This window comes from Gouania willdenowi, chromosome 12 (genome assembly GCF_900634775.1).
Source record: "Gouania willdenowi chromosome 12, fGouWil2.1, whole genome shotgun sequence".
NCBI classification, from domain to species: Eukaryota; Metazoa; Chordata; class Actinopteri; order Blenniiformes; family Gobiesocidae; genus Gouania; species Gouania willdenowi.
The window spans coordinates 8,655,535-8,721,211 of record NC_041055.1 but is presented as its reverse complement, the minus strand read 5'-3'; the positions used below and the strand labels follow the sequence as shown (position 1 = coordinate 8,721,211).

The window sequence follows — 65,677 nt, the reverse complement described above, 5'->3', positions numbered from 1 at the left end:
CATTTGGAGTACATGTACTCAGTTTTGGATTAGTCTGCAAGTACTCTTTACTTGTGAATGAAGGAAAATGTGTCACTAATACTAAGCCAGGCTTTATATGCTAGTAAGGGGGCGGGGAAAAACAAATACAGGCTTGCCATTGGCTTTTGAATATATTACAACCAATCAGAGAGCTGGAATCGATTTGATTCATTGACATTAGTTCTACTAGTACGACTAGAGAATGTTTAGGCTTTACTAAGGCTACGTTTACACTGCAGAGTATGATGCCCATTTCAGATTTTTTGTCAAATCCAAACTTTTTATGTCGTCGCTCACATTTCAAAAACAAATGAGACTTCAAATGTGACCGGAATGCACACAAAACATGACGTCACGTGGCATAGTGATCCCTCTATTTTGGCTTGAACTGACCACTTTTTTTTTTGCCACTGACTGTTTTCAGATACAAGTCACATGTTGACCTGCAGTGTGAACAAAGCCTAATACTACAAATAGACTGAACACAGTCAACAGTGTTGCTGACAATTTAGTAGTTAAGTACAACTAGACTAAATACATGTTACTAGTAAAAACTCAAAGCCTTACTTGTAGTACTAGGGACTCAAAATGGTTTTTCGATAGTACTCAGGTCTACTCGTGCACCACAAACCTTTATTAGTAAAACAAAATACACTCAATGCGCTCAAAATCTCACTAGTAGTGCAAATAGTTTCTTTAGTCTACTCGCACTACTAGTAACGCAAATTGTTTTTACATTAGTAGACCTAATGCAAATTAAGTAGGAGGGATTATAACCAAATCTAGTTCCCTGATTGGTTGTAATATTTTTAAAAGCTAATGGTAGGCCTGAATGAGCTTTTCGGCACCTTCTTATTAGCATATAAGGCTAACTAGTGGTACTAGTGACACCTTTTGCTTTACTAGTAAAATGTACTCGTGCACTTGTAAACCTAAATTGAGTACACGTACAACACATGTAAATAGATTAACCATGTTTGATATGTAATATCACCGATATCACATTGTGGCCCAAGCAGCTTTCCATTTATTCACTTATATAGTTTTCTTCATTTGTAATATGTTATTATCAAAGCTTTATTTATTTATTCGTTTATTTGAGTTGGACACTGTGTATTCATCTACAGCCAAAGTTGTAAAAACACCGGATTTAGCTAAACGCTCATTTCCATCCGTAGTCCCACGGTGCAGGGGGTAGAATCAAAGAAGCTGGTGGCCCTTTTATTAAAAACACACAGTGGAGGAACTTTTCTGACAGCTCTGTACCTCTTTTATGTTCTAAATACACTTCTAACCCAGATACAGGTCGACATGTCCCAGCAGTCGTACTAAAAACAAAAGTGAAGAGACATCTGGGAGTGAGCGCAGTCTGTCCGTGAGTGCTTTGATTTACTCTTCTGTAATTTTACTGGATCTCTGCTAGTTTTACTGTAAACCCCTCCTACAGCGTCTGCAGATGTGGCATTTAGTGTGTGTGTGTGTGTGTGCTGAAGTAAAAAAAAAAAAAAAAACAATTCTGCCTTAATTACTTACAATAGCCACATGAAAGTAAACTCCTCAAACTGATGCTTTGTCGACATCTCAGTCGATATTTCATGGCTTGTTTTACAAAGATGGTGTGACTGTGTCATCTCTAAAGCAGTAAAGAATCTAGAATAGAGACGGGCAACTTTAATCACAACAATGTGACTGTCTGATCCGAGGGCTACATCATCATGATTCATGTCAACATTTAGAATAATGACCAATCAGAGCATTAACACAGGAAACAAAGGCTTTCTGTATTTTTTTTAAAAATATTTTTGTAAATCTATAGCATTTTCTGTATTTTTGCTCTTCTTTTTGGAGTGATTTCTACTGTATTTTATTGCTGTTATATTTTCCAGTTATTTATTAGTGTATTTTTCTGTGATGTCTAATCCATAATAATGGATACTTAAATCACTTGCCATGCACTTTTCATTTTAATTCTTATAAACTAATATTTAAAACTAAAGGAATGAACTAAAAACACTTTTATGCAATCGTCGATGGGACTCCACATCCCACAATGCAATGCGTGAAACTTGTCAAAAAGTGAGTGTTTACATCGAAGATCAAAACAAGCAGTAATTTCAACTTTTTCCATCTTTTAGCAAATTATTTTAAATTTATTGATGAGGCCTACACTATTTTTTTTTATGTGATGAAACATTATCTTCCCGAGTGGCTCTAAATAAAATTGAAATACATCTGTAGTTTTTCAAAACCACAAATGTCTCTTAAATAAATCCTCCATTGTTTTTACAAATGTCACAAATGTGGCCTAAAATCTTTGAAATGCACTTATCAGAAGATCTATGCCTAACATTACGCTTTATATATTCCCACCCAAAAGGACTTCTATCCTCATGGTGTGTGTGTCTTCAGCTGTCCGTGATTACTTGCTGACTTCACCAGAGCGTCAGCCACACACTGTTTAAGGGATAGTAAAGGTCCCTTATTTCATTTTTCATTTATTTATTTAGCACACATAAAAATCTACATTTAAAGTGCAAGGAGGGAATGAAGCGTAAAGGGCTCGTAAAAGAGCTCCACCCCTTTCAATAAACACAAACAATAAAGGCTAGTAAACAAACAACTTATATGATCGTGAGGAAAAAAATGCAGAATTAATCTTTGATATAAGTAGAAAACTAATATATAAACAAAGTTCACAAATAGTAATCTCAAATGACAAATCAAAATATTGAACAAAATATTCATCAAAGATCAAAAAAGAAATGCAAGAAGTCATGTATAGCAGGGGTTCTCAACTGGTCTCAGCCTGGGACCCACATGATCATTAAATTGCGACCCAGTTTTTTTTAGAATTCAACCACAAATTAATTTTTTCTCAATTAGCTGTTGAAAACACACGTATATCATCTTTTTAAAAAGATAAATCTCTACATTTTCCGGTGTAACATGCATTTCACAGCATGCCTGTCAAAAGAAAAGTTTCTTTCAAAATAAAAGACAAGTCCAACATGAGAGACATTAAGGATCAATTTATTTTTGACCAGCTGTCCGTGACCCACCCAGTACAGGTCCGCGACCCACTTTTGGGTCCTGACCCACCAGTTGAGAACCACTGATGTATAGGATTCATGAATGGATAAGAGGTTTTTTAACTGTCTTTTAAAGAGTGAGTAGGAGGATATGGATCTTATTGGAGGAGGTAAACTATTCCAGAGCAGAGGGCCTCTATAATATGTTAAATTGGTGTTATGATGTACGGGTAAGGGTAGATATAGACAACAGTTATTGTCATTACTGCGTTTTCTATGGTATGATTGTATATTTGAAGTAAATGTAAAAAAAAAAACAAACATGAAAAAGTGACAGAAACATCTTTCCTACTATAAATAAACTTGTGTATGAATAAACATGTCTGATAGATGTTTAGCTTGTAAATTGGTAAAATTGGAATAACTGATGTGAAATGAATCTTAAAAAACCTTTTCTGAATAATAGGTCATTTCTTGAGATGGGTGGGCTATGAGGTTGACCAGACCATATTGCAATAATTTAGATAAGGAAATAAAAAGCTGTAGTAATAAAGTGAAATGAGCAGAGGAATGGATTAAAGTGCACACTTTTTGTAATATTCCAGTCATCTTCTTCTTCTTTTGCTCACGAGGTTTATGTGATTTGACCAATTCAGTTTTTCATCAACTAATATTCCCTTTATATTTAGTGGCATTGACTTGAACAATTTCAAACCCATTAATGTATAATTTTGCTTGCTGTTTAGGATATGGTTTGTTTATATTGCAAAACATCATGAAGTCACATTTCTTTATGTTAAGTTGAAACCATTTAGAGATTGACGATAGCTCATCATTTGCACATTCTATCAAGTGAATAAAGTCATTGTGAGTTATTATAAGAGCAGCGTCACCAGCAAATAATACAGGATGAAAATGTTTGCAAGATGTGGGTAGATTATTTATATATATTATAGGAGAGCTCTTCTTCTCTGCTTCATTGTCTCCCACCAAACCATAGAGTTGGAACTGTCACCCCCTGTGGTCATAGATTATTTTTCAGGTCACAACTGTTTTTATCCTCTTTCGGTAAACAAAAGAGGGTTACATCGACATCTTTAATGTTTCCTGATTATTTAAAGCAACCGAAAGCAGCACAAATTGGCATTTTGACTGAAAAAGTTGCAAAATGATATCTAAAAAGCAGGCTGAATGCTTCACTTTAATAAGCAACAATGGGATGTTTACAGGCAAATGGGCTGTGTGACGTCATCAACAGTGACGTGCAGTCAGGGGAGGCAAGGTAGGCAGTCCCTACCCAAGGGTGAACTGATATTTTGATTATTTGTTTTAATTATAATATCATTAGAAATTCTTTATTTTTTCCATTTCTGATAGCCTACAGTACCTATAAGTTTGAAAGTGTCAGCATTTTGTGCTTTTCAAGCCCAAATGACTAAACATCGCTATTTCCTGACTCTGCACAGTCTCACTCCGCTGTAAGGCAGAAAGAGGCCACGCCCTCTCCCAAAAGCACATTGTTGCTCTGTTTGAGCATGCACAGTCAGTTCCCCAAAATGAAAACCATTTACGTCCAAAGGCAGCTCTCTACGCTGCCTTTGGACATAACCGCGCTATGCTAAATGCTATACGTAAGTTCACGGTGCATTAGTGAATTGATATCACGTGGCCGCTGCTGCTACGTTCTCCAGCTAGAAGCGGGATAACACTACAGGCAGGATGACAGCTCTAGAGACGATAAAGAAACTTTCTTTTGAGAAAAAACAACAGCTTTTACCAACACCTGAGCTCCCAGACCTTCAGCAAAGGTAAGGTCAGAACATTGTTCGTATTTTCTACAGTGAAAGGAAGGACTGTCTTTGTGGATGCTCCTCACTGAGGCTGTTCTGAGTTGTTGTTGTTGTTGTCATTGTCTCTGTGTTTCTGTGTTTCCAACACAAACAACGGATGTGCTGCCGTGTCATGAGATATATCTTGTTGGGAGAGTATGGAGGGTATTTTCAATAATTGTTTGTTTCTTTAATGGTGTTTTACGATGTTGATTTTGTTAGGCTAAATGCTTGTCCATGTGGATCTTGTTGGGTTTTTTTTCTTTATTATGAATTTTATAATTTGATAAGCGCATTGAAATGACTTTGTTGTACATTGCGCTGTTCAAATAAAATTGAATTGAATTGAATTAACACTTGCCAGCAGAAACATATGGAATTGTCATTGGTTGACATTGGTGGTCTCAATTTGCAATGCCCTGTCTACCCTACCCTAGTGCTCATGGCACGTCACCGGTCATCAATCACATGATTTCACGATGGCGGGTTCTAAAACGGTAGAGTTGTCCCATTAATAAAGGTTAATAATATGAATATGATGTAAAATAATGCATTTTCTTTGGCATAGATCTTCTAAGAAGGACATTTCAAAAGTTTTAGGCCACATTTGTGAAAACAGTGGAGGATCCAATCCTTTTTAAAGAAACTCGGGCTGCGGCTCACATTCCTCCTTACGTTCCTTAGCAGAATAAGACTGACGCAACATATAAATTCATCTCAGTGACCAAATGCAAACAGTCAACATCCTCTGTGAAGAATGCCCAGGAATCCTAATTGTCTGCTGTAGAGGAGAATAACAAATCCATTCTGACCCAACAGCTGTGTTGTCATATTGTTTCCTCACATTTTACTGAAAGCATAAGAAAGCAATGTGCGCTGTGCTATAAGTGCAGGTGCAGAACCAAACTTCAAGGAAGGAAATGAAGAGGCGGGGCTTGAGTGTGACACAAACAGGAAACAAGCTCTGTTTTCTTTAGGCTTGGTGAAACGTTCAAAACATGTATTCTATAGTTTTGTTTTCGTACAAGCTAAGCTATTCTGTAGGTCCTGGCAGAAGCTTATATAACAGACACCGGCAAAAAAAAAAAAAAGCCACCGTAAATCCCCCAACGACCAAGATCTTTTTAAAACCCTCATTAGCAAAATGCTCAAGTTTTTTTGTGGCACAAACCTGACTCTAGGCAAAATGCCACTGGAAATGTAGAAGCTGGCCAAAAATAAAGCAAATCTCCTTTCACCATGACTGAAAGCGTTGTTCCCTGTGCTGTCGATTGGAGACCACACGAGCCTTTCCAGCATTCTGTGTGAGAAGCTATTATCACAAGTTAGCCAAGGTAACCATTTCAATAAAAGCTGGCAGCAAACATAAAGCTCCATGATGGCTAATGTAAAATCATCCAAATATCTTCATTTCACTATTCTGAAGAATTACAACTATTATTTATTTCCTTTTTTAAAGAAATGCACCACCAGTGCCAAAGTATGCTGTGTTTTTAATGGATGTAATGAAGATAAATAATATGTTGGATGAAAACATGATGTTCTGTCCTCGAGGCCTCGGTTTAGTCTGCACATCAAATATCTGGCCAAAGGGCTGCGTGTTTGACGCACTTGTAAAGGATGTCCTACACTGTGTGGGAACAGATTCTTCCCTCCAACAAGAAAAACATTAAAAGCAACAAGAGTAGTAAGAACTGACGGAGAGAAAGAGAGAGAGGGAGGGAGGGAGGGAGGGGGATGTTGGGTCAGGGGGCTTTCAGGGAAGAGGAAACCAAAGGAGAACACCCTTCTGGGTACTCACAACAAAGCCCCCTCTGAGCGTTTTCTGTCTCCTCCCCCCCACAACCAGTGCATAGTGTCCTCTGTCCAACAATAAGAGCACTGCAGCGTGGGACGACAACAAATAGTGCGTCACTAACGAGTCACAGAAAAACATTTCTGCCCCGTCTGGCTTTGCACGTCTTTTTTTTTGACACAAATTGGCTTTCATTGTGGTGGGATTCTGGCGATTCGTATAATGTTTTAAAGTGTATTTTTGCCCAGTTAATATGACAGCGTATTAGGGCCCCATTAAAATAATAATAAAGGAAACCTGAGCACTACAAGATAATAGTCATGTTATTTCTAAATTAAAGTCGTAATTTTAAGAGAATAAAGTCGTAATTTTCACTTTCACTTTAGTTGACCTCTTATTTTATACCTTTTTAGCTATAAAAACTGAAAAGTGCACACAATTTCCCTTTTTCTTTGCTGATTGTATGGTAAATCAGATTGCACAGTAATATGAAGTGTGACCTTTCCATAGAGACTAAGAATGTATGCTAAACCATTCAAAAGTTATGTTTTACCAAATTGAGTGTCCATGGTGCCAAATGTGCCATTTGGAGACTCCAAATGGCCCATCTGGGAATGCCTGAACATTGCCGAAATGTATATTTTTTGATGAAACTTTTTTTGTGTGCAGGAGGTAATACCTTATTCTCTGCTCTCCTCTTGTTTCAGGCCAATACACATAACTCAGTTTTAACTGTTTATGATAGAATAAGCCAGGCGAGGATGGAAATATTTGCACTCTCATGTTCAGACAACAATAACTCAGTTGTACTGATGCCTAAAATTCGTTTCAAAGATACCATCCAAACGCCTGTGCACCAAAGGGTTCAAACACAGTTATCAATCCAGTTTAGGAATGTCTTAGACAGGCGTTTTTCAGAAATCTGGGTGGACCTTAAGGGGTGAAAGTTGTAATATTTTGAGATTAAAGTCGTAATATTTTGAGAATAGAGTTGTAATTTAATGAGAATAAAGCCGTATCTTAAAACGCTCGTAATGGTACAGAGTTCAGAATTCCCAGTGAACGCAACTGACACTGATAGCCCTTAACTTGACTTTAATAATGGGGCGCCAATGGTAAAGCTGTGCGTGTTAAAATAAACAGCAACTTTTTGCAACATTTAGCAATAAATTACATTTAAAAAAACGTGTGTCAATATTTTTTATGTTACTTTTGACCAGATTTACAGCAATATTTGTGAAATTTGTGATGTTTTTTTCCTTGTAAAAATACAATATCAATGTTAAATCTAAATGTTACAATTAAATCTAAATGTTAAATCGAAATGCTAAATGTTAAATCTAAATCTAAATGTCAAGAATAAAACTAAATATTTAGCTAATATGCAAATTCACCATTTAGATTTAGCATTTAGATTTAGATTTAACATTATATTTTAGATTTAGCATTTAGATCTAACATTTAGTATATACAGTAGATTTAACATTTATTTCTGAATGTAACATTTACATTTAGATATACCATTTAGATTGAACATTTAGATCTAATATCTAGAATATAGAATATAGAATATCACAAATATTGCTGTAAATCTGGTCAAAAATAACATTAAAAAAAATCACATACGTTTTGTAAACGTGGTTTGTTGCTAAATGTTGCAAAAAGTTTCTGTTTATTTTTGCATGCACAACTTTACAATCGGTGCCCCATTATTAATGTAATAAAATTACGATTTTTTTTTTTAAAGATACAACTTTATTCTCAAAAAATTATATCTTTATTCTCAAAATATTACGACTTTAATGTTGTAGTGTCCAGATTTTTCATTTTAATGTGGCCCTATATACTGTATGCTGTGGTAGGTATCTGGAAATGTTTTTTAAATCTCACTTTTCCCATCCACCGTGAAAGATTGATGCAGTTTGTGGCCTTAGCAAAGTGTTTATTCGAGCTCTGTCAATTTTTATGAATTTTCGTTCACAAAACTAAAATCTGCTTTATATCTAGTCTGATTACTGAATTGATCCAAACCTATCTGAACGTGTTGCGTAAGATTGAGGCCAGGATCAGTTCTGAGATGAGCCTGTAATCCCTCAGTGGGATGTAATCATTTTCACATGGACATCAGATCAAACGGACATGCGGTTTTCATGGATCCACCACCATTTGTGACCTAAATCTGGTCTTTGCCACGCCTAATCTGTTCAATGTCAGCGCCAAATAGAAGAAAGAAGGGATTTTGGTGTTTTTGGAGTGAAGTGACCGTGGACGCACACAGCAGGGAAACCAAGGCCTAAATATATTGAGTTTTTTTTTTCCCACAGGATGTCTCAGTTGTGAAGTAAACACGTTGCATAAGAGCAGCATGTGGTAGCGCTGCATGGCTACAATCTGGCATCTTTAATGTCGCTGTCAGGAGGACTCAGTTAGTTCCGGAGTTCACGAGACCTCTCGTCTGAAGTACAGCAGTTCACTGAACCAATAACAGCTGCTGTTCAGTGTGTTCAGTTACTTTAACAAAAACCTTACAGGAGTAAAAGTAAAGGCATCCAACTACTAGTAAATAAAGTAACTCTACATTTACGTGATCACAGACAACATGCAAATTCAGTTACAACGTCCCAAATCTACGTTATTTATATATTTGTGTTTGCAGTCACTGCTTCGTTTTATACTTTAAGTAACACACAAAAGATACATAAAAACACAACAAAATTACTCCAAGAACACCCAAGATGAACACACAATAACAAAATTGCAAAAAAAAAAAAAAAAGAAATACACAGAAATAACAAGAAAGTATAAAAAATTACAACAGAAATTCACAAAATTGACTAAAAACACAGTAAACACTGACCAAATTACACAGATCGGCTGAAAAATATTCTGAAAAAAAACAATATTGCACAAAATGGCTCAAGAAACACACAAAAGTGACCAAAAAAACCACACAAAAATAATGCAACAATCCATTTTCCAACCCACGCTGCTGGTGTCTATCTCTAGGCTGTCATTGGGTGTAAGGCGGTGATACACCCTGGACAGGGCACCAGTTCGTCATGTACAAAAAGTTACAGAAAAATGTTTAAAATAAAAAATTGCAAAATAGAAAACAACAACTAAAATACACAAAATTAAAACAAAAATGAGTAATAGGACATTGAGCATCAACCCAAACACACAGAATGGTAGAAAATTGACAAAAAAAACAAACAAAAAAAACAAAAAACAAAAAACAACATAAATAGTTAGGTACATTTCTGACATAGAAAAAGAATGAACTCATCTATAAGGGTGCTGCAACTAGTGAAAATGGTATCAGTCAATTTAATTTAATTTATTTTTTATATGACAGGGACCATATATACAGGAGCATTAATCAGCATATGAAAAGATGCTTTGTACCAGACTTTAGCTCTTGGAACTAATTTCCATCTGCAGTCCCCAAGACAGACAATTACAAAACACTGTCCAAAAAGCATAAAGCAATACAGTTGATAATATTTACAAATGGTTAAATGATCAATAATAATTAGGCTTTTAAATTCGTCGTGTAGCACTACTAATCATTGAACTATTTTAGCCAACGTTGTTTAGTAATTGCTAAAAGGAAGAAACTTGCCTGTGCTTGGTTGACAGAAGTGTGAGAAAAATGAATGCATCTTTAAATCTGAATGAGTACGACAGCATGATCATTAGTGGAGGGTAAGATCAAAAATGAAGAAAGGTGTCTAAGTTTTATCATCACAAATATGTGATTTCATTTTTTTTTTTACTTCAATTTTTACAGCAAAAGCCTTGGAACAGTGGGTTATAGTTCAGTGTAGAATTAGCGGGAGCGACCACATGACCTACTCTACTGCATGGGAAGGTTCTGCAATACTGTGACTAATTACAGATTACGGAAAAACACACTAAGAAACACTAAAATTAGACTGTTTGGAGGATAACAATAGTTGATTCATGTTATACTGATTGCTTGAGCAGCTCAAAGTTTGACCCTGTGACCTTGCTTTGTGTTCACGTTTCTGAATCATGGCCTACTAATTAGTCTGAACTTACAATTGACTCTTTCATGTAAGTCTAAAGTTCTCTCTCTTTCCCAGGCGTGTAATTAAACAAGAGCAGACATGGGCAATGGGCGGCCCAGGGGCCACATGCGGCCCTTGGTCTAACTCTGTAGTAAAAGCACAAATGAACTCTAGAAATACACAAAACGATAGAAAGATACACCAAACAACAGCAAAAATACACAACTTTACTCCAAAACAAACACGACTTCAAATATCCTACAAAAGTTACTGGAAAAATAAATAAAACGACATCAAATATACACACAAATGACTCCAAGAACCCAACAAACAACAACAAAAAGACTCAGCGTTAGACAAAAATTGACAAAAAGCAAAGATGCCATACTGCCTATCCCATGTGCTAAGAGGCAACACAAAATTCATAACATTTTGTATTTTTATATTCACTAGTGCAGTGCACATAGGAAGTATGTATTGCTATTTACAGGATTCAACTTCTCCTGAGTTACCATGACTACCTCCTGTCAACATTGAGCTGTTCCGCAAAGCCGCGTTTAGGACAATTTTATGAAATGATTCATGAACTGTATCATTGCGGTCCAAACAAAAATCTGACGTAGCAGATTGAACCAAGCAGCAGCCATGTTGAAAGTCTCAGGTCAGTGTGATCCTGATGCAGTTATTTGAGACACAGACACACAGACAGAAGTTCCTTGCTTTATAGATAAATAGATAGATTTGATTTCATTTTTTTTTTGGGTGTCCTTTTATGTATTTTTTTGCCTTTTGTGTATTTTTTGAGTCATTTGGTGCGTTTACTTGAGAGTTAGCATGTAGCCCCAGGGTCGCTAGTTGTCCAAGTCTGGCATAGATCTAATTTGTATCACATAGCTCATTTATAAGGTGGTATGATGGCTAATGCAGTGTTTTTCAACCTCGGGGACACCTGAAATGTCCCGTAATTGATTTAAAATTATTTTTAAAACTTTTTTTTTTTCATTATTATTATTCTTTAAATTAAAACACCACACACAATCTCAAACAATTGTATTTATACTTTCACGTTCTCAAATAAAGTATAAAAACTTTATGCTGTATTGGTAACAGTTCAACAAACACGATCAAAAACTAATTCTGGAGAAAAAATGTCTCTGGGACCGCCATAAATTAGTGATATAAAAATGGGGTCACGACCTGAAAAAGGTTGGGAACCACTGGGCTCATGGGTTTAATTCCCCACAGCCAATAGAGTTTAAATGTTCTCCCTGTTGTAGGACTTTTCTAGTTGTCTTGAGTCAAAGTGTGTGTGAATGTTTTCACCAGCGTCCGTCCGTCCGTCTGTTAATGTGGATGTTTGTTAGTAGGAGACTTAAATGGAAATTTGGTGATCGACAATGTCAAAAGGAGGAACACGTTTCATTTTGGAGATGATCCAGAAGCTTCTGCCGATACAGCATCCAGAAGAAGATTTTGAGCAAGGAGATTTCAAAAAGTTATGAATACATTTAAATGGAATTTGGTGGTTTGCAGCGTCCACATCCTCAATGTAGATGAAACCCAGAAAGACACGCCTTATTTTGGTAACCTCTGTGTTGCATTGTTTTTGTTAGTTTCCTGTTGAATGTTGATCAAACTAGGCTTTAGGGAACAAGCTTTACTCAACACTGGGTTGTTTTCTGTGAGCAAACATCACATGATGCACGTCCTGTTCCACAACTCACAAACAAGTTTTTTCTGTTCTTAATGCCCGTACACGGAAAATGAAAGAGTGACAGATGTGACAGGGTGTTGTGCTGAATGTGCTTCTGCCACACCCTGTTTGTAGTTGTTTTCTACTCTCAGCTCTCGTTATTGTGTTGAACTCAGATGTTTTTACTAGAGAAGGACGATATTATCGACCCACCGATGAAATGTAGTGTTAATTTATTAATATGTTAATATTGGCGTCGGCTTATCCACTGATATTGAAAAAGAAATACGTGTTGCTGTAGCCAGTTAAGTTGATCATAGAGTTCACAATGATGAGTTCGATATAGACATTTTACAAAGAATCTACAGAAACAGTTAAAACAGTTAAAACGCTTACGTCCCGTCTGGACGTAAGCGTTTTTTGCACACCGTAGATATGCGCTTCGCTTCTACGCAAATTCTCCGGTCCACGTCATTTTTTTCGGCTGTCTAGAAATCTCGGAGCATGGAGTTTTCCCAACGCTTGTAAATGTCATTGAAATCCGTGAAAATGATAAAGTTCACTTTTAATTTGAAACGCCTTCAGTGATATATAACAATATAGCAGGTTGATTTGATCAGATCATTGATCAGATTATTGCAGTGTGACTGAGGATTTGCCACATTCTGCTTTCCGAGTCATATTTAAAATCATCATCATCATCATCATCATCATCATCATCATCATCATCATCATCATCATCATCGCTGTAAAGCGCGGCTTTTAGGACTTAAAAATAGACCCCATAGTGAATTATGATGCATATTATATGCATTTTGATAAACTACATCTGCATAGTCAACTATAGGGAGAATAAGCAGAGAAATTGTTTTCTTTCTTACTTTTACAAATTGAAGACGAATAGAAAGGCATTAAACAAGAATACGTGCATTTGAATATATAATCGATATGCGGTTTAAAGTTTGATTCAGGGTCCAGTCACATTCCCAGATATTTGACAGAGGTCTCCTTTGTCATTGGGGAGCCATTGTCCAAGCGAGTGCCAAAATACAAAATGTTTTTTTTTCTTCATATTGAGCCAACTGAATCAATTTTAATCCAGTTTAGGGCTGAACTGAAATCTGCCTGTATTTTGAACTGAAGATGAGACAAGTTGGAGCCTGATAAATAGAGAGCAGCATCATCTGCATATGAATTTACTTGACAATTTGAACACACTTGATGGAAGTCATTAATACAAAATAGAAAATAAAAGAGGACCAAGAGTAGAACCCTGTGGCACACCTTTTTCCATGATAAACGGACCAGATTGTGAATATTTGAAAACGACAAATAATTGCCTGTTATGGAGATAAGCATTAAACCATAAAAGAGCATTTCTTCGAAGGCCTATTGTATTGAGTTTGTCCAATAATACCTAGTGTTCTACCAGATCAAAGGCATTTGAAAGGTCAAGAAATATAGCACTTTAATCGATTGACATTTTAAATACAAATTATAAAAACAAATGGTATTTGTGTAATGTTTGTGGCACAATATTGAAAGGTTATTTTATTGTGTATTGTTACAGTTTCACAGTAAACATTGTTTGTTGTGGGGTTCTTACTACTGTTTAACTGCTTGGATAATTAGTCTGGACAATGATTGTCTAGACCAGGGGTCTGCAACCTGCGGCTCTGGAGCCACATGTGGCTCTTTGACTCTTTTGCAATGGCTCCTTGTAGCATTTAAAAAAATATGGTATTGATGATTAATGACAATAACTTAAAATAAAATTATGATAAAATAATTGGTTACCCTAAAAATTAATCACATTGTGCAATAACTTTGCCACCATCCTACTTCACCTCCTGCAACATCTACAGACCATCAACTTTCCTGCACCTGTGGCTAACCTTAAGTTTTAAATCCCTGGTAAGATAACTAAACCAACAAAAACCCTATTTTGGAAGAAAATAGAGATTTTAATTGTGTGGGAAAAGATTTATTTAATTGCCAACATGTCGGCTTAATGAATGCATGCTTGATTTGTTGCAAGAAATTAGCTATTAGCATGTGTTGACCGACATGATCTCTCACATGTCATCAAATTCAAGTTATTTTTTTGTAGCCCTTCAAATCCATTAACTCATACAAGTATTTGATATTATTTTAACTGTATAGAATAATAACACTGTATTGTCTTTATTGAGAATGTTTTTTTTTTGGTTTTTTTTGGCTCCAGGAGGACTTTAATCCAGGCGAGATTAGGCAAAATGGCTCTTTTGAGAGTAAAGGTTGCAGACCCCTGGTCTAGACTAACTGAACAACAGCTGTTGTTGGAGATAGACGTATTAAAAATAAATATGGCACTTTCTCCATTACTGAAGTTGAATTCATTTTCATTTTTTGCACAGATGATGTTTATTTGCGGAACACATCCAGTAGAACATCACAATAAGCGTAGGATTAACCTGTTATTTCTATAAAGCGATAAATAAATGTGACCTAAAACTAGATAAGGGGGAGGGGGTCTCTGTTTATATTGTTATCGGTTAAAATCAGAATTAAAAATGTAATGTTGGAAAAAAATTGGTACATCGGATATTGACAAAAAGCTAATTTTGAACATCTCTAGTTTTTACTTGTTTTGTGTTTTGCTCATGAACAGCAGCTGGTGAACAGGCCACCAGCTGCTGTTCATGAGACTGACCTTTGCTATTGAAGAGTGGAAATGAGCTAAACAATTGTCACATTGTGTTTGCAGTGTGAGCACTTTTTTATTGGGGAGGGACAAATGATCACGGTTTCCATGGCGATTACGAACAAAAACATGACATTAAACCAACAGGAGCCTGGGACTTCCTCCTATGTGTCCAGGTTTCCTTTATTTCTCATTATTGAAGGGGAAAAATGATATTTCCTCTTCCTTTCCTATCTTTCCTATCCTCCACTTTCCCTTACCATCACTCATCTACTCCCACTGCTGACTTTGCAGATTGTTTGACTTTGTTTTGTCAGGACTTTGTTTTTGTAGAATGGGGAAAAGGGAAATTGCAAAAATATTCCACAAATTATAATTCAGATTTCCGGAAGAAACCAATTGCACAAAGTGAAATCAGACATGGACAACCTTCAGCTCATGGACCACATGTGGCCCTTGTTCTAATTTTGTGTAGCCCTTAAATATGTGCTCAAAATCATTCCAAAAATATAGAAAATTACAAAAAAAAACAAAAACCATGCAAAACTAGAAAAGCACTTGGAAAGCACAGACCTCCACCAAGTGATTTATTAAACCACAGTGCACTATTTTATTTAAATGGTGCCACATTTATTTCTTTTTAAAATGTGTCACAAACACGAAAACACAAAATGCACTTCACTACCGCTACTACATTACCCATAAGCCACCGCGCTTAAAGGAGCAGGCTCACATCCACCCATATTGTGATTTCCACAAGTGGTATTTTCTCATTTTTGGTAATCCAGAACATCACCAAAATCTAATCACCTGTTCATTGTCCCATTATCAACATGTCCTGAAAATTTCATCCAAATCCATTTATAACTTTTCAAGTTATCTTGCTAACAGACAGACAGACAGACAGACAGACAGACAGACAGAGACAGAGACAGAGACAGAGACAGAGACAGAGACAGAGACAGAGACAGAGACAGAGACAGAGACAGAGACAGAGACAGAGACAGAGACAGAGACAGAGACAGAGACAGAGACAGACAGACAGGCAGACAGACAGACAGACAGACAAATGCAGGGTAAAACATAACAATGTATAGAAAATAAACAAAATTACTGAAACAAAAAACCCAAATGACAGTAAAAATATGCAAAAAAAAAAAAAAAACAAAAAACATGGAAAAAGTGTAGTAGATCACATCACTAAATGTTAAATCTAAATGGAAAATGTTAAATCTAAACATTTAGATATAAGATTAAGCATTTAAATTTAACATATATTATATAGATTTAGATTTAAACATTTAAATTTAGATTCAACATTTATATATAAGATTTAACATTTAGATATAGCATATAACATTTAGATTTAGATTTAAAATTTAGATATAGATTAAACATTTAGATATAACATATAACATTTAGATTTAGATTTAAAATTTAGATTTAGATTTAAAATTTAGATTTAGATTTAAAATTTAGATTTAGATTTAACATTTAGATATAACATATAACATTTAGATTTGGATTTAAAATTTCGATATAGATTTAACATTTAGATATAACATATACCATTTAGATTTAGATATACGTGTTTAGATTTAAAGCATTTTTTACCTCTATATATGTGATTAAATGTGTTAAATGTAGGAAAATGTGCTAAATATGAGAAAAGTGGGATAAATCATGAAAATGTGTTATCTACAACTTATATACTGAATTTTTACACTTGGCACCCCATATGAATTCCCCTTTGATAGTAATGATATAATTAAGTTGAACCTAATCTTCTATGTGTAAGCATCTGTCAGTAGCTCTGACATGAAGCTCTTTGTGTCCGTCTTTGTCTATTTTAATAAACAGTCCGAGTACAGCAGCTACAGTATGACTCACAGTGACTCACACACTTTCTATGTGGGAATGAGCTGTGTTTGATCAACCATTCATTATTGTGTTCTGTCTTTAAAGAAGGATTTAAAAAAAAACCCAAAACACCATCGATTTACTTTGTGGTGCAAACATGTATTTAATCACTAAAGCAGGCATGGGAAACATGTAATTTGGCCCTCTGCGTCATTTTGTGACGCCCCCAAAACAAATACACAAAAAGAGTCCAAAACGCATAAAACTATACAAGCAACGACAAAAGAATGACTTTAAATACAAAAAATTACAACAAGAATTCACAAAATGAATCGAAAAACACTCAAAACTAGGTGGAGGTAAGAAATTACTACAAAAATACACAAAAATGACAACAAATATACATAAAGCAGCAGTATAAAATCACAAAAGGAGTTCAAAGAGGAACAAAATGATAACAAAACATACAAGATGACACACGCGCGCACACACAAAAAACACACAAAATGACTACAAAACATAAAATTATAGAAAATCACATCAGATCAAAAATATACAAAGGGGAGAACTAAATTACACAAAATTATAGAAAAATACACAAAAGGACAACATAATACACAAAAGGAAAACAAAAACACTACATATAATAATACACAAACAAAATGTTCACGTTGTGTTTGTGTATTTTTCATCGTTTTGAGAGTTTTTTGGTCATTTGGTAGATTTTTTGGGAATAATTTGGTATATCTTTGCATTTTTGTCATATTTTCTTAACACATTTACATTTACAATCACATTCAATCCCAACTCACCAAGATTATTTTCATTTGATGTAAATGGTTTATTGGTTGAGTTTTTCCCAGGGAAAAAGCATGGATCTCCATTGAAACTCAATGTGATTTGGCTCTAACTAGAACTAGTGATTATGGGGGTTTATCTCACTGAAAAAAATAACAGTTTTCCTTGTATTTTAAAGGGGCCATGCATAGATTCATTCAATATATATATGTGAAAAGTATAAACATGTCAGGATTACAATGTGTCCTAAAGTATGTGTTTTAATGGGAGTCAGTAGGACCAAAAATGGGGGGTCTGGGTGTATAGTTAATGTGAATCTCATATTTCTAATGGCTACTGTATGTGTTGCATACAATTAGAACGTGCCGTTAAAAACTATCTAACCTTTAACTTGAACGATATATGTCACATTTTGAAAAAAAAGGAAAATACTCAAAATGACAGTATCAATGTGTTCTTTATGTTTTTTTTTGGTAACACTTTATATTAGGGAAAACTTATTAACTAAATATTAGTTGCTTATTAGCATGAAAATTAGTAACATAATGACTCTTAATAAGTCATTATTTAGTACTTATTAATGCCTTGTTCTGTATGGTCTTATTATACAACCAGCAAGCCATGAACTAAGAGTTTTCCCTAAATAACCTCAGAATTATTACTTATTAATATTAAGTAAGGAAGTTGTTGTATAATGAATTACAATGTCAATATGCTAGGGTGTGGATTGTGAGACTAAGGCATTAATATGTACTTATTAATGACTCATAGGAGCCAATATGTTACTAATGCTAATAAGCAACTAGTTAATGTGTTATAAATAAAGCGTTACCGTTTTTTTTTCTTGGGGTCTTCACATCACTTTTGAAACTGATTTTTTCAAATAAAAAAAAAAAAAGTTCTACGTATCAAAAACCCCTTAAAAATAGCAACATTCATTTTAATTAAAAAAAAAAAAAAGCCTTCCACCATCACAGTTCATTATCAGAGTAACTGAATGGATCTTTCTCTCTCCCTCAATGCTAAATATAGCATTCGCTGTAGGGCTGACATTTGTTTTTCACTGTTCTTATGCAATTGGATCAGAAAAAGAAGGTGGATGTGTCACTAATATATGTATTTATTCAGAAAAGAGATAAAAGAATGCAGCCAAGGTTTATGGTTTAGCCCACACCAGTGAAAGTCCATCTTCCATTAGCGTTATTTTTTTTTACTCTGGTGACTCATTTTATTTCCCTGCAAAGGTGGGTGATGATGCCGCGTGGCCTTTTCTTCTTTTTACAGTTCGTTTGGCCACTCAAATATAAATGAAATGGATGAAGTGTGAGTTGAAAAGTATATGCTCACATTCACAAATGTTCAACAGAAGCAGGTGACGGAAGTGAGGAGCGAGGCAGGATTCATGAGGAACAAAACCAGTTTATTTTTAGTCCAACCTGCGGCTTTTGGGACTTTTCTTTGACTTATTCCAAAGCAAAGAGTGTTTTACTGCAAGCCTGAAGCTCTGAGGCTGGTTCACTCACATGTGCTGTAATGTGTTTGTGTTGTTTTTACTGCTGATGGGCTTAAATCCGTCCCACAGTGATGACTCTTCCTGCCCATAGCTGATGGCCTTATCTAAAGCCAGGTGCTTCCTGTTCTTCTACCTCACGTTTGACCAGTCTCACCACTGCATGTACAGACCCTTTCCAAAAAATATGAATATCGTGGAAAAGTTGTTTAATTTCCATAATTCCATTCAAAAAGTTTAACTTTCATAGATTATAGATTCAGGGACCACAATTTGAACAATTTCAAATATTTATTTGTTTATTTTTACATAATTTGGGCTTCCAGCTCATAAAACCCATAAACAAAAATTAGAATACTGTGAAGAAATCACCATTTACTTTTGCAGAAATCCTGTTTCTGTATGTTTATATATATATATATATATATATATATATATATATATATATATATATATATATATATATATATATATATATATATACTTGAAATTGTTTAAATTGTGCACCTTGAATCTATAATCTATGAAAGTTATTATAAAACTTCATTTAACTCATAAACTTTCATTTAACTTTTTGAATAGAATTATGGAAATTAAATAACTTTTCCATGATATTCTAATTTTCTGGAAAGGGTCTGTATGTATTACACAAAAAACCCCTTTCCAATGCCTTCAGCTGCCCTGTTTGAAAACAGAGCTTTCATACTCGCTCACATCCAGAGCAACACCTACTCCCGACCAGGTAAGTCGTTCAGCCCGAGTTACCGCAGTAATTTAGCCCCATAAGAAGTTAACCAGGGTCGTATTACAGCATAAATCCCAGAAGTCAGCGCCATAAAAGGAAAACCAGCTTTGTAGTACAGGCCTAAAATGACTACAAAAACATTCAAATTGACCAAAAAAATACACAAAATGCCAAAATTTCACACACAATATGACTGTTAAAACAGAAGAAAATTGAAAAATGTGTTCAAATACACACAATTACTCCAGAAAGACACAAAAATGACTCCAAAAATACACAAAACAACAAAAAAATATACAAAATCACAGAAAAGAACACAAAAGGAGAAAAGAAAATACACAACTTGACTCTGAAACACACAAAATGATGAAAACAATGAAACAAATGAGGAATACATAACAAAATGACAACAAATATACACAAAATGACTACAAAGGGAAAACAAAATTATGCAAGAAGACAAAAAAAAGAAGAAGAAAAAAAAAACACAAAAGGACAACACACAAGGTTTCCTTCAAGCTGAGCATCCTTCATCCAAAGCTGCTGGTCTTCACGGCGAGGTGTCAGGAACTGGAACACGTTCCTGTTGACATGTCATCACTGTCACCCAAGGGATTATCAATGCAATCATACACTAAAATATTTACATAATAACAAATGATTAATGCTATTCATACTATTTGTTTTGATTAACGGCTTCAAGTTGTAGAACTTTGAATATTCAAATATAAGCTTCACAATGCAAACTGGTAGACATGGCTATATGGTTACTTATAACATCTGCAGAGAATGTGAAGGGTCTTATTCTGAAATAAATAAATAAAATTAGATAATCATAAAGGGTAACAAATGGACACTTTTGCATATACATTACAAATGAACATAAATAAATAAATGGACAATAGTCCCCCTTTCGCTTAAATAAAACCTGAGGACCAAAGGGTTGTCAGGTTTGACGTACAAAATTAAAAAGATTCAAATAAAAAAAGTCAGGGGTACAGAATGTCTCACCTATAGTAGGATAATCAATAGGTATCCTAAATACTGTGATAAATAAATAGTAAAATATTGTCAATGAAATTTATACATTGAACATTTAAAGCACACATTTCTAATCGTGCCAGGACTTCCTTTACACAAAATCCCCTTAAAAAAAAAGCTCAAAAACCTGTGACCCACTTTTAGGCCCCGACCCATGAGTTGAAAAACCCTGCTCTATGCCTTATTTTTGTCTTTTGCATGTTGTTACATGTTCATAGTTATTGCTATGCTATGATCGTTGGTGTAACTTTGTACAGCATGAAAATGACTCCAAAATAACATAAATAACAGGAAAATACCTAAAAATCTAAATAATAAATACACAAAATGTCAACAAAAACACACAAAATGAAAGAATGAAAAGTTTTTCTTTAAGTGACAACAAAATTACCCTCCGAGACCCTGAAAAGGAGCAAGCGGGTTGGAAAATGGATGGAGGATGGATGGATGTATGACAAAAATACACAAAATAAGACAAAAATATACAAAGTTACGCAAAGATACAAAAACTAATACATAATACATAAAATACACAAAACTACAAAAAATGCACAAAAGTACACAAAACAAACTACAAACAACTACAAAATAAAAGCACAAAAGTACACAATATTATAGGAAAATGCACACGTCACATAAAGATTTACACCAGAATTAAAAAAAAAAATTTTTAAAAAATAAGCAAAATGACAACAAAATTACTGAAATGTGAAAAAAGCAAAGAAAATCACAAAAAATATACAAATTAACAGCAAAAGACACAAAAACATGAATACACAAAATGACACAAAATATATATATAATAATTACAACAAAAATAAAGACAAAAAATGCTCAAACCCTTTGCTCTTTCCTGTGGTAATGCTCAGATTGGTCATTGTTATAAATGCTGTCGTCAGTGTTGATAATGTGGCGCTCAAACCATCACATTTTGTAAGCTCTCATCGTGATAAAAGTGACTTTTTTTTAATTCACCTTTCTGGTAAATGCAACACTGCCCTCTGGTGTCGAGTTAATGTAGTGCATGCTTTAGTGGGAAGATCCCGTAGCATGATGAAGCTCCGCCCCTTGATGAAGCCCCGCCCCTCCCACTGCTCCTCTCACTCACAGGTGCACGTAATTAAAATCACAGTCTTCCAAACAGCAGCGCGTGGAGCTGGTGTTTGTTTCTAAAATGCTACACAGTAGCTATAATGGGCTCAATGCTCTTCACTGAATGAAACTTATACACATTAAAGGCCTGAGAATGGGAAGTATTGTGGCTGATCTGTTTCTACTCCTACTGGTTTCCACAGGGCACATTTATGCAGGTAAGATGCCAAACTGGGAGTGCAGAGGCTGTTCAGATGTTGATGATTTATGTGGATGACTGTAATTAATAACTTAAAATCATCCTTAGATAACTTGCTGCATCTCTTACTAAAAGTGAGGATTTTTTTTTTTTATTGTTACAATTTTCCATGGAGATGGTTAAAAACAGTGTGTACAGGGTCACATTATTATGTCAGTATTTCTGAGCATTAATACAGGACAGAAAAAAAGGGTTATTGTTTTGATTCATGTGTTGTTTATTTTTCCTGTCATATTGTATATGTATTTAGTCTTTTTTTTTATTTTTGTTGCTGTTTTGTGTATTGTTTTTGTTTTTTGAGAAGAATTTTGTGTATTTTTTGCTTATACCTGTCTTTTTTTTGGCATTTTATATATATTTTTTTGTTTTGTGTATTTTTGGGGTCATTTTTCTGTGTTTTTCTTTAGTTTTGTGTGTTTTTCAGATTATTTGTGTGTTTTTCAGATTATTTGTGTTTTTTTTAATTAAAAATGTTGTATTGTGTGTTTGGATTATGTATGTATTTGGGGCCATTTTTGTTGCTGTTTTTTGTATTGTTTTGGGGGGATTTCTGTCGTTTTGAGTGGTTTTGAAGTATTATTGTTGTAATTTTCTGCCGTTTAATTAAATTTATTTTTTTTATTTTTTTTGCCTTTTCCTGTCTGAACTTTTTGTGATAAGAGTTTTTTGGAGTCATTTTCTGTGTTCTTTAGTTTTGTGTATTTTTCCAATTATTTTAGTGTGTTTTTAGTGATAATTTTGTTATTGTGTTTTTGTTGTTGCTATGTACTTTTTTTTTTTTTTTTGTGCATTTGGTTTTTGGAGTTATTTATGATTGTGTTTGGATTCTTATTTATTGCCCATGTCTTGTATATATCTTGCCATTCAACAGGGGTGGACCCTGGGTATAAACCCAGGGTCCACCTGGGACCCTGGGTATAAACCATCTTTTTTTTTTTTCTAGAATTAATTTTTGATCATGGTAAAGGGTTAGAAATCCATAGAAGCCATAAATAGTGGCATTAAGTGCTCCACCTCAGATATTTTTATACTGCATTTTGATTTTGTTACTAGATTACTATAACTAGATTTATATTTGAGAAAGTATAGGATACAGTTATTTGATATTTTGTGTGATGTGTATTTGAAAAATAACAATAATAGAAAAATTAAAAATAGAATTTTAATTCGTTTTTACATACTTTTTGTTTTAAAGGGGTTGGTAGCTAGAATAATTGTTTTTAGTGCCAAAAAAAAAAAAAATCACACAGCACCCTTTTCATTCAAATAAAAATGATCTAAAATGTTTGAAATGCATTTTTGTACATATATATAAAGCAGACTTCTGAGCACATCCCCCCCCCCCCCACACACACACACACACACACACACACTCCCACCTTGGGTACTCAGCACCCATTACCCCCCCCGTCTGACTCCACTGCTATTCAACACTAAATGAACTCACTGATGACGTATAGTAAATGAAAAAAGTTCCTTTGTGAATCGACGTTGGACATCAGCCTGTATTTACATGTGGTGAGGTTGTGTCCACATGAAAGGTGTCTGTGAGGTAGGCAGATTAGTAATAATGCCATGTCCACACGTGTCACAGAGCCAGATTAGAGATGTGTGGACAGATTCTGATATGAAAGCAATTTACAGGCTTAACCCACAGTAGCATGCTGTGCCTGTCTGTCCCTTTATACAAAATAAACAGCTTTCATATGAGTTTACACACCAGACATGGTCAACTTTTATTGACCAACTTTTATTTTTTTTTACTGTTATGTGTGCACTTATATTTCATCCTTATTTAATTAATGGTCTTTTACTTATGTACGTTTTTTTTTTCTCTTTTCATTATTTTCTTTTAGTGTTTTTTTTTTTTCTTTAATGCTGTAATATTTCTCGAAAACATCTGATTCTAATTTCTTTGACCACGAAAATGCACAAAAAGCTTAAATAAGGAAAATATACAAAAGGACAACAATGACACTCAAAAGAACCACAAAAATAAATAAAACCACCAAGACACGTCAAATTACTCCTAAAAATATACTAAATTACCCACAAAAAAACCTCAGCAACAAAAAATACACTAAAATGGATTTCTGTCATCCTTTTTGTGTTTTGTGTATGTTTTGTTGTCATTTTGTGTCTTTTTGCCGTGTGTGTGTTACAGTGTTAGACTGAGGGCTGCCAGTTGTCTGTATTTGACTTGTTGTTCATGTCAGACAATGCTGTTAACAAAACATGCCATCGCCTATCAATAAACATGAAGTTAAACTCATGTATTTATATAAGACAACCCCAGATGTTTGATTTGTATAAGTTTTGATCCAATGTTTTTGTGTTTTTCCCACATGTATAAATCAAACCAATAGTTAAGTTCACTTTTGTGTCCTTTAAATGGTCCCCTAAGGTTCACGATTCTACTCTACATTGTATCAACAGTAGTCGCATTTCTTTAACCTCTATCCATTGTTGTCAATAGTTTTCTCAAATGGAACACTAAAAGGCCCATCCTGCTGTTTGTGGGTCAAATCAATGAGAAAAACCACCATTTAGTTAAGTCTTCCACTGTTAATGGTGTTTGTCCATATGTTTAAATGGACCTTTAAAAAGCTATTTTGTTAAAGTTGTAATCCATCCATCCATTTTCTGCTGCTTATCTGTGGTAGGGTCGCGGGGGCAGCATCCTTAGCAGCGAGGTCCAGACTTCCCCGTCCATGGCCATTTTGTCCAGCTTTTCTTTTCTTACATTTGATGGGTACAAATGTGTGTGCTTTTAATGAGATTACACCGACTGTCGTAAAATATACTGATTGAATGAACTATAGTCATTTCTACATTGCGATGTTGCGTTTCTAAATGAATTACATTTTCTTCAAGTAAAATTCGTATAGATGCTTATTTTCCCATTTATCAAGACGATTTGTTTTTTCTTTAATCATAATTATTACATAATCACTTTTCACACAATAGAAACTATGCAAATTCACAAAATTAAATCAGATAATATACCTTGCTAAAAATATTAAAATTAGCTTTACAACATGACTATAGATACTATGGTCTCTTCTGTGGGCAACAAACGTAACTGAGGATGGCTGCTACTTTTGGCTTGCAGAGAAAAGTAAAAGGATGTGTTCAGGTGGTGGGTGACAGGCAGCTATTAGCAGACCTAGCTGCTGGTGACATGGTTACTACTAACACCGTTTAACATTGTGAAAATCCGAAACTGTTGGATGTGACTCGACTAAAAGTAATGCAACTCAAGTCATCAGAGCACGTCTTCAATAAGTTGATTGAATACCTCGAACAACTTTGTCAGGGAAATTACTGACTATCGTGAGGATATTGAACGCACGATTCCGGACATCCAACCATTTTTTTGACCCGCTTGCTCCTTTTTAGGATGGCGAGGGTCGGCTGGTGCCTATATCCAACTCTCGTTGGGGGGACACCCTGGGCAGGGCAATGGTCCATCGCAGGGCAACATACAGACAGACAACCACTGATATTCTCTCACCTCTATGGACAGACTCCAATCAACCTAACAGTCATGTTTTTGGATTGTGGGACACACACAAACATGGGGAGAACACGCAAACTCCACATAGCAAGGACCAAAGTGTCTACCCCACTGCATGAACCCAGGACCTTCTAACCACTAAGCCACCATAGTATACAGTACAAATGCATTGTTTCTAGTCTCTTGTATTTGATGAAGACCTGAGCAAAGCCATTACTGACATGAAAAACATCACATCTACTTTGACGTCATCTGCTTTGAAGATGACTAGTCATCAAATGTTATGGTTTTCTCCTCTGCTTTTTGCCCTGTACAACAACAGCTGCACCTCCTCTCACCAGTCGGTCAAGCTCCTGAAGTTTGCGGACGACACAACCTTAACTAGACTCATTCTCGGATGGAGACGAGTCAGCCTACAGGTGGGAGACAGACCAGCTGGTGTCCTGGTGCAGTCAGAACAACCTGCAGCTCAGTGCTCTAAAGACAGTGGAGATGATAGCAAACTTCAGGAAGAACTCACCTCCCTCACTGTGGGAGACTCTTCAGTGAGCTCTGTGGAGTCCTCCTGCTTCTGAGGGACCATCATCACCCAGGACCTCAAGTGGGAGCTGAACATCAGCTCTATCATCCAGTCCATCCTCTGCTTCTCCATCATCATCTGGTATGCTGCAGCCAAGGACAAGGCCAGACTGCAACGTGTCATCCACTCTGCAGAGAAGGTCATCGGCTGTAATCTGCCCTCCCTCCAGTACCTGTACGCCTCCAGGACTCTGAGGCGTGTAGGGAAGATTGTGGCCGAACCCTCCCACCTCGGAAACAAACTTTCAATCTCTCCCCTCTGGAAGGAGGTTTCGATCCATCAGGAGGACCGGAACCCCAAGACACAAAAACACTTTCTTCCCCTCTGCCACCTCATGAACACAGCCCTGGTCCCCCACTGACCCTCCTCCCACCCCATCACTACCTCCATAAACACAGTATTACCTGTAGCACTTGTATATATGTATTTATCACTATTATTGTTTCTGGTTTGTTCTTCGCACCAACTACCATCTTCACAGATGAGAATACACAAGAAAGGACTGTTCAGAACAACTCAAGAATGTTTGACCAGAGAGACATGTAAACCAGTGGCGGCTGCTGGTCTTTCATGCAGGGGAAGCTCATTTTCTGCCTACTTCAGAAAATGTATCTGTTTATTTAAATGTGAATTTTAGTAGAATTCACATTTTGTTGTCAACAACTATTTGTAGATTATCACACACGCACGCGCGCGCACACGCATGCACGCGCGTAGCTGCTGCGCGCTGGAGTGTGAGTGTTTGGTCAAAAGTCTCACAACACAAGCAGTAACAGTCTCCACAAACACCAAAAACAGACACTAGGTTTGTCAGAAGTTAATTCGCTATGAGAGGATCAGCAAAGTCTCCGTGTCAACACAGAGCAACGGACTGAAATATTTGAAAAACCCGCCTGTGTGCTTACAACGTCATACTCTCTGATTGGCTCATTTCGCTGTCAATCAAAATTGAATTAGCCTGAGACAGATCATCCAATCATCATCCATTATTCCAGCGTCCGGAACAGACAGATCCAGCCCACTGCTCCATAGACCTCCTGTGAAGCCCGGCGTCCGATGGGCGGGACTAAGTGCGTCATAACCGAGCATTTATCCAATGAGCGTCTAGTTTGACTGCAGTGGATCAACCACTAAATCCTGTCCCATTGAAGTCAATTGAAGCTGAACTTCACCACTGTTTATTAACACTGTGACGCTGCGGTAATGAATGAAGAACGTCACGCTGTCACTGTCAGTTTCCTGTTATAAGAAGCTGATTCTGAACTAAACATACATGTGTTCTGTCATATATTTAGTCAATGAAATGTACACACAACACTACATATTTGACCACTGATTTTAGGGGAAGCTGAGGTTCCCTTGTAGTCTTAAAGCATCCGCCACTGATGTAAACCCATGTAAATTTGCGATGGTAAAACAGGGGACGGGACCCAGACCCAGATAAGCAAACTGCTTCTCTCGTCTCCTTTTTCGGCATGTACAAAAAAATGTAAAAAAAAAAAAAAAGTGAATGTAACCATGTCGGAAATAAACTGAATAAAAAAATAAAAAAAAATTCTTTGTCCTTGGCGAAGAACCTCTCTGATTAATGCTCTTGTACGCACATCAGTGGCAGATACTCTGGCATGCTTTGGGAGAGTTCACATTTGGGCTTAACTTTAGAAACGTTGATCGCAATTTATAGTTCTATAATAGGGTGTAAGCACCCACCCTTTGCTTCTGATCACTGTCGCAATTATTATTCCAAAGCAGTGTAATGTCTCACCTTCTTTATTCACTTTACGTGGACTGGTACAGTAGATTACACCCCACAGCACAATGTGAACAATAGAAATATCACATAGTTTCAGCACAACCAACTTCCTTTTAATGTCCCACACAAACTCCATCTCCCTTGTTATCCTCCTCCATGTAGGGTGCAACACTGCTGTCTCTTAAATATACCTTTTCATCTAATAAAATTTAGATTACCCTTCCTTACAGAGGGCTGCTGATGGTCACAACCTAGCAATAAATAAAATAAACATGTTGGTTTTGTCTGTCAACTGCCAGTCTTCGTCAGAGGAGTTCTGCTGATTGCCTTTGATGCTTCCTTTGAAGTTGCACTTGACTTCCATATGCCTAGAGCTGCACAATTATGGCCAAAAATAATAATCACAATTATTTAGATCAATATTAAAATCATGATTATAATCACAATTATATATCATATTAGGGGAAAAAATGTTTTTATTGCACTACTTTTAAACAAACAATATAGGTTACAGTGCAAATATAAGCTTTAAAAGGGAAGTATTATAAAAAAAATAATTTACCCAATAATTTAAAATGTACCTGAGGCAAACTGAATAAATACACTATTACAGAGTGCAGAGCCCTTATTTTAAATGTAAATATTGCTGACGATCAGGTTAATTTAATCGTGGCAAAAAAAATTGAGATTAATTGTGCAGCCCTACATTGACCTTGTCTGAATAAACGAAACCTTAACATACTATTCAATTTTCTAGTTCATTCTGTTTCACCCAAAAGGAAGAGAAAAAAAACTTGTTGCAAAACAGCAATAAATCATTTTTTTTTTTTTTTTTTTTTTTTAAAGGGCCAGTATTCTGCTCTTTTTCACCCATCTCTATTTGTTCTAAGAACCCCAACAACATAGTGTTTGAGGTTTATTTTGCCAAACTCACCTGTTTTCCAGAGTTTCAGCCCTCTGAAAAGTGACTTTCTGAGCAGTTCTAAAAACGGGCTGTTTTGGGGCCTACTTCTGCATATTCCAAGTAGGTGTGTCTGTAGATGCTGACTTCTTTTGCTATCCACACTTTTATTGTTTTCAGCCAAAAAAGTAAAACACATGGCTATTTAAGCGACTATTGTGATTGTGAGTCAGACAAACAGTCTCATGGTGTGTGTGCGGCAGCAGCGGAGTCAATCAGCTGTTTCAGCTGCCTCAAACACTCACCGTAGCTGCTTTTTGTCATCCTCTCCTCTACCTATTACAGGAATAGTTTATTCAAAGTGATAGTTCACTGTTTTGTTCAACCGCTGCGTCGTATTGGGTCACAAACACGTCCAATCATCTCAGTCGAAATGAGGCAGTATAATGGATACAAAAAATGGAACTGATTGTAACTACTCCCTGGGTGCTTCAACGTGGCTGCCCACTGCTCCTCGAGGAGGGGTTAAATGCAGAGAACACATTTCGTGTATGTAACTTTACATAGATAAAGTATATTTTATATTAAGTCATAGTGTTTGTTTTAACTGTGAGGTAGTTTAAGAGGGAGGAGCTAACATTCTCATATAGAGGAAAGGTGGAATGACAAGGGGCGGAGGAAATGGAACCTTTTCAACTTTGACCCTCTGAATGAGGCTAAAGGAATGTACTGTACATCACCATAGCAAAATCATTATAAAGTTAATTTTTGATAATACTGCCCCTTTACAAATACAAGTTGTTTTTTAAATAATGTTTTAAAGATTATTTTGAGTAATGAATGCAAATATATGAATAGTATTACCATAAAAGTAAGCATTTTAAACTTTTACATAAAACCGATCACAAAATAGTTCCCAGTTATCTGTATAATTTGAGGAATAATTTAAGTCAAGGGTACATCACTATGAACAAACTACTCATGATAAACCTGCTATGAATAAATAACAAACAGTAGTTGCATCTCTTTAGCCTCTATCCATTGACGTCAATAGTTTTCACAAATGGACCACTAAGAGGGCCAGCCCTGCTGTTTGTGGGTCAAATCAATCACTGTTAATGGTGTTTGTCTCAGTAATTGAGCGAGCCATTAAAAAGGCCGTTTAGTTAACGTTGTAATCGCGTAAATAAATGTTAAGCATCAGGGCTAGAGGTGTGGAAATATCAGATAAATTGTCCTTTATTGTTTCATTAAATGAAAATACATTAATAGGGTTCTCTGTGACGATACTAAAATTGGCGCAGAGGGTCTTCACTTGTGAGTCGTGGGCCAGGTTTCAGGGAAGTGTGAAATTTTGCCAGTGCCCCAAGAATAATAATGTATTTTATTTTTAAGAAGGGATTTTCTTTATGCTGCTTTTCTGCAAAATGGGTACCTCATTTTACTTCAGCTTTACCAGATACATCTGCTACTTTCTTATTCATAATCATAATGTAAGTAATATAATATATTTCAACTGTGCAATATAAACGGCTGCTTCAACAAGGTGCAATTAACTTGTATTAGTTAAGGCAATTCACAATGAATAAATAAACTATTTCTGCCTGCATCTCTAGCTGTTTTTGAACAGTTTTTCTGAAGATTTTGAGTCCCAAAGGCGTAGTAGTTGTGGCTTACTCGTGTGTGATTATAAGATAACGTGCAAAAAAATACCTGAATAGTAATTACAGTTAAAATATCTGATCACTGCCTACTGTAAAACCACCCAAACTTTTTAAGGCAGAGATGGGCGACTTATATTACCACGGGGGCCACATAAATGTTATTGTATCTGATCTGAGTGCCACACTATTAACATTCATGTCAGCTTTAGAATAAAGATCAATCTGAGCATTAACACTGAAAACAACGAAGGATTTTGTGTTTTTGTTATTGTGTGCTTTGAAGTCATTTTGTGTGTTTTTGTTGTAATTTTGTGTATATTGTTTTGTGTGTTATGAGTCATTTGTGCATTTTTGTTGTTCTTTTCTGGGGAGTTTGTCAATTTGGTGTATTTTTCTTGTCAGTTTTTTTATTCATAGATTTTTGTGTATGTACAGTATGTTTGCATTTTTTGTTTGTCTTTAAATTTACATATTTTTGGGAGTCCTTTTGTGAATTTCAAAACAAATGTTTTTATGTTCATCTTTGCTGTTTTTTTGTATAACTTTCTGCCTTTGTGTGTGTTGTGGTTTTAAGCCATTTTCTGCATTTTCTTTGGGGACTTCACACTGCATGTGGCCCCCGGGCCGCCAGTTTCCCCCATGTGTTTAAACGGACATGTTAACACTCACTCCTTTTATAAGTGTATTGAAATAAGGATTAGCTTAAACTTACCCCAAAGCAGTAGAAGTGTGTGATGTAGCTGTTTCTATTCAGCTGGCACTTAACACACTAAATTGCTATCAATAAAGATACTTAGAACATTGCTAATGTATTTAGGCTTTCCAGGCATCAGGTGCGTGAACACTAAAGAGTAATCAGGATCAAAATGGTTCCAGCGTGCCTTAGTTGCCATTCATTGACTTCAGATAAGTGCTAAATGCACACCACACTGACAGGTCAGTCAATAGAGATGAATGGAACCGTGGTTTCTGGAATTCAGTTACTGCCAATCGTCGCTTGACAACACAAAATCATCCCTTATTATTGGGCAAGGCAAACTTATCTCTATAGCACATTTATTTTACAAAGCAGTTCAATGTCCTTTACATGAATAGAAAGTGCAACACACTTAAAGTGTTCCCATTGGATGCTGACTTCAGCTCTGCTGGCAGTTTAATATAATATAATAATAATTATCCATCCATCCATCCACCCACTTGCTTCTTTTTCAGGGTAGCGGGGAACTGTTGGTGCCTCTCTCCATTTGGCATTAGGCGGGGGTACACCCTAGATAGGGCGCCAGTCCATCACATGGCATTTATTATTGTTATTGTTATTTGGGGCTGGTCAGCATAAGTCTCCTGATGTAAAATGCACTTTGAAATGACACCTATTTTCATCTTCTTACATTTGCCTTAAATTGCCTGATCCAGACCATTACTACAGCAGATACAACAATAATTATTATTAATGTTACCGGTACAGGCTCTTTGGGCCTATACTACAAAGCTGGATTTCCTCTTATCGGGGTAAATCACCATGGTTACTTAGGCTGAATGGCTAACCTGGTCGGGAGGAGGTTAAGATGTGGATCAAATCTGAGCATGTATGAAAGTCCCGCCTCTTGAACATTCAGTTCTCTTGGAAAACAACCTACTCAGGAAACGGTGGGTCATTCTGTGGAGACATTGCTGCGTGACTCTGATCTGACAGGAGAGAGAATATGTAGGAATCAACGCAATTTCTTTATTTATCAATCACATCCTATAGATTTTAACTGATGGACTGACCTTCATGAGTCAGCTGATAATTAATGTATTCATATATGCTGTTGACGACGCAGAGAATCTCAGTCCTTTAATGTAATACAGGCTGTACAAATATATTGGTCTGAATTATGGATTTGAATTCTTTATATTTTTAAAGAATTATATGTCAATTGTGACGTAAGTTTCTCTGCACGGTTTTTCCGTGTTTGTGAGTGATTGGTCAGACGCTACGATCTCCACCTCTTTCATGTGAACACACACGTAGCCAGGTTGAAATCACCAAGCTTAACTGAACATGTTATTGACCCGCTTCGTAGTACAGCTGCTACGTGATGGAGAGTTTGGTTAGGTGAAGCCCGCTCATGAAGAGCTATCTTGGATATACCTATCCAGCTTTGTAGTATAGACCCTTAAGGTCAAATTAGAAAAAAATATGGGACGGTGGGAGAAGAAAACAGTAACCACATAATTAACTAAGAAAATACAGGCAAAGATTATGAAACCAACTTGTCACTCTGTCTTATGCGCATGTTTCTTTATCTCTGTAGTTTCTTTCTTCGGCGATGGCTACGTTCACCTACGCGCTGTGGAGACCTCCGTACAGACTTTAGTCCATGTACGATTTCGAACATCAAGTCCCTCGGGTTTACTGTTTTTGGCAGCAGGAAGGAGGGATTTCCTGCTTCTTCAACTGATCTCTGGTTGCTTACAGGTAGGCTATGATGGCTGACTTTGCTCTAGAAAGGAAGCAGTAAATGCTGCAAGTGTTAGTATTCTAAATATCAGTAGGATTTCTTGTAGAAACATTGACCTTTTATATTCAAATACCATTGTCATAGAGATTATGTATGAAAGTAGAGGGAGACAGTAGACAGAAATAACGCAAGTATTTGTTTGAATGAAAACTCAAATTCCAACAAAGTACAAAATCGATGAAAATAAAAGTGTGGTCACAAGAAAAGTAAGCCAAACAACTCAGACACAAACTGTAAAGCAATAGCAGGAATCATAAGGATAAGAGGAGTAAGAAACAAAGGAATCAAAGATAATCCAGCAGCCAACACACTTCTTAAATAGTGCGGGGAATGTAATCAAGGGACAAGAAACACGAGGGAAAACAACAGGATTCCACACAATCTCTCTGCAGTTGCACACAAACTAGAGGGGTGAAAAACTAGAACACAAACACAGGGACAAAACCAACAGGTTTAAAGGGAATATTAACTCCAAGCTCTGTCAAAGATCCTATATAATACTAGAGGTTTAGTTAGCTGTGCTAGTGGCTCTAGTATGCGTACATCTGTGGTGGAAGTCACTACAAAAATGCAATTAATTCAACATATACACATGATGTGGACACTTGAAGCCTTCGGTGCTCACACACTGGGAATGGACTTTACAGTAAAGACAGAGATATTGCATTTTTAAATTGATGTCACATTGATGACTTCATATTTACATTTGAGAGGATTGTTTTTCATTCAGTTTGCTTTTACAGCTTCTACAGTGATTATTAGAGAATGTTTTCCTCTCTCTCACTCTCATTACTCAGGCACGTCTTAACCTGGGCTCAGGCGAACGTTGGCTACTTTCAGAAAGCAGTATCCCCCTGAGTGACATGGCATGGCACACTGTTGAGCTGTATCATCACTGCCTGAACATCACCATGACTGTGGATAGGAGCTTTCACACTTCTCTCCAAATGCCAGGACCAGAAATGGAACTCAGTGTGGAGGCTGGGCTTGTTGTTGGCGGGACTGCCAACATGAACCATTCCTACTTGGATAACATCAATGCTGGGTATAGAGGTTGCATGGATGAAGTGATCTTCAATGAACATCATTTGTTATCCAACCTTAGGCCATACTCGGGGTATAAAAGTGTCCATGAGGTGTTTCTGGGTTGCAGTCTGCAGTTCTCTGCTACAGAAGAAGATCCTGTGACCTTTTTCACATCCAAAGCTTTCATGTCTCTATCTCTTCGGGACAGACTTCAGGAAGGAGTCTTTGAATTGGAACTGTACCCTTCAGCAAAAGAAGAAGATGGTCTGGTCCTGTTCAGCGCTGGAAACCAAGGGCAGTTTGTTGCTATTGAGATGAGAAAAGGTCACCTCGTGGCATCAGTGGGAAATGGAGAAGGAAGTAAAACTGAGCTGCATTCGTTATTACATGTCAACAGCAACAGCACCTGGTACCCAATTCAACTACAGCTTCTAGCCAACAGTGTTAATTTTAGGGTCGGCAAGGAGTTGGTGAGGACGAGTCTCAGCAAGGAACTCCAGTCTATCCAGCAGGAAGGACCTCTCTATGTGGGAGGGCTGGATGAAGAAGCAAGGCGGGAGGCTAAGCTCGCAGGATTGAATGTTGGATCTGGAGTCGGTGCTTCTTTTAGAGGATGTCTCAGAAATGTTAAAGTAAATGGTCAAAAGACGGGTCTCCCACATGCAATTGTTACCAAGGATGTCACAGTGGGCTGCAAAGTGGGCGGAGCGCTAAAGATCCAGACCTCCATCAGTCCCATAGATCCGTCACAGACTGCTGTCCGAGCATCATCGGCAGTCAACAAAAACACAAACTTCTTATCCCTAAAAACATTAGAGGTAGATGAAGAAGGTCACGCCCCACTTCAACCCAAACATTTGAAGGTATGATGCAGATACATTATGAACCAGCAACAAAAAACTTAAGCACACTGAGGTTAAATACTGTATATCTGTTGATTCGCCACCTTTGAAAGTTCTGAAAACATTTTAAGCAAGAAATTGAAATAAAAAAAACTCACATATACACATTTCATTCCAACATTTTGAAGATTCCATATTGTCCGATACTACTGACAAAACTTTCGGTTAACTTCAAAACAAGAGTCAACAAGCCAGTCCCAGGATGATTTTACATTCCCCAAATGTCTGAGTATGATTAGTGCCCACCATGCATATTTAAAAAAATGTCCCAATATAGTATACATCTGGGTATTCCTCACTTACTCAATCTTTTCATACTATCTAATGTGAACGCACTACATACTAATTTGACTTAGCATGACTAGTACGTTCGTATGACATTTTGAACACGGCAAGACTTTGATGATCACCAGAGCTCTTCTAGCCTCCGCTACCACCTCACTGCTAAACATGTAGCAGCTATCACAGACAATGGTCCTGGTCCGAGTAGGCAGTGTTGCCAATCCACACTCAACGAGATGATAGGGTTCAGAGCCAAAATGATTAAGTCCATGAATGACGATTTAACAAACTCAATGGCTGAATGGACTGTAGTGGACAGTCGATGACTGTTGGTGGTAGAGGATCTGGGCGGGGCTAGATGTGGTGCTACAGATAGCGCCGTCTGACCCTGATTACTAACTTATGACGTGCTATGCAAGACCATTTCAAACAATTCATCAGCTTCATCAGTTGGTCTGTTTATGTCATGCCACAGATACAGTATTCTAACCATTTTTGGACTTCTCTTAAATGCACTGTCCTAAGTGCTGTTTTTTTATTTATTTTAATACACATAAACAAATTTGTTTTAGAACGTTTTTACAAAAAATCCTGAAAGTTATTGCATTGTGAACAATGCAATCATAATATTCTCTATTCATATTGCACATTGTGTTAGCACTCAGTGATGAAAATAAGAATCACAATTTTGTTGTATAAGCTCATTTATTGTTTTCATTTGAGTCATTTACCAAAATCTGTTTAATTGAAAAATGTTGCTTCTTGTGTCAAATATTGTAAGGCGACTAATTTAGATGAATTGAGATAAATTAATTACAGTCTCTAATTAATTATAGATTTAAATAAGTCCCACCGGTGTGTTGATGTGCCTTCTTTCACTGCAACTACCAAGTCAAATTCCTCGTATTGTTCTAAACTGTACCTGGTTAATAAAGCTGATTCTGATTCTGACCTTTAATATACATATATATTAGGATATGACAGAGAAGGGATTGCTAAAATGTTTTCTTTCATCCACTGTTTTACAGGTTAACTTGGATTTCCATAGATTGGGTACCCATCCCTCTCAGATATTGTTTAGAATAGAGGAACAGCCTGTCCATGGCCAGCTTCGATTAGACCTCGATGATAAGCTGAGAAGAGGGCGAGGAATGGCTGCAGCAAGTGAAGCAGAAGAAGAAGAGCAAATGTTTAGTTTGTTAGACCTGTGGCAAGGTCGAGTGACGTACGTTCACAGTGGTTCAGAGGAGCAGAGTGACTTCTTCATATTCTCAGTCTTCTCCAACAGCAGAAAAGGGCTTCCTGTTTCAGCCAATCATCTCCGCCGGTTTGACATCAGCATCAGTCCAGTTAATGATGCTCCTGTGCTGAGTCTACCACAAGGAAACCTTTTTACGCTTCCACAGAATTCCAAGCGACGGGTGAGTAAGGCCAGTTCCTCTACGACAGATATGGGCAACTGGCGAGCCAGGGGCCACATTTGTTGCTTTGGTCTAATTTTGTGGCTTCTCAACAAAATACACAAAATGAACATAGAAATAGACAAAATGATATCTAAAATAGACAGAAAATAAAACAGAAATATACAAAATGCTAATAAATTACTCAACAACAAAAACACAGAGCTAAGAGGAAAATATCCAAAACATACAAATAAATGACAACAAAATAACACAAAATGGCATATAGAATAAGAGAAAAACACACCAAACCGCAAAAACACAGAACATAAATAAAAAATGACAGGAAAATATGCACAATAAAATGTGAGTAAAATATACAAAATGAAAACAGAAATACCCAAACTAACAAAAATGTACGAGAAACAAATAAAGCATAAAACTCTTTGTTCTTTCCTGTTATAATGCTCAAATTGGTCATTATTCTAAATGCTGACATGAATGTTAATAATGTGGCACTCGGATCAGATTCAATTCAACTTATTTATTTAGCACAAATTACAGCAATAAATCACATCATCGCACTCGTAACAAGCGATAGAAAATATACAATCACATTTCATTGGCCCTCGCTGTGATAACGATTGCTAACTTGTGATCTATGACAATATCTCAGTTTTTGAATAAATGTGTATCCTCCAGCTAACAACTGAAGAGCTGAGCGTATTGGACCCTGATAGCGATCCTGAGGAGCTTGTTTTCAGCACCTCATGGGATTTCATCACGGAGGCTGGATACCTCGAGCATCAAGACAACCCTTATAGGTTGGTGTCACGACTTGCCAATGTTGAGAAAGATTTTAAATAAGAATGCACAAATAATAGTTACGGACGTATTTTCTTTGTGTTTTTGTTTCTTGTAAGGGTCATCAAGTCGTTCTCCCTAACTGATCTGGAGAAGGATAAAATAAGCTTTGTCCACCATGGAGTTTCTACTTCTAGGCTGACTCTCAGAGTCAGTGATGGGGAGAAGGCGAGAACTTGTTCAAAACTAGCATGAAAAAAAATAAATAATTGTATTTAAGCAATCTGTACCGTTTTCTCACTTGTCCTATTTTTTTCTACTTCCTTCCTCTATTTGCTTTCTCCAGATGAGCAACACAGTAGTTTTAAGGATATTGACTGTCTCTCTGTACCACAAACTGGTGAACAACACTGGACTTCAGGTGAATCAAGGCGAGGCTTTCATCATCACCACAAATCAGCTTGCAGTCCAGGTCAACATGACAGTGGACATTTGGTTTAACATTACCGAGTTGCCACAATACGGGGAAGTCCAAAGGTTGCACTCAAGTGGTGATTGGAAATCGACAACGGCTTTCGCTCAGAAACAACTGGAGAAAGAACGAGTTCGATACCTCGTTACTTACCAAGGAATCCAAACTCAAACCAACCTTACAGATTACTTCAAATGCAAGATTACTGTTGGTTCCTCTGTCACAGAGGAGGTGTTTATTTCTGTAACAATACAATGGATTCACTTTAAAGTCACACGAAGCAAGATGGAGCTGGATGGCGTTCTCGCTGCTGTTGTCAATCCTGAGGACCTGCATGCTATTGCTAAGGGCGTAAAACTCGATGAGAGTGATCTTTTTTTTCGGCTTCTCACGTTACCAAAGCTTGGGCAGCTTTTCCTCAGAAACAGGCTCCTACAAAAGAACTCCACCTTCAGCCAGAGGAACGTCACCGAAGGACTGGTGAAATATGAACTTCTCAACAGACTGCAGCATGACACACGAGACATAGTCCGCTTTCTGGTGTTTTCAAAGCAGGCCAATTCTACAGCGTTTGACTTCAGAATCAACATCAACGCTAAGTTGAGCACGATCACTATCATAAATAAAGGCATTTCAATCTTGGAGGGAGGACATAAAGTCATCACCAGTGATAATCTCTTCACACACACAACAAATTACCGTGAGGTCCTGTATAACATTACAGCCAGTCCGAGACACGGGCAACTCCGGAAGATCAACTTTTCCAACTCATCTTCACCTAAAGAAAATGTTGTGATGTTCACCAATCAGGATATCACAGAGGAGAGGATCGTGTATGTTCATGATGACAGCGAGACTAAACGAGATTCTTTTGCATTTCAGATTGTGGCCTACAAACGGCACAAACACACGAACCACAAAAGCAACAGCCCCATGGAAGAACACTTCTTTAACATTTCCGTTCAGCTGGTCAATGATCAGAAACCTGTGCGAGTTGTGGATAAAGTCTTCCACGTCACCCGAGATGGCCAAAGACTGGTGACTGTGAATGACCTCCGCTATCGAGATGATGACTCAGACTTTGACGACAACTGGCTGGTCTACACACGGAGGGGTATCCCCATGGGAGAACTGGTTCTGGCCAGTGATCCCAGTCGCAAGCTTTATGAGTTCACACAGCAGGATCTTGTGCAGGTCAGTCCATGAGGTCTTAATCTGAAAGCTTGTGGCTCTGGCTAACTCTTCTCCTGTTGGTATTCTGTCAATTTCGAGAAAAATTGTCATCGTGAAAGTCGGATGAAAGACATTTCTTTGAGCCTGATGAGTTCTGCGATCACCTAAAATTTAAATCATCTTGACGAGGGTTCTGACACACGTCTGCCAATAGCTGATGAACAATGTTGTAATTATTAACTTTGAATAATAACTTTAAAGGTTTATATTTGTCTGTATTTCACATTTTTTTAATTTCTTTGTTCTCTATCTCAGAAAAGAGTTTTGTTCATCCATAAAGGAGTGAGTTTTGGGCGTTTCGTGCTTTTCATCTCTGATGGAAAACATTACGTTTCTGCTCTGTTTGAGGTTAGTAATGACTTATTTTGTCTTCTTACTTTATGTACTGTGTGAACAGACTGTATTACATCCCATCAGAGTAAGGAGGAGGAGTTTGTGTTAGGACTACAGAGCTTGTGTATGCATTTTCTCTGGTTATGTTCAATGGTCTGGGTCAAAGTATCATATTACTTTTAAAATGGTTAAATCTAAATTTAATCAAACATATAATAGATTAATTTGACTAGCCATTGAATATCTACTGTATGCCTTTTACCCTAATTAAGCTTGTGGTATAGAACAGACAAGGGCAACCGACAGCCTGTGGCCGCATGTGGCCCTCAGTCTAAAATTGTAAAAGCAAAAACTGACTCCAATACTCCAAAATGGCAGAAAAAATACACAAAACAGCAAAAATACACAAAAATGCATAGTATGACAAAAATTTGCAAAATTACTCACAAAAAACAAGACAACTACAAGAATACAAAAAATGACAGAATTATGCAAAAGGACAACAAAAACACAAGCTCCAAAACAAAATGATAGAAAAATATACAAAACGGCAGCAAAAAATACACAAAATGGCAACCAAAATACACATAAATGACTCCATAATCACAATATAGGAACAAAAATTCACAATTACTTTCAAAACAAACAAGACTAGTACAAAAGTTCACAAAATGACTCCAAAAATACACAAAATGAGAACACAGAAACAAAAAACACAGAATGAAAGAAATGTATACAAAATGACAATAAAAACACACACAAACCCTTTGATCTTTTCTGTATTAATGCTCAGACAGGGCTTGTAATCGGAGGATCGCCAGTTCGATTTTGAGCAAGTCCCCTAACCCTAACTGTTCATGTTGTATGTCATTTTGGATAAAAGCATCTGATAAATGAAATTGTATAGTTATAGATTGGTGATTTTTTTCCAAATGCTGACAGAAATGTTAATATTGTGGCCTTCAAATCAGAAAATCATCTCTTTATGGCCCATATTGTCATACAAGTTGCCCATTTTTGGTAAAGGTGATGGGAGAGTCATTAAAAAATATTTTTTTTATTTGTCTGTATTTTATACCTCAATATAACTTATATAATAATGACCAAGTTCAAATGTGGCCTTCCTTTGACTGTAAAAAAAAAAAAAAAAAAAACCTCACTAAAGTAACAATCCTTTATAATACAGTATGTAGAGAGGCAGGATACACAAAATCCGTATTTATTTTTTAAGCAGGCATTTTGTTTGTGTGACAGGTCATGGCCCAGGATCCTTACCTGCAGACAGAAAACAACACGGGTCTCCTGGTCCAGCGCGGTGCGGTTGTCACGCTGACTCCTTCTCATCTGAGTGTCGTCAGTAACCTCGACATACGGGAACCAAAGGAAGTGATGTTTGAAATCTTTCACCCCCCTAAACATGGCTTTCTTTGCTTAAACAAAACAGAAGGACAGACTGTTTTGACAACGGCAGATGCAGTTTCAATATTTACCCAGAAAGACTTGGTGGAGGGTCTCCTGGCGTATCAGCATGATGGTAGTTCAGATCTGTTTGATGGCTTTAACGTGACAGCACGAGCAAGAGATGTGAGCACGAACAGAGGACAAGACAGAGGGAGGAAGGAGGCACACCTGGATATCAGCGTACCAATAAAAATCTATCAGGTCATTCATCAGAGTGCACCAACTGTTCTGTGCAACCATCCAGTGGTGGTGACGGAGGGGGAAACGGTCTCCATTAGCAGGGAGCATTTAGAGGTCGGTCAAAAGAACTCTACACCTCATACTCACCGATTGGATTTTACAATATTTCCTTAGTCTTTTATGTCTGATAGTTTACAATTTAAAGGGTACCTGTAGTGATGTTTAATTGAAAGCTTGATGAAAAGATCATCCATAATACTGGAGGTTTATTCAGGTTTTCGAGCTCCCAGGAGGAGAAAAACCAGCTCAATCAGAAGGACGGCAGCTGTCATTTATGCTCAAGTTGTAGCCAGGTGTAGGGGACAAGGGCTTTTATGAAATGATGATATTAATTATTATTAATATTACGTGAACCTTTGCCAAGGTGCCATCCAGGATTGAGTTAAAGTGCCAGATCACATTTGAGTTATTAATACTTTGTCCTTCAGGGTGTGAATTCTTGTCAAACTATCTACTCTTCTACAGCAATAGTTAAGCTTAAACATTTATTAATTAACAAGTAAAATCTATTTACACAAACACACTAAAGAGCGATACGCTCACTAAGATAAGTATAAATGCTCGAGTGTACAAAATAAAAAGAGGAGGCTTAGTGTAAGAAAGAGACTGTATCTGCTACACAGGTGATGTGATTACTGACTAGTGTATGTTTTGGTGATTTGATTTTCTGTTCAGAAAAAAAGAAAATGAGTGTGTTTTCATTTTAAAATTCAAAAATTAAGATTTCAATTTAAGGCATTTCTCTTAATCAGGGAATAAATGAGATAAAGTAAACTTTAAAAACAGGTTGATTTTCATTTTCTGTTTCATATTGTGTGAGAGGAAGTTGTTGTTTTCAAAATAAGAGCGGTGAGGACGATGCCGTGTAGGAGAGCGGTACACAGGTACAGGTACAAGTTAGATTTTGGCGCTCTGACCAGAAACACAGCACCATCCTTGATCGCGCTCTTACTTTGAAACTAAGACACAACTTCCTGCTTCACCATATGTAAAAAAAAAAAAAAAAAAAAAAAAGGAAGTTTTTTCTATCTTCTAACATTTATTTTTTTTGTTTTTAAAAACAGATAATCCTCCTTTTGGCTGCTCAGCAAGGACTTGAAAAATACCATAACCTGAATTAGCCTTTAGTCGGAGATGGGCAACTTGTGTCACAACAGGGCCCCAAAAATGTGATTACAGTATCTGCTTTAAGGGTCACATTGTCAACATTTGTCAGCATTTAGAATAATGACCAATCTGAGCATTAATATAGGATACAACAAAGGGTATGTTTTTGTTATTTTGTATATTTTCCTGTTATTTTTGTTGCTTTGTGTGTAGATTCATTTTGTGTGTTTTGTTCTCATTTTGTATTATGTCCTTTTTGTTTAATTTTTTTTGTCCTCTTGTGTGTTCATTTTTTTTTCTTTTTTCGTTTTAGTCATTTTGTTTGTTTGCGAAGTAATTTTTGTGTTTACTGTGTGGGCCGCACCAAATTAAAAAGTATCAAAATCAATAAGTCACAAAATTATGCCGAGGGCCGCATGACCTTTGATATAGAGCTTATAATTCAAATTCACTTTCAGGTACCCTTTAACAGAGCTGTTGTTGCACATGATTTGGTATTTTCCAAGGTTTGCAAACATGGACTTTCTTTTTTTCCAGGTGGTCCATGAAGACAGCCCACCCTCTCAGATATATTTCACTATTCAAAGTTCTCCTGCATTAGGCTTCATTCAGAAAATATCCAGCAGCAAACATCAAAGCATCGCTGGAAAACGGCAGCAGCATTATAAAGTACGTGTCCAACTCTCATTTGCAGCCTTTGCATAACTTTAATCTTTTACTGCTTTAATCTCAATATTGTAAATATGGAACGTGATGTTTTTTTCTAAAACGTGGTAACCCTCCACCACGTTGATTACCTTTATATTTTAAGGCCTGATCACATCACTTATTTATAACTTTTTAAAGTAATTACAGACAAATCATCTCGTGCATTTCCTTTTTAAATCCACAGCGCACAGTAAATGTTCAACCAGCATCTACTTCAGGTTTTCTCTTCTACATACAGTATAACAGTATAACCCTTACAGTATGTAAGGAAGTCACAATATCCAAGCAATAAATGACAAACAGGAGTGGGACTCACCTTGAAGTTGCAGGAGTTTAGAAATATTGAGTTCTTTTGACTATTTGTGTCTGTTGTCACGTGATATGGGCGCGGGAAAATTGTTAGACCGTGGAAAGATTGTGGAGTTTCATTGAATTTATTAATTGGGAAGGACTGAGTTATTTACAACTGATTCATTGGTATTTTATCTTTGTTCGTGCTTGTGAAGTAGGATTTCCTCAGAAGAAGACAAAGAAAGAATAACATTCAGGATAACAATTGGTTCTTGGCAGCTTACGCTGTCCAGCCCCTGATAAATGAATGTTTTGAGTTTTCTATGAATATCTGTGCTCATCACACCTTGAAAGTTTGGGGTATTTGGAAAGTAAGTTTGGGACAATTGTGACAGAAACATCTCGTGAATGATCATTTTGATCAATTTCTCTCTATAGGGAAGCAAAGAGCTATCAATAAGATCTTTCACCCAAGAGGACCTGAACCAAGGACTGATCATCTATCAGCAGCAGCGTACAGGAAACACTAATGACTCGGTACTGCTGGAAGCAACCAATGGGATGACCACAGTGGGACCCATCAGGCTGGAGATTGATATCATTCCTGTTCTGGTTCCTTTGCAGGTTCTGTATTCCTTCTCTGTGAGGAAATAATGAGAAACAGCAACAGAAGCGTTGAATAAATCTGTTTTGGATTCTCCAGGTGACGGACCTGACCCTGGACGAGGGATCGTCCGTGCTTCTGACTGCTGATTGTATCAAAGTGGCCAGTCATCACTTCTCACACATGAACTTCCTGTACCAGGTCATCAACTCTCCGCGGTACGGACACCTGGAGCACAGCCGAATCCCAGGAATGCCCATCTCTGTTTTCACTCACAAAGCGGTACAGTGGATCACATTTTACATCTATTGCCTGAAGAAGTGGAAGCATTCTATATTCCCTCTGAATGTTTGCTTCTAGGTTGAACATGAGTACATCTCTTACATCCACGATGGGAGCGACACACTGCAGGACAACTTCACCATCGTAGCCAATCAGACGGAAATCCAAAAGCACAGTCTGCCATACACTGTGCGCATTCGCATCACACCAGTCAATGATGAGACTCCTGCTGTTGTACTGAACCGTGGAGTGAAGGTAAAAAAAAAAATCACTGAAACTATGGACAAAAAGCCTTGAGATATGAGACTTTTTGTCCTTTCTGTGCTACGGTGTACATTTTATGACATCCTCAGTTCTCAGAGTGAGGTACAAGGTATCAGGAAAACCTCATGTTTCAGCAAAACCTCCGTTAAATGAAACACCGCCAAATGGCACGGCCTCAGGCTTCAAAATAAGTTGTGTGAAACACGGGACGGCGTTTTATTTTGAAGGAACCATATGGGGCTATTATTGTAACTAATCTATTTGTGTGAGCGTAATACAATCCATGTGTCTGTACATTGAATTGTGTGTAGAATTAAGATTTGCAAACAAAGTTGTCTGTGCGTAGTCCAGTCTGTGTGTCTGTACCTTGATCTGTGTGTGTTTCAATCCGTGTGTGTAGAATTAGGATTTGTAAACGAAGTTGTTTGTGTGTTATCCAATCTATGTGTTTGTATTAACATCCGTATGCGTCGGTCATCAAACCGGGACATTCTATTGTATTACGCACACACAAATAGTTATGTTACAATAAAGGCTCTATAGAACCGGAAGTACGCATGAAGAAGCACATTGAAAACCTGTTCTTTTTTTTTAAAGTTAATATAGATCAACCTATTGTGTGGTTAATGAATATATAGTTAAATGAAACTTTGATGTATCTTAACCTTTAAGGATAAATACAAAATAACCACTCCTCTTGCATCTGAAGCAGCACACATTGATGATGTATATTCTTGGTTATTTCCAGTTTTTTCAATATACCTATGTCGTGTTTTACTTCCTGGTCGTCCGTTTGGTTTGACAAGTGATGCCTTTTCATTTGATGGAGGTTTTGCTGACCGTTTTGTCTGATAAATGACAAAGGTTTTCCTCACTCTGAGACCTGAAGATGTCCTAAAATGTGCACCGTACGTTTCCTTCAGGTGTGGGCGGGTTCAGAAACAGAAATAACTCCTGATGATTTAAGTGCAGAGGATGTGGACACTCCCCCTGAGGGTTTGGAGTTTGTGATAACTCCGCCCAGCAATGGCTTCTTATGCCTGAAGAGCAACCCCTCCAGACAAATCCTAAACTTCACCCAGAACCACATCCAGAACAGGCAGCTTCTGTTTGTGCACAATGGTAAGCAGGCTTTGATTAGATCATCATGAAGTCAGTCAAACTTTGCTTTAATGCATTTATCCTTTTTTTTTTTTTTTTTAAGGTGCATTATCAGGTGGCTTCCACTTTCAAGTGAATGATGGCGTTAACTTTGCGTCTCGCCAAATCTTCAGTACAACCGCCTTCTCTTTGGTCCTCACCCTGCAGCGAAACCACCCCATTAAAGTCTACCCAGGTAAAACGGCACACAATAAACTGTAAATGCTTTTTAGTTCAGGCGCAAAATACGGACCAGTTTAATCTCAAATGGGCTGCAGATTATAGGCGAGAAAATTAATAATTTCAACATAAATGTGCTGTATCTGCTATTCAAACATTTTGAGGAAATTGTAAATGTCTGACTCCCTCAAATATTGTGGAGTTTTTCTGAATTTGTGTATTTGTAGGGGCTGGCAAAAGTACATCTTTCGGAATTTCAGATATATCTCTAAAGGGCCAGATTTAGGCCTTTAGATACATACCTGAAACTCATGAATAGTGTAAAACAATTAAAAAAAAACACACACATTTCCGCTTTTAACCGTAAATGAGAAGGTTATCAGTCAATCAAACTTTATTCATATAGCACCTTTCTTACAAATTTAATTGTAGATCAAAGTGCTTCATAGGAATTTGCTTATATGATTGACAAAAGTTAAAAAAGAAGAAAAGGTTTAGAGACTAATGCACACAGAAGTAATTTAATAAAATAATGAAAAAGATTACAAAATAAGAGAGATTAAGAACAAAGCAGAGGAGGGAACGGTTTTTAAAATATAAAACATCAAAATTTGCATAAAAACATAAAAAAAAAAAAAAATCATAAAGCACTCCATAAAAGCCAGACTGAATGAATAGGTTTTTAGCTTGCATTTAAAAATCGTGATACTCTCGACTCCTCTTGGATCCTCCAGCAGGCTTTTCATCATTTTGGAGCATAAAAGTTTCCAAACCTTTTAGTTTTGCTCTTTCAAACAGTTAAAGTAGTACCAGAGGCTCTGAAGGTCGGGCTGGGTTCATAAACTAAAACAAGCTGTGATGGGTAGTCTGGGGCAAGGCAATGTAGTGCTTTATAAACTAAAATAATTCTAAAATCAATGTGAAAACCCTAAACTAACATAAATTTGACAGTAATCTAATCTGAATAAAACATACACGTTTTACTTGTAGTGAATTGATTATGCTTTAAGCTATACTGAGTCCTTGGGCTCCAACACAAAACAATAATCTGTTGCATTCTCATACAAACGTCAGAGTAATTTGTTTCTTATGTTTATTTATAATCTAGTTTCTGTCTGTTACAATTTACATTTCTTGTTCATGTTCTGTGTTGATTCACTGATCATTTACTTTACCACAATATTTTTTTATCATCTTTTTGCATTTCTTTTGCTGTGTATTTCATCCTTTTGCAGGTTCTGTCACAGCTATTTCAGACCAGGATCTACAGGTGGTCGTCAACAATGTCAGCGACATTAGAAGAACTCCGTCCGTACTTTTTACCGTGACTGTTCCTCCCAAACTGGGTCGTATTGTCCAACGCATGGCTGATAATGCCACAAGAAACATATTCTCATTCACTCAGAGAATGGTAGGAGTCTGAGGGAGAGTAATGTTTGCTATGTGTTGTGACTTAGTTTTACATTTGGTTTTCCTCTCAGGTGAATGATGGAGCTATCCTGTATGATCAGAACAAACCAGAGTCAGTCGGATGGTCAGCCGTCGACTCTTTTTCTTTCACCGTCTCTTCTCCTCCCGCCTTCCTCCCGGTTCACACCTTCAGCATCTTCATCTCCTACCAGGCCAACGGACACCATGACAGCCAGTCCATGACTAAACTGCTAAACAATGCAGGTGATAACTGCAGGGTTGTGGTCAATTGTATTTTTCAATTATCCATGTTCAATTGCGACTCCATTACGATATGTTTGCCAGCATTTTTCCAATTGCAATTAAATTTACAAATAATATTTCAATTACAATTACATTGTTAAGCTTATAATACTGGTGTTATACTTTTTTATGTTGGCGTCTCAGCCTTTTTTTGAGTCACTACACCCCTTGATTTCATTTTTTAAAATTTTTTTTAAATGGTAAAATGATCCCTAAGAGAACTGACAGCTAGTGGGAAAACTTCATTGTTAACTATGTATGTGTAAGCCATAGAACTTTAGAACATGGTTCCACAGGTTTGCGTTTGATTAAATTCTAATTAATAGTTTTTATAGAATTTCTGACAATTACAAAGTCAGTTACAGTATCTGATGTCAACTACAATTCAATTAAAATTCCAACATCAACAGATTTTTAAAATTATAATTAGTTTTAAATACATCATAATTGTAATTATCAATTAGGCAGTTACGATTATAATTTACCCCAACCCTGGCTAACTGTAGCATTGGGTATCGAGGTGGACCTGGTTTCAAAGGGAATAAAGTTACACGTGTGTTGCCTCCTCAGGGGCTGTGGTTCCAGAGGGAGGAAAGGTGATGATTGACAGCTCAAAGCTCGATGCCTCCAATCTTCTGGGAAAAGTGCCCGAGCCGCACCGAAAGGGTCACCACATCCTGTACCGCGTTGTCGCTCTGCCACGACATGGAGTTCTGTCCGCACAAGGACGCAATCTTACCAGGTCTTTGTGCTTCTCCTTTAACTTCCAATTACTATGAAAATAAGGACAACAATAACCACAGGCGGTGGACTAGAGGTGTCCAGGGCCCAAAGCAGTGGGGGCCCTCAAAAATCTGTTTTATATAAAAAGTCTACACACCCCTGTTCAAATGCCAGGTTTTTGTGATGTAAAAAATTACACCAAGATAATTTCACAATTTTTCCACCTTAAATGTGACTTATAATGTGTACAATGCAATTGAAAAACAAACTGAAACCTTTCAGGGAGGTGAAGAAATAAAAACTGAGAGAATGAGGTTGCAAAAGTGTTCACACCCTCTTATAACTGTGGACGGGGCTGTGTTCGGATTTAACCAATTACATTCAAACTCATGGTAAATTGGAGTCAGCACACATGTCACCATTGAAAATGCCTCTCATTAACCCCATATAAGCTGTTCTAGTAGCTTTTCCTCACATTTTTGTAGCCACATCTTCTAGCACAAGCCATGGTCCACAGAGAGCTTCCAAAGCATCAGAGGGATCTCATTGTTCAAAGATATCAGGGTACAAAAGAATTTCCAAGGAATTAAATATAACATGGAACACAGTGAAGACAGTCATCAAGTGGAGAAAATATGGCACAACAGTGACTTTACCAAGAACAGGACGTCCTTCCAAAATTGATGACAAGACGAGAAGAAAAGAGGCCAGGGCGGCTGCTAAGAGGCCGACGGCAACATTGAAGGAGTTGCAGGAATTTCTGGCGAGTACTGGCTGTGTAGTACATGTGACAGCAATCTCCCGTCTTCTTCATATGTCTATGCTATAGGATAGGGTGGCAAGATGGAAGCCTTATCCTACAAAGAAAAACATCCAAGCCCGGCTTCATTTTGCAAAAACACACTTGAAGTCTCCCAAACACGTGGGAAAATGTGTTATGGTCCAATCAAACCATGGTTGAACTTTTTGGCCATAATTCCAAAAGGTATATTTGGTGCAAAAACAACACTGCTCATCACCAAAAGAACACCATACCTACAGTGAAGCATGGTGGTGGCAGCATCATGCTTTGGGGCTGTTTTTCTTCAGCTGGAACTGGGGCCTTAGTCAGGGTGGAGGGAATTATGAACAGTTCCAAATACCAGGCAGTGTTGGCACAAAACATTTGGGCTTCTGTTAGAAAGCTGAAGATTAACTTTATTTTTCAACACGACAATGACCCTAAGCACACAGCCAAATCAACTAAAGAATGGCTTCACCAGAATAAGATTGAGGTTTTGGAATGGCCCAGCCAGAGTCCAGACCTGAATCTGAACATATGTGGGGTGATCTGAAGAGGGCTGTACACAGGAGATGCCCTCGCTATCTGTCAGCTTTGGAGCGGTTTTGTGAAGAAGAGTGGGAAAATATTGCCTCATCAAGATGTGCCACACTGATACTTATACTTATTTTCCACCATAATCTACAAATAAATTCTTTAAAAATCCTACAATGTGAATTCCTGGATTTTTTTTTCACATTCTGTCTCTCACAGTTGAAGTGTACCTACTGTATGATGAAAATTACAGACCTCTGTCATCATTTTAAGTGGGAGAACTTGCACAATTGGTGGCTGACTAAATACTTTTTTGCCCCACTGTATATATATATATATATATATATATATATCAGTGACGTGCCGTGACCACTAGGGTTGGGTAGGCACGTTGCAAATCGAGACCACCAATTACAGTTTCATATGTTTCTGCTGGCAAGTGTTAATTCAATTCAAATCAACTTTATTTGTATAAAGCAATTTACAACAAAGTCATCTCAATGCGCTTATCAAAATATAAAATTCATAATAAGAAAGAAAAAACCCAACAAAATCCACATGAACAAGTATTTAGCCATCTAACAAAATCAACATCATAAACACCATTAAAGAAACAAACAATTATTGAATATACCCTTCATACTCTCCCAACAAGATATATCTCATGACACGGCAGCGCATTCATTGTTTGTGTTGGAAACAGAACACAGAAACATGAAGAAAATGACAACAACAACAACTCGGAACAGCCTCAGTGAGGAGCATCCACAAAGCCAATCCTTCCTTTTGTTCCATTCACTGTGAAAAGTATGAAACATTTTCTGACCTTACCTTTGCTGAAGCTCTGGTAACTCAGGTGTTGGTCTCCCATCTTTTAAAAGCTGTCGTTTTTACTCAAAAGAAAGTTTCTCTATCGTCTCTAGGGCTGTCATCCTGCCTGTAGTGTTGTTCCGCCCACTAGCTGGAGTGAGCGAGATCGTAGCAGCAGCGGTCACATGGAATCAATTCACTAATGCACTGTGAACTTACGTATAGCATTTAGCATAACGCGGTTACGTCCAAAGGCAGCGTAGAGAGCTGCCTTTGGACGTAAATGGTTGGGGAACTGACTGTGCATGTGCAAACACGTAAAAACACACTATGGGGCTAGAGGCAGAGCAGTTGTGTGCTTTTGGAAGGGGGCGTGGCCTCCTCCTGCCTTACAGCAGAGTGAAACTGTGCAGCCGTACCAGGAAATAGCGCTGTTTAGTTATTTGGGCTATGAAACGCACAAAATGCGGACACTTTCAAATTTACAGGTACTGTAGGCTATCAGAAATGGAAAAATAAATAATTTATAAATATATTATAATTAAAACAATCAAAATATCAATTCACCCTTGGGTAGGCACTGCCTACCTTGCCTACCCTGACAGCACGTTACTGATATATATATATATATATATGAGTTACATGATGTGATAAATGATATGTGGTAAAGCTTGATATGAAACATTCTAGTAATCGTTAACTACATATGTGTAGAACTGTAACATTTTCATGGCAAATTTTAATTACAAATTCAATTATCTGAACTCAATTACAATTTAATTACAAACATGACAGCAACAGATTTTCAAAATTACAATTATAATTATACCATAATTGTAATTATCAATTACGCAAATACAATTATAATTGACCCCAACCCTGGCTTTTATAATAATGCAAGAATACTAGTAGTGTCGGTGTGAAACCAAAGTGTACATAACTTACAGAAGGGGCCTAACAAGAGGGTTTGTACCCAGGGCCCAAAACGTAGTGCTACGCCCCTGGCAACCACACAAATGTCTTTTTTTTGCTTTGTTTTTTTAGGAATGACCCTGATTTCTCACAAGTCACCCTGAACAAGTTTGGCATCACATACACTCACGATGACTCAGAAACGACAAACGACAGCTTCACGTTCCAAGCCTGGGTGGTTCCGCTAAATCTTTCTGCATCATCACCATCATCATCATCATCTCTGTCTTCATTTTCCTCTGATTCTTCTTCGTCCCCTTCACTGCCCCGTCTTTCTTCATCTTCATTGTCCTTTACAACGTTTAACACAGTTCCTTATGGCAGAGACGACTCGCCCGTGATGGAAATGTTTAACATTACAGTGACTCCAGTCAACGATCAGCCACCGCTGATCAGGAGCAGGGCCCCCAGTATGAAGGTTGTGGTGGGAGAGAAAGTTATACTGGGACCAAACAATTTGCAGGTGGGTCGAAGCAAAAATCACAGCGAATAAGTATGATTGATCTTGATAAAAACTTTATTCTGTCTCTGGGTATTTTGATTTTTAGTTTTATTTTTGTTCACTCAAGTGTAGCATAGGTCACAAAGTAAAAACGACCATGAAATAAGTAGCAATATATACAGCATATATAAAGTTACCTTACTGCTAACTCAGGAAACTACAAATAAATGCATAATTAAAAATAATTAGTATAAACCACCTGTGGATCCACAGAAAACCTAGTTATTAATTTTAGAGCTGCAGTGAAAGAGATTTGCCATAAATATGCTTCAGCTTTTCCCTCTACGCCTTCTGGTTTTAGTCCAACTAAGAAGATTACGCATGGATCTTCGGGAATATTGACACCAAACACTTCTGAGGGCTTGAAATACCTCCTCCCAGAACTGTTGGGATTTAGAGCATGGGCAGAACATGTGAGGGTGGTTCCCTAGAAAGTCACAACAAATTTTCTAAAACAAATTAAATTGTGCGACATAAAATTGTAATCTACATTGAATTGCCTTCGAAACAATATATTACACAACTATATTCCGATCAATTTAGAAATTACTGGGAAAGGGGGTGGGCCCCCGAGCCCCTAATTAAATTGTGCGAGGCATAATCATAATCTACGTTGAATTACCTTTGAAACGATATATCACACGACTGTGTTCCTGTATATTTGGAAATTACCGGAAATAGGGGCGGACCCCCGGGCCTCATTTCTAAAAAAGGGCTCCGAGCATCTCATCATATTAATCCATAGAGTGTTCATACCAAACTGCATTTTGATCTAAGGAGAACTAATGAAGTACTCATTTGAAAAATGGGGCCCCCTGGCGCACCCGTGACATGTACGGGGTAATGGGCCCCATTTATCTATTGGTATGTGCCAATAATTCGGTACCACCAACCGTCATAATATTTGAGTTGAAAATGTATGAGAAATTGACTTTCGTTTTTTTTTTTTTTCCTTTTGGGACCCCCCGGGCCCTAAATCCAAAAATCGGGTTATGAGCGTCTATGTCAGGGGTCTGCAACCTTTACTCTCAAAGGAGCCATTTAACCTCATCTCACCCCGAATAAAGTCCTCCTGGAGCCGGAAAAATACCGCCTCAATGTATACAATACAGTGTATTAAATTCTATACAGTTAAAATTATATAGAATAATGTTTGATTTAATTTCATTTGATCAAGTAAATGGCAACTTAAAAACAGTTTAAAATAAAATAAAATGAATTGACATAAAAAAAAAATAACAACAAAACCGTGTCTTGCATCTTCAAATTCTTACGCATTTCAGTTTACATGAACACAATTTATATAAATAATATTTTTTATGTTAATGTATTTAATGTATTAATGCATGATCATGTGGTCAACACATGCTAATTGCTAATTTTTTGCCACACATAAAGCATGTATATTTAACCGGCACATTGGTAGTTAAAAGAATCTGTCCCCACACAATTAAAATCTCTGTTTTCTTCCAGAATAGTGTTTTTGTTGGTTTAGTTATCTTACCTGGGATTTAAAACTTAAGGTTAGTGGTTAACCTTAAGTTTTAAGGTGCAGGAAAGTTGATGGTCTGTAGATGTTGCAGCAGATGAAGTAGGAAGGTGCACAGCGTGATTTATTTTTAAGTTAACAAATTTTTTATATGATTTTATTTGTCATTAATCATTAATAGCCTCTGTAAGAAAATAACTCTTTATTTCAGTATTTTTTTAAAGCTATATGGAGCCATGGCAAAGGACTCAAAGAGCCACATGAGGCTCCAGAGCCGCAGGTTGCTGACCCCTGGTCTATGTGTACACATCCTTAGATTATACCTACCAAATTTCAGCCTGATCCGTTCACGAATAACAAAGGAGTGGCGATTTTTACTCGTATACACAACAAGAAGATGACGAAGAAGAACAAAGTGAGTGGCGTTTTCAGCCCGGTAGCCCGGCCTAAAAATCTATAGAAGCCTTTATACAGACACAAGATCACCCTTCCAATACTTTCCACTCTGTTCCATGCTTATGTTTTATTAGATGTTGTCTGAATTTTAAAAAAATTGAAAATGCATGTCTAATTTGTTCAAATGACTTGCCAAGGGTATTTTTAATGAATAAATGGAGTTTCTCTCTTCATCCATAATTTGAATGAACCCTGTCTAGGTTGAAGACCATGACAACCCCCCAGAGGAGCTGCACTACCTTGTAATTAGTAAACCCAACAATGGCTACCTGACACTTGGAGAAAGACCCGAGCCCGTAACCTCATTTACCCAATATGACGTCAATCACGGGCGACTTCATTTCATTCAACAGGTGAACAACATTTTCATTCTTCTTGTAATAGGAGCATGATCGTGTTAAATAGCAGGGCTTTGTTGGTTATTTTACAATCCATGTAAAGAAAAATCTCCTCCTCTTTGAGTGATTAATCTTATGATGATAACTAACTTAGCAGTATATTTAGTTTATTACATTTTCTAAAATGATTTGTGAGATAAGTGATGACTGCTGGGATTGGTTGAAGAAACTTTGAAAAAATTCAACTCGTGCAAAAAAAAATCTGTAAAAATGGAAATACCATATGTTGGCAAATACATTACATTCTGATCGTAATTGGTTCGACAATAGAATAGTCATACACAAATAAATTGGCCCATTATTTAACCGACTACAAAATACTTCCAAAAGACAAACAAATACATGGAACAGTAAAAAAAAAAAAATAATAATAATAAGGGATGACAAAAGTAAGATTTTTTAAACTGATCCAGTATCAGTATATTGATCCAGAACCCCTATGTAATGGAATAAGGGCTATCTTTGCTTAAACATTTTTTATAATCCATCAGAACATTTGAAGTAAAATCCTGCCAACAGAAAAACAAACAAATTAACGCCGGTGAAAATATTACCACCATGGTGCTGGTAATAAACAAAATGTCAACAAAAACACACAAAAAAAAGACTCCTAACACACTAAACGACATCAAAAATGCAAAAAGTGAAATAAAAATAGACAAAATGACACACAAAACACAAAACAACAAAAGGAGAACATACGCACGCACACACATCACTTTGTTTTTTCCTGTTTTAATGTTCAGAAGGGTCATTATTCAAAACTGTTTTTTATATTCTAATCATTATTCTAAATGCTTTTGTCGCCTTAAGTTAATTATGTGTTTAAACATTGTTTCTTTATGTCAGGGTGAGGCCTCTACAGGAGTTTTCTACTTCAATGTAACTGACGGTCATCATCGGCCTCTGTACAAACTGTTCAGTCTGGAGGTGATTAAACCCTCTGTGTTCATGGTGAATAACACCGGCCTGTCCTTGGTCCAGGGTCGGACCGCGGTGGTCCTGACAACTAACCAGCTGGCTGCACAAACCAATGGTCAAAGTCGTGCTAACATCTGCTACACAGTAACCACACACCCTCGCCACGGGCGCATTGCTATCAACGACCTGGAAGTCAGCACCTTCTGCCACGAGGACCTTCGATCTGGCCGTGTGGTTTATCATATGACTGATCTCAGTGAGTCGGAGGACACCTTCCAAATCTCAGTGACGGTCGCGTCCCCTACTATCGACTTTGGAAATGTGACGACGCAGACGGTGAAGGTAACAGTGCGACCTCTGATCTACCTGAGAGAGCCGGTCAGGGTTCCCAGTGGTATCCCAGTGAAACTCGGGAAGGCCATGATTGATGCTACTGAGCTGGCAAGAATCAGCCGAACAGATCCAGTCTTTGAGGTGCTTTCACTACCAAAACACGGTAAACTCGTAAAGGTAAAACCACTGAGTTCACGTTTTAATTTAAAAGAGTAACTAATTCCCCAAATCACTTTTTTTCTGCTGAAAACATATGTATTTTGTATGAAGTTCTCATGACACTTTAGTCAAAGTATTTAGTTGTCAAAATGTTAGTGACTGCCCTTTATGGGTTCAAACCTGGCTATTACAATCACATTTTGCTATTTGTCGAGATGGCGCCCTGTGACTTTTGGCGGTTTCCTTCGTAACGACAACTCACGTGTTACATACTCGGACAAATTATGAGAGTAAATAAGTTAAGTCAAGAAAGAATGTCTTCATTTTATTTCTTATAAAAACAGATTTAGATTTTATGTTGAGGCGGTGGGGGGTGTTGAATGTAACTGCTTAATGTAACTTGTAAAAAGTAAAGTAACTAAGTTACTTTTTAAAGGAGTCATCAGTAGTCGGATTACTTTCTCAAGGGAACTGTGGCAACGCTGACCATGGGTCACTAACATGGTGCCACATGGACCATGTGTGGCCTGTTCTAACAGCAGCACTCGTCACCAATGAGCTTCGTCTCAAATCTGATTTACTTGCCAGGCTCCAAAAATATAAATCCAGATGACAGATGTAGTCAGTGCATTAGTAGAGTTAAATACTGATGAACCTGACACATTTTTTTATCATCTTCAAATGTTTATTTTTTATTTTAAAGGTCTCAACTGTTAGATTGTACAAAGATGTTCCGTGTTTTAAGATTAGGTAAAAGTTGTTTGTTGCGGCTATTAAAATGAGAATATGATCATTTTTTGATTGTCCAGCCTAGACCCATGTCAGCCAAAGATTCAGGGTTTAGTTACTCTTTCCAATATTCACAAAATCTGAGTTTCCTACAAATGTGCTGATCTCATTTTCTTCTTTCCACGTCTTTGTGTTTTCTTGTACAGATGACCTATGACCCTAACGGACCATCAGAGGTTCTGAAGTCCTTTACATTCAGAGATGTGGTGCAAGGTCGAGTTGCCATTGAGGAGACACTTAGTGACAACAATAGTCACCTCCCCATAAATGAGTCCTTGCTCACCACAGCCCAAGTCCACGCCCCCGCACGGCCCCTCAATGACTCTTTTGTATTTCTACTGAGGGCTGGAAACAATGTTCAGCCGGCAAAGGGTGAGCTTCACTTCACTATTCTACCTCATCACCAGATGCATAACGGCCTGGGTGGTTTCAGTAAAGTAGGTGGAACCAGTCGAGAACGAACCACAACCCGTGTCGCAGCACAAAACACAACAATAGGAAAAGTGAACCCTGCTGGTCAAGGACAGTCAAAGCCCCAAGGTGGGGCCGGAACAGGTTTGCAACAGAAATTCTTGACAAATAAGAACCAGAACAAGACGCACCATAAGGTCAAGGCTCACACGCGCTGGGGAAACCACTCCCGAAGTGGAAATCGTGGAGGAAGATCAAGAAGCTCTACAGAGAGATCGGGAGGAGGTCAGAATCCTGCTCCACAGCCACAAATCCCATTCGTTCCAGTGAGACGCCCAGTAGACACAAACCCAGTTTACGTGGCGGTTCTCCCCCGGCCTGCTTCTGACCCTCTCCTCATCATCCTTCCACTCTTGGCCTGTTTGCTCCTGATTGTCATTCTTGTAGTTTTGATTTCGGTTTTTCGTCGCCGCAGAGAGAAACTGGCTCGGCTGAGGCTGATCCAGGAGCTCGCTGCAATCCAAGTTCCCACTGAGGACAGCCCTGAGCACAGTGAGGCCACGTCCTCTGTGGTGGTCATGCCACTCACCTCAGCCAGCTGTCCAACGTCTCCCAGGATCCCGTTGAGTCCAAGGAGGAGGAGTCTGGCTGCTGGCATGAATTTCTGGAGGCCGATTGAAGAGGAATTACCAGGCAGTATTAGAGCTTTCAGCAACACAGAAAACCTTCATATGAAATTTGTCAATGCACCGTCAGGTTATACGACCTCTGTGAGATCTCTCTCACCTCTACCAACTCTGAAAGATAGCCAGTACTGGGTTTAGGGGGAAAATGTAATTATACATTAAAATACTACAGTCTGTTTGCTTCTGACCATTCTAAAGCCAGGTTCAAACTGCAGGTCTAAACCAGTGGGCGTGCACTGTAGCTGTTCCCACTTAACGTTCTTGAAGCCAAAATACAGCGCTTAGGGGCGCTTCCATCTTGCAAATTTGACGTCATTTGAAGCCAGAGTCTGTGCAATAGAGTCCGGCGGGAGGAGCCCTGGCAACACGCCCCGCCCATTTAGCGTACTGCCCTGATGAGCTATACCACGAACTTAAGTATCTTTCCCACTGGAAATTCTACCAACGTCTTGTTCAGATGATCAGATCATAGAGGTTAGTACTAGTACTAGAAGCTAAAAAAAGATGAAAAAACTGAAAGGAAAAGTTTAATGGCGTTTCGGCTTTCCTTCACGACTGAAAGCAAGGGTAGGTGGTCTTCTCCAGATACACTTTTTAAGTTTTTAATTGAAATTGTCTTTATGTCCTGATAAAAATGAAGATCTTATGTGCTCTAAAAAGAAACGAAGAAAATCTGTCAACAGTAGCAGCTGTTTTTTTTTAACCAATCGCGTCTCCCTGCTCGTTCTCAAATCTGGCATGCACGATCCCACACTCAAAGCGCGTCACCGGTGACAGACTTAAAACAGAGTTTTTAGTCACATTTTATGACATATATATTGAGAAAGTTTAGTGTTTACTTACTGCTGAATGAGCTGACAAAGTTCCTACACAATACAAAGCTGAGCAGCCCTGCTCATACATGTGAGTGAAGGGCGGAGCACAGAGGGGAGGGGGGAGGAGGGTGAAGGTGGAGCCAACCGGAAGGCTACATTCAAAATCATGCTAGCTTTTGAAAATTACCTACCCTACCTTTAACTCCTTATGCTATTCACAAAGAGAGCTACGCAAGGTCCGAGGCTGTCAATCGTCGTCATGTGACGTCAAATGGCGTTTTTCAACCTCAAATAACTTATTTAAAAACAAACTTCACAGAAGAATTAGGACATGAACACAATGTAGGGCGATATTAACTAATGATCACAGCAGAGTTTAGGTTTGGAAAAAAATTATTTAACTTTACAGTTTGACCAACATCCCATCCGTTAACAATGAGGAGGCGGGGCTTATGACCTATACTGCAGCCAGTCAGCAGGGGGAGCTCTAAAAATAAAAGATTCACTTCCCCGTAAGCGTGTGTCTATGGCGTAAACACTCAGCTCACTTTTTTTTTTTTCATTAATGGTAGGAGGTTTTTACAAAGCTGGCCACACTCTCTCCACAGGTGGGGCGTTCAAAGACTGACTGAAAATGAAAAAAGCTAATTAAAGACCTGTGGAAAATACAAATTGCTGGGTGCACATGGTCCATTAGCCAAAACTGAAAGTTAACACACACTAAACCACATGTCAAATTCAAGGTCCGAGGTTCAAATGTGGCCCTTTGTAGCATCCAATTCAACCCACAGGAGAAAGATGAATGACAGAAAACAAATAAATATTTGTGTAATTTATCAACTAATTCAGTTGAAGATATCACAGACGACAAATTCAATGAAAGAACAAAATATTTGCCGGAGAGCACAGTTTTGTTTGTTTATTTTTTGTTGTCGTCCAAAATTCTGGAATTTCCCTCAATTTTTTTTTTTACACAATTTCCTTAAATTAAAGCTGCATGGGTTGAGGGTGTTTTTTTTCCAGATAAAGGCATAGGCTGTGTTTGAAATGGCATACTCTATACTGTACACTACAAACTCAATGGATATATATACTATCTACTATAAGTATGATGAGGATGATTAGGATGATGACCATTACCGCTGAAGTATACTTCCAAGTTTCCCAAAATGCATTTCAAACCTGAAGCACACTGAGGCTAAATATCTCTGATTCTCCACCTTTGAAAGTTCTGAAAGCATTTGAAGTGAGAAAATGACCAAGTAGAATATCAACATGAGGTCATTTGATCCATAAATCTTGCAGAAACACATTTCATTCCAACATTTCGAGAGATTTTCAGAGACCCGCCATTGTGCTATTGACAAAACTACTGGTTAACTTCAAAACAAGAGCCCTAATTATTTACAAAAGCATTAAAAACCCATGGTAGACAAGAATAGATCCTGAAAAGGGGATATTTGATTTTTAGCTTGAAGCCGGTCCCAGGATGATTTTACGTTCCGCTCGCAATGCATCATGGGGCGTTTGAGTATGACTAGTATGCCCACCATGCACACTTCAATGTCCGTATATAGTATATATCTGGGTATTTCTCACGTACTAAATCTTTGCATACTCTCTAATGTGAACGCGCTACACACAAATTTTGACAGCCATAGTCTAGGTTTCATAGATCAACAAGAGACAGGTTAATTTTAGGAGGTGGAAGAGTTACGCCTTTACATTTCATGAATTTATTGAATTGATTTGACTATTTCCTTCTTCACCAGGGGTGTCAAACTCACTTTACTTTGGGGGTCACATTCAACCTAGTTTAGTTTGAAGCAGAAAATGATAGTTTTTCTGTTTTTTTTTAATTAATTAATTTATTTATTTTTGTTGGGTTTTCTGCATTATAAAAATGTCTGTAATTCCCTTAGAACACTATTAATGTAAAAATTCTATATTAGCAGAGAGAAAATATAAGTCTTTGTATATATTGGGGAGGGTCATTAATTATTTTAATTCGGAGGGACTGAAATGTACAAAAATACAAACCAAATCCTCCTGCGGGCCGAAGCCGAGGCTCTGGTGGGCCGTATTTGGCCCCCGAGCCTTGTTTGTTGACAATCACCTTCAGAATTAACCATGTTAGAAAGATTTCAGCCTGTATTCAGCCGTTAGTTTAGTGACAAATGATTGTGTATAAGGCATTGGACTTGTCTGCCTTCCTAATGTTTTAGATTGAAGGCAAACTAAGCCTGTAAACTAACTGACTGTAGAGTCATTCATTTTATTTTTTTGAGTACACATTTTAATAACCAGACAGAAGTTAGTTTTTTTAACTCCAACTTGTTAACTTGTTCCTACTGTTATTATTTTCACATGTACAGTTATGTGACCATTCCAGAAAAATGTGTGGATAATGTTATATTGTTCTCCAATGTGTCTAAATGATTCCTCATCACAAAGATAAGTAGTTATTACTTTATAGATAATTGTATTTTTCATTACTGTTGTGTATTTGCTTCACACACACACAATGTATAATTGTTTTAATAAAAATGACATCTTCAAGGCCTCTGTGTGATGACAATGGCCATTTAGGGTATTTTGATGTAAATATTGGCTCTACTTATCATCACACTAAGATAATGGGTCAAAAATTCTGATAAAATATTGATGATGGTGTTACCGTGACAAGATTTTATAGTGTTTTAAAAAATAAATAAATGAATAAAATATTAGATTGAGGATTTCCTTGCATCTCCCTATAATAAACAAAGAGTTAATAGAGACAGGGGAAAAAGCAGTTGTAAATAATAAAGAGCCTGCAGGCAGAGTAACCTGATCCTCAGTCCTTTAAGCAGAGCGTTGGGTATCAGAGAGCAGTCTGCTGCCACTGCTTCCATTGGAAAATCAAACATGGATTCTTAGAATATCCTTGCAATTTATTTATATTCCTCTTTTTTTTTTTTTTTTTTGCTGGCCGTGGACAAATATTTTTAATTTTTTTTTTTATAAAAATCAGAGTTGAACTGTTTAGGGTGTGATTAGAATTCATCAATTTGAGAAAAGGTTCAACTGTTATTGTGGTTTTGTTTCAACCCTGCGTTATTGTGGCATTGGTGTGAGGGAGAAACACTTCCTCACTTAAATCCCTAAAACATTGAATCTTTTAAAATGTCAAAAAAATAATAGTGGCGATCTATTCGTCTCCTTTCTTGATAATGCACCTACGCAGCTGAAACAAATGAATGCTCACTGAAACATACAATGTAATTTACAAAAAAAAAAAAAAAAACTGCTGAAAATATCAATACTGAGTCTTATTAATGTGCAGCAACAAATGAAATACTGAAGTTTGGGTACATTTAGAATTGTACAATTAAATCCATTTGATGCTTGTGTTTCATTTATTTGTAAAAAAATGTAATCATCTCACAAGCAGAGATAGGCAGGTTCAGCTACAGCAGAGCCACAGAAATGTGATTGTATCTGATCTGAAGGTCACATGATAGACATTCATGTCAGTAATGACACTAAAAACCAGTATTAGCATTAACACAGGAAATAACAAATAGTTTAAAGCCCTGTGATAGACTGGTGTCTCATCCAAGGGGGGTTTACACTGGCTTATGGCTTCTGTGTGCTGGGATAGGCTCCAGCGCCCCCTATTGTTGTGTTTTTATGGACTTTTATGATCCATTTGTTTTGTTTTTTGTCCATTTGTGTAATTTTCTGTAAATGTATAAGCTTCTTGGAGTCATTTTGTATATTTTTCTGCCATTTTGTGTGTTTTTGTGTCAATTACGTTGTAATTACCTCCGCAAAGCACAGAAGCGGCGCGAAATGCAGAGCGGTAAGGTTATGCTTTACCCTCCGTTTATCATTCTCTCTGAATAACTTGAAAAGTTAACGGATTTGGATGAAATTTTCAGAAAAATGATAAATGGGACAATATAGGCTATATATACTGTATATATATATATATATATATATGTATCCCATTCATTTTCTGTGGAACTTCTTTATTATTTCATAGGTTCTCTCGGAGTCAACAGCTCAATGTTGAAAGGTAGTCATGGTAATCCTGAGCGTGTTCAGGGCTGAGGAGCTTTAGCTGCTCGGCAGAGGTTTGCGCTCTCCGAGTTCTTTTCTAGTTTTTTATACTTTTCAGTTGTTTTTTAATATCTGTTGTCATTTTACTTATCTCTGTTGTTCGTGTGTGCTTTTGTTGTTCATTTGCATATTTTTCTGTAAATTTGTATGTTTTTTGGAATAATTTTATGTAATTTTCCTGTTTTGCCTCCATTTTATGTACCAGTATTGTTTTCATTTTGCATATTTTCGCTCCATTTTTGAGTCTTTTTTTTGCCATTTTGTAAATTTTTTCCTTTTTGTGTATTTTTTAGTCATTGTCTATATTTTTCTCCCATTTTGAGTATTTGTTTTTGTCATTTTTGTTGTCAATTGTGTCTTTTGTTATACTCTTGTTACCTTTTGTGTATTTTTGTGTAAAATTGAATGTTTGTTGGGATCGTTTTTTGTCATTTTTTTTCTTATTTCAGTTATTTTTGTTTATATTTGCTACCATTTTGGGCCTGTACTACGAAGCTGGATAACCATATGGAGATCGCTCCGTTTTTGTACGTGCTGAACAAAACCTGCTCCCGACCAGATTAGCGTGTCAGCATAAGTCACCATGGTGATTTACCCCGGTAAGAAGTTAACCAGCTTCGTAGTCCAGGCCTTTTGTGTGATTGTGTTGTCCGCTTGTGAGTTCACTTTTAGGGCCACACAAAATGAGGCCAAAGGCTGCATAATGTCCCCGGGCCACCAGTTGAGAATAAAGCATCACACATCAAATATACAGTTTCTTTTATTTCCTGCAATTGTCATTGTTTAACATCAAAGGTACATGCGGTATCCGAGAACAACCATTGTAAGGCATGGGTTTGTCAAGAGGATTCCCCGACTCTTGACACCACCTTTTGGTACGAAGTAGTATTACAACACTGGGAGAACCAAGCCTTGCACAATATGTAAAAGCATTCAAGAGGAAAAGTCCTCACACAGTGTTAAACACTTAACATTCCATGAGACACACTCAAGTTATTATTGTGAATATCTGGAAAACAGCTAAAGAAAAACCAACAATGGTTTTGGTCGTTACCATGACACTAACAAAACCAATATTGACATTTAAGAGTTTTTACTTCTAAACTCTAACAATGGGAATGTAAAGTGACACCTCATCAGATGATTGGAAAACTAACTTGATGGAAACATAAAATGTCAGCAAAATGAATCCCATAATGCAATACACCCTGATTTATATTATGGGACAAATCTCAGCAGCAGGTACATGAAGACTGCTATGAAACATGAACTTGATTTGCTTTTGGATACTAATATTACTGTTTCTGTAACCAGTCAAATCTGACCTCTTTTCAGGAATGACTTCATCCACGTGTCAAACTCGAGGCCCGTGGGCCAAATGCAGCCCTTTGGAGCATCCAATGTGGCCCTTGGTAGAAAAAAAAGTAAAAATGCTAAAGAAAACAAGAATCATTGAGTAAATCGCCAATGTAGATATCTCTATCCTTAATAAAACAATTCTCAAAGTGTTCAAAGAACTTTACATTTTTCCAAAATCATGCAATTTTCTTCAAATAATTCCACAAAATGATCCCAACTTTAACAAAAAACGGTCACAAAATCAAGAAAGTGTAAAGTGAAGATCCTGCAGGGACTGAAATCAGTCATTTTGTTGGTGCTTTACGTACTTTATATATTATTTATACATGGAAGCGCAAACTAAGGCACAATAGTGTTCAAATTGTTTATTTTCCCACCTTTAATCTGCCCTTCATTTAATTGGAATAAAAGATGTCCATATAATGGCACCTTCTGTATTTACTAGATCCTAAAACCCTTCATGTGGACTCTTTTAGCACAGATTTAAATACAAATTCTGCTACATACATTCATTCAAAGCGTCCTTTTGTCTTTTTTGGGGTTGCTAGGCTGGAGAATTGTTTCCTTGTACAATAAAAAAGAAAGTTGAGCTTAGCTGAGCTACAAGATAACATATCAAGACATGGGACACCGACGTGCTTCCAATTAACTCCCAGTGTGCTGGAAATGGAAAAAAGTCCATATATTTATCCTATTTGAGAGTCTGTGCCCTGAACTCAACATCTGCCCTTTGATGGAACGCCAGATGTAGAAAACATGTGGAGCATTGGCTCAATGTATCGATTGGGTAAAAAAGACCAGATGGTATATCTAGCCAGTACAAACCTAAAAACCAAGACTCCTTTAAAATCCTTGTGAGCATTGTATCAGTGAAACTGCTTCGTGAGACGCGTCGAAGACGGTTTCCTCGCTCGCACTACGAAGCAGATCATTTTTGCGCGAATAGAATACTGAGTGGGTTTTTCAAGTAAAAACACATCAAGAAATAACCTAGATTGCATGAGAGTTTAGGGAGCTTCAGGAAGTTTAACGGAAACATGGCTTTCCTATTGAAAGCTGCTATAAACCAAGAAGGTGGGGGAGGCGGTCACGTGACCACGACTCTGCCTTTGTTACAGAAAACAGCGGTTGTAGACATCTGCACCAGCAAGGACTTCTGCCACCTACATTCATCATGTTTGTGTAGCAATCAAAAAAATTCAAATGCGGTCAATAGACGTTTAGTATTTTTTTGAGAAATATATTTCTGCTTGTGCTAATGCTTTTAAAGCTCCAAGAGACAGAAAGACATAGGCCGTGTTTGAAATAGCACACTAACGTACTATACACTATCAACTCAATGAGTATACTGTTTACTATATACTATAAGTATGATTAGGATGATGACCGATGATGACCATTACCACTGAAGTATACTTCCAAGTTTCCCAAGATGCATTTCGGTCCTATGACAAAAACCTGAAGCTCACTGAGGCAAAATATCTCAGTTGATTTTCCACCTTTGAAAGTTCTGAAAGCATTTTAAGCAAAAAGTGACCAAGTAGAATATCAACATGTCGTCATTTGATCCATAAAACTTGCAAAAATCCCTTTCATTCCGACATTTTGTAGATTTTCGGAGACCCTCCATTATGCTACTGACTAAACTTCCGGTTAACTTCAAAACAAGAGCCCTATTTACTAGTGTT

General features: G+C 37.2%; 1 protein-coding gene across 1 annotated transcript; it reads left to right on the top strand.

Moving 5' to 3' along the window:
- Positions 1–22,281: 22,281 nt before the first annotated feature.
- Positions 22,282–59,619, top strand: LOC114473677 (chondroitin sulfate proteoglycan 4-like). The gene is made up of 22 exons (XM_028463441.1): positions 22,282–22,345; positions 33,099–33,262; positions 34,103–35,194; positions 36,544–36,936; positions 37,618–37,739; positions 37,839–37,947; positions 38,066–39,385; positions 39,680–39,772; positions 41,012–41,512; positions 43,103–43,234; positions 44,003–44,188; positions 44,268–44,450; positions 44,529–44,705; positions 45,638–45,836; positions 45,919–46,050; positions 47,270–47,445; positions 47,516–47,708; positions 48,318–48,489; positions 51,640–52,030; positions 54,215–54,367; positions 55,262–55,843; positions 56,761–59,619. Exons 1-22 carry the CDS (start codon positions 22,282–22,284, stop codon positions 57,847–57,849), a joined length of 7,623 nt encoding a protein of 2,540 aa, XP_028319242.1. The 3' UTR covers positions 57,850–59,619.
- Positions 59,620–65,677: the final 6,058 nt, after the last annotated feature.

Coding starts and splice junctions, on each gene's coding strand:
- LOC114473677 (XM_028463441.1), top strand. CDS start 22,282: ATGGGAAGTATTGTGGCTGATCTGTTTCTACTCCTACTGGTTTCCACA. Junction 47,446..47,515: donor TCTCATTCACTCAGAGAATG/GTAGGAGTCTGA, acceptor TTTTCCTCTCAG/GTGAATGATGGAGCTATCCT. Junction 55,844..56,760: donor AACACGGTAAACTCGTAAAG/GTAAAACCACTG, acceptor TTTCTTGTACAG/ATGACCTATGACCCTAACGG.